General features: G+C 34.0%; 3 protein-coding genes across 3 annotated transcripts in view; all 3 read right to left on the reverse strand.

Annotated features, from left to right (window-relative positions):
* LOC111058637 (tetraspanin-18) overlaps window positions 1-11,973 on the reverse strand; it is a 62,298-nt gene extending 50,325 nt beyond the window's left edge. Inside the window, 2 exon segments of the mRNA XM_039429595.1 lie at window positions 9,479-9,580; window positions 11,827-11,973. Coding sequence (XP_039285529.1) covers window positions 9,479-9,580; window positions 11,827-11,892 — 168 coding nt within the window. The 5' untranslated portion in view covers window positions 11,893-11,973.
* A 26,465-nt stretch (window positions 11,974-38,438) lies between these two features.
* Window positions 38,439-57,510, reverse strand: LOC111046290 (AMMECR1-like protein). The gene is made up of 4 exons (XM_039429606.1): window positions 57,279-57,510; window positions 54,078-54,188; window positions 51,891-52,096; window positions 38,439-43,815 (listed from the first exon to the last, which is right to left on the reverse strand). The coding sequence occupies exons 1-4, from the start codon at window positions 57,491-57,493 to the stop codon at window positions 43,646-43,648; spliced, it is 702 nt and encodes a 233-aa protein (XP_039285540.1). The 5' UTR covers window positions 57,494-57,510; the 3' UTR covers window positions 38,439-43,645.
* A 7,398-nt stretch (window positions 57,511-64,908) lies between these two features.
* The window catches only part of LOC111046287, a 62,097-nt gene continuing 54,916 nt past the window's right edge, over window positions 64,909-72,089 (reverse strand). The window contains exons 13-15 of the mRNA XM_039419873.1: window positions 71,193-71,368; window positions 66,541-67,397; window positions 64,909-64,930 (exon numbers count right to left, since the gene is read on the reverse strand). Of these exons, the coding sequence (XP_039275807.1) occupies window positions 64,909-64,930; window positions 66,541-67,397; window positions 71,193-71,368 (1,055 nt within the window). The remainder of the gene's footprint in view (window positions 64,931-66,540; window positions 67,398-71,192; window positions 71,369-72,089) is intronic.

Genomic DNA, 72,089 nt, shown 5'->3' on the forward strand with positions numbered 1-72,089 from the left:
TGTCAGCCCGGGAAACGAACCCAGTACCTTCTGATTGCCGGTCAGGAATGCTTATCATTGCGATGCTTGCAATATCTCAGTAATTTCCATCTGTGCATTAGTTATTAGTCTTTTTTTTCTGTAGGGCTACTATTGAATATAAAATGAAAATAGAAATCTAAGTACCCTTTCTAAAATTGTTTAGTAACACACTTGTTTGTGACTAAACAAATTTTAATTACATTTCTATATTATTTATTTACATAGTTAGTAGATATCCATGATGAAAATAGTTCTAACAACTAAAATATCGATTAAATCTAGTACCGTTGTTTTTGATATTAGTTATGATTTTGTAACTAGATACAAAATTATTTATCCTATTATATTAAGCGAGCAATTTCTGTATTTATGTTCAACGTATCTCGAAAACGGCTCTAAAAATTTTCCCGAAATTTGGAACATAGTAGGTTTATGATATAAAAATTAGATTGCACTAGGTCTCATCCTTGAGAAAACTCGCTGAACGACATTAACAGGATAATTCATCCTTGTCTGAAACAGCTGAGACTTTTGTCGACTGTGAATAGTAAAAAGTGAGCGAGTGATTCTGTGGAAAATCAAAATATTGCATCCCCGAAATTCATAAGTTGAATAGCCAGCTGTAAAATATAAACACAATCATTTTAGAGAATTTTGTTCAGTCTATCAATATATAAAAATAACGAGCGAAGCTCGGTGCCCCGATATTTATGACTTATTTTGCATAACAGTTTGAATAGCGAGTATTGACGTCCTTCTACCTACGACATTAACAGGTGGTGCGAAATGAGTCTAAAATTTGATCAGGTGCTGCTATTGCATTGTTAAATACATTCATATTATTTGGAGAGAAGAAAGAAGGCCATTAGTAACTGTTCTAAACACTGGTACTTTATATATTGTGCTCATGCTTTTCATTTCAATGATGTGATAGTTTGTGCAAGTAGAGGGTTCACTTATGCTATGAATGCCAACTTTGTATAAGCAATATGCTGTCAAATAAAGGAAATACTCGTTTCTAACATAAGAGTTCATTCTTGTTTTTTTATCTAGTCTGATCTCATACATGTAATTTCAATAAATAATGACAAATTCATTTCAATATACAAATCATATTCCAAAATCTCCTTCAATACTTGAAGTATGTATACTTCAACCCTCTTCTTGGCTTATTTATCTGACTTATTTATTTGTATTATTTCACAAAGGCGACTTTCTAGAAGTATTTTAAGCCTAGGTGATGATGATGATGGGATGAATGATAATACAATGAAGGTAGAGTTATGAATGAATAAAAATGATAGGTTATGCTATCCGCTTAAATGGATTTGAGTCCACTGTTCAGTCCAGAAATAAATAAACTAGAAATTTTGAATTTGATTTGATTGAAAAAGAATATAATAGAATGATTACATTATAAGTACTTCATCTTATCAGTTCACCTTCTTCCTGACCATGATCATAAACTAATGTTGCAATCAACATCGCTTCTAGTTGCAATTTTATCTACTCTAACTAGAGAAAGAGTGGGTACAAATATGTCAACCCTAGGAACAACTCGCCTTACTCAGATCCTCCCCAAATGGAGAAGCCCCTTTTTCCAGGACCAAATACCAACAAGGAATTGTGCCGACACTTTCAATTACCAATTTACTTTATCCAGGGATAAGCCCATGAACGCACCCCCCCTGCTTCATCTATAACTAAACCACCAAACTATCCCATTTCCGAATTCTATGATCACTTTCACTTTTTGTGTAGTTGAGAAGTTGATATTGTGGTAATTATTCATATTGAATGAAAAAGACTGAGAAATTGTCAAAAAAACACTGATTTCGGTTTCGGTTATTACACCATTGTCAATCTCTGATAAACTGATACACTGTTTATCAGAGATTGACATGGTGTAATAACCGGAAACCGGTCTTTCTAATTATCTATAAATCAGTGGTTTTTTGACAATTTCTCAGTCTTTTTCATTCAATAAGATCACTTTGCCGGCACCAGAGAATCGACTCCAACTCTAACTATTTTTTATCAATTCGTTAAATTAGGAAAATGAATTTCAGTGAAAAATTGACAAAACCTTACACCCCTTTCATAGGAGGTTACAGGAAATAGACTAAACTAAAAAAAAACTGAAACTTCCAAAAGATTCAACGTTTTCCTACCCTCGCACTAAGAATTAAACATTTGTATAACATTTTTTTCAAGAACTAAACATTTGTATAACCTTTTTTCAACTAAAAAAGTAAGACAACAATTTTCAACTAAAAAATTGACAAATCCTTATACCCATTTCACAGGAGGTCACAGGATTAAATAAACTAAACTTAAGGAAACTTCCAAAAGAGTCAACGTTTTCTTACCCTCGTACTAAGAATTAAACATTTGTATCACATTTTTTCAACTAAAAAAGTTACAGGTCAATGTTATGACTTCATACAAGAGGACAGACACAATAAAATGAGCTTCGAATATAGAAGAGATCATTCATTCATTTTATAGATAAAGAAAATGTCGTATAATGATGGTCCAAGTTTAACTCTAAATCGTTACATCTTTTATACTTTAAATCCTTAAAACTTCAAGGGCCGGTTTCCGAGCTCGGGATTTAGCTAAGTTCTAGACTTTAAACAGCTGGAGTCAGGAAATTAGCTTTCCAAAACGGGGCGTAGTCGCAGTTTTTATAACAGTAGTCGTAGTTTTTATTTTCTCATTCCTATAATTGGAAACGTTTTCCTAGACGAAATTAAACACTTCTAAATAATTCAAAATAGCTGAAACTTTACACTATACTCTCTTTATTTTATTTTGTGTTTAATTCTCTAGTTTTTTGAAATTTATTTCAAACGTGACTGTCGTGACTGTGACAATGACTACGACTATGCCCCGTTTCGGAAAGCCAATTTTCTGACTCCAGCTGTTCAAAGTCTAGAACTTAGTCAAATCCCGAGCTCGGAAATCGGCCCTAAATCTTTTCCGATATTAATATCTTGTTTACCCATCTATCAGAATCTGATATATGCAAGTGCGAGAACAATCCAACGTTAGCCAATTATCATCAAGACCCTCTTCCACACACAGGCTTTGCCTTTGTGGAGAGTTTTCATGAAGTTTATTAAAAAAAAATGTATTTTCAGTAACTACGATATATTGCAGTTGGATTTAGTTATTACGATTAATTATTTAATTTCATCTGCAAGTTTTATTTATGATTATTTGTTTGCAGAAGATGTAACGTTGTTGTATGATTTGAATTTTTTGTACCCTGTTTTCATGGATAATAAAAACCAATTTGATTTGATTTTGATTTGAGTTGCTTCCATTCCACGCTAGAATGAAATTAATTCCAGCCTACTCACACCAACACATCATTCAGCTTGCTGCTGTGATTTGAATGAATCGACATAGAACAATATAAAATAAAGTGAAAGCAGGAAATTGAAGGGAGCATAATCCAGCTTCCTGCACGTGCTCACTACTAAAGCTATGCTAATTTCAGCCACTAATTTTGGGGAGGACGAGGGGGTAAAAACCGACACGGTATGCACACACTGACCCATATAGGTATATACTTCAATCACCATGATAACATATATGTATGAGCCACTGCACCCATGCCTATAGCCACTCCGGAAAAGTGAATAGTTGTGTAGATGCTGTAGTTAACAACTCTAATTAAGATACGCTAGCTATTATTACACAACGGCCAGGCTTCCCAACGTAATACTCACAATCATATTGTTCCCAATGAACAAAAGCTAAAGAAACCACTGAAAAGCTCATCATTCATTCGCTTCATTGTTGCCAATTGCTTCTGGCTAACTTTGGAACACTGAATAACATTCACCAAAACACCATCCACAGCAATCAGTAGAGAAGTATCACAGAAGAACTGTTTAAGACTAGAGTTTCTCTATGGAAGAATATGAGACAGTGGTATGTTTCTAAAAGACTTTGCGCTAATGAAATCTATGTACTGATATTATTTAATGGATATAACCATCCACAGCAATCAGTAGAGTTGTATCACAGAAGAACTGTTTAAAACTATAGTTTCTCTATGGAAGAATATGAGACAGTGGTATGTTTCTAAAGGACTACGCGCTAATGCACTGATATTATTTAATAATAACTGGAGCATGAGTATAACAAGGCAATATTGCGTACTGAGAGAGAAAGTACCTTGAAGAAGTTTTGATTATGGTACGTTTCACTGTAACTCATTAGCTCTCTGGAGATTTGATTGGGATTACTGTGTCTCACAATTATGCATGCATTTTTATGATAGGAATAATTGAAAAAAATGGTACCTCATAACTGTAAATGATAGGAATAATTTAAAAAGTAGGTACCTCATAAGCCCTCTAGAGATTTGATTGACAATCACTATGTCTCACTAATGGATATAACTTTTTACTTTCCTTGCCCTATTACCATAGATAAGGGAAGTATTGCTTTCAGAAAAAAATTGAGGTACCCCAATATCTAAATGTCTATACGTTTCAAGGTCCCCTGAGTCCAAACAAAAAAGTGGTTTTTGGGTATTGGTCTGTATGTGTATGTATGTATGTGAGTCTGTGTACACGATATATCATCTCCCAATTAACGGAATGACTTGAAATTTGGAAGTTTAGGTCATTACAATATAAGGATCCGACACGAACAATTTCGATCAAATGCAATTCAAGATGTCGGCTAAAATAGCAAAAATGTTGTCAAAAACAGGGGGTTTCGCGATTTTCTCGAAAACGGCTCCAACGATTTTGATCAAATTTATAACTAATATAGTCATTGATAAGCTCTATCAACTGCCACAAGTCCCATATCTGAAAAATCTCTACAATTAATGTTTAGTACCTAACATTTTCACCTAAAATTGAAAAAAAGCTCGAAATTCGAGAAAATGTGATTATTCAATTGCAAACTGTTGGCAACTGTTGATTCTATTAAAGAGATAGCAGACCTCCTGTGTCTCCAGCGTTATTGCCCTGTCACCAGCTGGCTCAGATCTTTGAATAGTAGACTTGAGATGCGCGTGAACACTAGCGTCAGGTGATCAATTTTCATAACGAATGGAAAAGACTAAGAAATTGTCAAAAACCACAGATTTAAATAATGAAATATCTGGTGTGGCGCACTCACACAACTTTCCTTGTCGTTATGAAATTTTTTGTGTAGTTGAGAAGTTGATATTGTGGTAATTATTCATATTGAATGAAAAAGACTAAGAAATTGTCAAAAACCACAGATTTAGATCAATTTTGGTAATTATTCATAATTAAATCACAGATTTAAATCTGTGGTTTTCGACAATTTCTTAGTCTTTTTCATTCAATATGAATAATTACCAAAATTGATTTAAATCTGTGGTTTTTGACAATTTCTTAGTCTTTTTCATTCAATATGAATAATTACCACAATAGGAGTGGCCGTAGTCGAGTGGATCAGATGCTGGCTTTATGATTCAGAGGCCTGGGTTCAAATCCCGGCCCGGGCAAGATATTTATCTCGGGCCACTCCCGTGTTTCGGATGGACACGTTAAGCCGTCGGTCCCGGCTGCCTAAAAAGCAGTCGTTAGGTCATGTCAGAGGCCCTGAAATTGATCAGCTGCGACCTGAAAACTCTGACACCAGACCTGAGCCAGCCAGGTCACTCGATATTATTATTATTATACCACAATATCAACTTCTCAACTACACAAAAAATTTTCATAACGACAAGGAAAGTTGTGTGAGTGCGCCACACCAGATATTTTATGATAAGAATAATTGGAAAAGTAGGTACCTCATTAGTATCTGAAATTAAATCTAAAGATGTGATTGACAATCACTATGTCTCACTATTACGCATGTGTTTTTATGATAACAATAATTGAAAAAAGATTGTATATAAATGAAGGATTAAGTGGAGCAAGAGAGAGCTTGAAAAGAGTATAATGTGCGGATAACGAAGGAACCTCTCTCATTCGATAAGTGATGTAATAGTGGACTGAGTCAAGAATAAATATTTCAATAGAGATCTCAAAAGGAAGGACGAGAACCACTTTGAGTACGTACTTCAAAATGAATAAATTGTAGTAAATGTCCAGCAAGAGTGCTCTACAGTACTCAACCATTCAAATCATGATATCTTCATCTTTTAATTTGAAATTGATATTGGTAGATCTTGTTTTCTCAGTCAAATTGAAGAGGTTAAAATTCAAAAATTTTAGAAACCAGCTTGTTTTAATTTGAATTTATTTCTTCTATCAATTATTCCAATCTTGGCAAAATATGCTAGTTAAGGCCGTTTGCAAAAAATTAAAAAATTAATGCTTTTTCATGAAAACTGTTTCATGATTTCCTTTCCATTTTGATCAGACAAATAAACAAAAGATTAGAAGAAGAAAGACCGAGGGAAAAAGAGGTTTCAGAACTAATGAATGATTGCTACTAGATCCTCTTCTTCTTCTTCTTCTTCTTCTTCTTCTATATTCATGATCTACAATCGATTATCTCATGAAAGTAATACTCATTTCAAATTGACTATTCAGAATATGATCATACTCGTTTACAACAGAAAACAAGTATGAATCGCCTACTCTTATTCACCTACAATCAACAACTATTCAAGGCCACATATGATTAATTCTCCGCAGAGATAGCTTAGTCCAAAAATTATATCTAAGTATTTTAACAAACTATTCAATCGGTCTTCAGCACTGAATGTATCCAGCATTTTAATCTCCTGAAATCTCCCACCAATAATTAGATACGAAATTGAGCAGATCAACGTTCAATAAGATCAACTCTTGAATATTTATCACCACAACTGGCAAGCAATGAAATCTCAATGTAAAAAAGAACGAAAATTGAAATTTTATTACCACTGCCTCTAAATGTCATCTGATGAAAGTGTGTAAACAGTCAACTACAATGCTTTGATATACGTTTTGTGTGACGACAACTTGTTGATATTCACAATGCATCATTCAAACACGTCGACAAACTTCGTCAGGGCCAAGTTTGCATTTGAAGGCGCTCTCCGACCGCAGAGACACTCACTTTCTCGAATGATGAATTCCAAACACGTGATTGGTTAGAGGTGAAATTGCCGCTTCACTACAACTGTTTGACCGTCCCTATTATCAGTTACACGGTTGCGGTCACCTTTCTCAAACAGCCAATCAATTCTGTTTCAATGAACATGTCGACGGGACGGCTAATTGCACGAAAAGGCACCAGCCTTTCAAAACTGATTCTCAGCCACTGTTATTGCACTCAATAACCCTGCTATTCGCAAGAACTTATATTCTGTGAACAACTTTGAACCTGAAATGCTCTCTTATTCGAAAATGAAATCCAATCTTCTATTATTTGAACACCCTGGTAAGAACTAGGAAAAGGTGTAATTATTTTATTGGTTGGATATGATTCAGGTACAAGTGTATTCAATTACAAGGGAAAAATCTATGATTAATCTTACTCATTCATTACAATGAGTAGCATTACTCATACACAATCTCTTTCAAGCATGATCTTTCTTCTCATACTGAATAACATTTGAAGTGAAATCAAATTTAAAAATTTCAAGTGAAATCAAATTTAAAATTTCAAGTGAAATAAAATTCATAACACGTCATACAATTGGACAGAGAAATCATATGTAATTTTTATAGATACCCTAATAAGCTAGAGTAAACACTAAACCGTATTGGGAATTGAAGGAAGCCATTGAAAAATAATTTGTAGCACTCTAGTTTGATGGATCAGATTGTTCCAAGTGTGTATTTTGATTACTGCATTGGAACTTCAAATCACCGGGTGAAAAATTGAACTCCACATTGATGTATTATTGATTAGAAACATAATTAGGAACAAAACATAATATTCGATCATTGAATAAAAGCAGAAAATTGACTTTAATATTATGAAATAACTTCTAAAAAGAACATCATTTCATTTCATTTATTCATAGACAATAAATACAATGCAGGCAAAATCAACAGGCATTCGCCCAAAACTGCTTTAAAACTTAATTTGGAATACACAGTCTAGAGGTTATGTAAATGATAACTTAATTCACACACTATTTTGAGTGGAAGAGCAAATACTAGTTACAGGGTACTCATTGAATCAATCAATTGTCTACTTTTAACTTAATAGGTTTAATTAACTTAGTTAATAGTTAACTTAGTTAATAGTTTTAACTTAGGTTTAATTGTCTAGTTTTATTGTATTGAAGGGTTAAGTGTAAGAGAGGCCCGGATGCACCCTAACTTCGCCCTCCTAGGTTTTGAATAAAGGCAAATAATCAATAAATCAATTAGAATTAAGAGATATCTCAATAGAACAAAGAGAAATTGATGAAAAACAAGGAATTATACAACTCTTACTTATTTGCTCTAACATACAAAATCCTCTCAAACCGAAAAGATGAATTCCAGAAAATAAATTATTTTTATGTACAAAAATTATAGTGTTATAATTTCTTTTCGTTTTTTTATTAATACGAATACATAAAGTTACAATTTCTTATAAGCTAATTGATTGAAAAGTCAGTTATGTTGTTCGAAAACTATTCACAGTTTTGTGTACGCTATTATAGAAGTGTCAACGACCAAGAAACAAGAAAACCTGACAACTTTCAAAAAACCTTGTTAAAAAAGCATCACGCATTCTTCATGTTATGTCTGTAATGCAGATAGCTTGGTCTGCCATCCATATCAGTCAAAATAATGGATAATTTCACGAATGGATTACGACACTATGGTCACGCTTCCATCACAGCAAATGACAGCAAATAATCTACATTCAACATCAGAATTATTAAACAACATCACTGCCTAAACTTGCACGCATTTACACTTAGCAGTCCATTAAATCATATTCGTGTTGCCAAAATGGTCACATTATCTATTAAAATCTGTATTTCCGCTCCATTCCCTTATTACAAATTACATCCTATTATTGTGTATAATGGAATGTGTAGGCCTATAATTGGCATAGTGGAATGACTATTCTAATGAATTGAACAAATAAGGAAGTAATTTTGTACAATTATTTCGCAATTGTGCATCAAAACAACTTACCTTGAAATATCAGTGATAATATACCCTGTACTTTAGATAAGAGACACTGTACTTAGATTTAAAAAAGTTTACCTCCATTGAATTGCACTATGAATGTTATCTAAATTTAGGAGAGAAATAGTACAAGGAGTATCCTTAGTTTTTCTCTCCCGGTCAGTGCTTCTTTCTAAAAATCATGAATAAAGAAATACAAAAATAAAATGCTATTACTTGTAAACAGCGTTCGATGAATTCAGATTAATTTGAAAAAATAATTAATTTATTGGAAAAATATTAATTTGTTGAATTTCAAGTGTGTCAGGGTTATGTATGTAGTGCATTATTTATTTATATATTTTAGTAAATGAGTTCTCATTAAGGAAAAAGAGAAAGAAACTCACCTCAGGTACATCTCTGTTTTCAGCGATTTTAGTAATTGCAATAAACGATTTCTGGTCCAATTTCAGCCAGATGCCAACCGAGAGAACTGCACCTCCGCACAACTGAAATCAATCCAATGTGATAAATTAATCCAATCCATTGAACTTAATGAATAACTAAATATTTTTAAAAGTATGCCTAAGGATGGAAATGATATAAACTATTAAATTAAAGAAACGAAAAAGAAAAAAGATGTTGTCGAATTCCACTATAACATTTTTATTCACGAAAACTAGTTTTGGTGAATAAAAATGTTATAGTGGAATTCGACAACATCTTTTTTCTTTTTCGTTTCTTTAACTTAATATGGAGAAGTTCCACAATATCTCTGATAAAAGTGTTAAACTATTAAACTTGAACATAAACTATTGCAATCATGAGATCCTAATAGATTTACAATAATCATTGATACATTATTAATTGAAACAAAGATCCAAATTTGTACTACCTACAGTATTAAATAAAGGGAAGAGTTTTGTACAGTATAAATTGGCTTCAGAGGAAAAAGCTGCAGGCTAAGATGGGACCTGGCATCTCCCAATTCCCAGACGAGCTACACATGATATCTTTAGTGGCGGTTGCACAAAAGCCGGTTAAATTTTAATAGTGATCAATTCCACGAGAACCAATCAGAGAAGCCGTCTTTTCACAGAAGTCTTCTCTGATTGGTTCTCGTGGAATTAATTACGGTTAGAATTTAATCAGCTTTTGTGCAACCGGGCCTTAGTCTCGAAACCAGACAATCAAAAAGAAGTTTTTTGGCATGTTAACTTTATTAGCAATGTTTCTTTTATCCATTATTCTCCTATCTGGAATTTAGGGTCTATGATTTTTCAAGAGAATCTGCCTAAGATATATTGTTTATAAATAAAATATATATTGTTTATATATTCGTTACATTAGTTAATTACTATAATAATTAATTATAAAGATTTGTTATTAAACGAAAATCGAAATGAAATGCTGTAATTCACCCTGAAGACTTCTGCTACAGCAAATATTGACAACAGGGTAAACAGCTAGATGAAAATGCGATGAGACCCTGTTGTCAATATTTGCAGTAGCAGAAGTCTTCGGGGTGAATTACAGCATTTAACTTGGATTTTCGTTTAATAATAATAATTAATTCATTAGCATTTGAATAATTGCAATATCTCAGTAATTTCCAATTATAAAGAACTATAAATTATTGATAAATGCATTATAAATTCTGGAAAATAAACTTTGGAGAGAAGGGAACAAGCAAAACACTGAGCGAAAAACAAAAATATTAGGATATAGTAATAATAATATTATAATATTCTATGAATCGGAATCCATCAGAAATCAAACGTAGGCCCATACATGTCTCTCTCGTCCTACGCACAAATCATAATGATTTATATGACACATGCAAATAGTAAATACTGTACTCATTTTTCTACTGGAATTTTAATAGAACTGATTTTCTTATATAAAATAGCGTATGGAGTAGCTACTAGGAAACGGCAGTCATCAATAATTGAATTGCTCACTAATACATGCTCAACAAAACTCAAAACAATTCTTAGCACAAGAAAAAAGAAATCCTCATTAAATTCTTGTCATGAACAATTTACAATAACAAAAAATTACGGTAAACAAATATGTATTCAAGTTCTCTTGCGTATAAAATTTGTAGAATTATTGTAATGTCTAGCTAGATTTGCGACATGATCGCAAATTTGTGAGTGATAAATGATTGGGTGAATGAGATACGCTAAGTTTGATTTCAGATGGATTCCGATTCATAAAATATAATAATATTATTATTACTATATCATAATATTTTTGTATTTCGCTCAGTGTTTTGCTTGTTCCCTTCTCTCCAAAGTTTATTTTCCAGAATTTATAATGCATTTATCAATAATTTATAGTTCTTTATAATTGGAAATTACTGAGATATTGCAATTATTCAAATGCTAATGAATTAATTATTATTATTAAACGAAAATTCAAATTAAATACTGTAATTCACCCTAAAGAACCCAAATTTATTACTCACAAGGACCTACTTCTTTTTGTTAGATCTGAAATAATGTCTAGCTACTAGAAAACGGTAGTCATAAATAATTGAATTGCTCTATAGTACGGTACATGCTCAACAAAACTCAAAACAATTCTTAGCACAAGAAAAAAGTAATCCTCATTAAACTCTTGTCATGAACAAATTAAATATGACGGGAAACAATAATTATTATGTATTCAAGTTCTCTTGGGTATAAAATTTGAAGAAATAAAGTGATGTTTAGCTATCGTACGACTGAAATAATATTGTGCTGAAACTTACAAAGAAGACGAAGTTGAAGAGACATAGTATGTACTTCGCACACCAACTGCCGAAGTCAAGAGACATGGTTGAATTTCAATTTCAACTGTCAGCCTGTTCATGCCCCAACGCACTGCAAAAAAAGAAATATTGAGTTAAGTTAAACAATTATTATGATGTGTAACGTAAATAGTAGCTATGAATAGCAAAATATTGCATAATATATCAATTTTACTGAACATATTCTTAGTAAGTTAAAAGTAAAATACTCTAGTAGCCTTAGATACGGTTTCAATCTTATTCAATTTTCTATTGAACTTATAATTTCTATGTATTTCTAGAATACAAAAATAAAATATATAAAATGAGACTAGGTTATGCGACTCTACTCACATTATATTGATTAATATAATTTTGTATGATTCCATCCAACTTGGAATAAGATTACTTTCAACATCAAAATCACAACCATTGTTTAAATAATTTTAAAACTCGGCATCAATAAAATTTAGAATTATTCATCCATAAAAATTAGACAATAACGAAAATTTAACTCAATTCTATCTATCAAGAACCTAGCTTCTCAAAATTTCAGCTGTGAATGACACGCCCTTCAGCATCTACACTAATCATGTGAATCGAGGTAATTACGAATAGAATAAACAAGTACCCAAGGTACCTAGAATACATGACGTATTCTAATGAGTATTAACTTACGCTTATACTAATAATTATTCATGTTCTATATGTGTACTAATAAGTATAAACATGTATTTTAATGTACCTAGAATACATGTATTCTAGATGCATTGCAAGTACCGTATTACAGCATATTGTCATAGAGAAACAATAGCATTAGTAGATATTCCATGGTATAGGGCGTTTATGTCGCAACTATTTCTGTTATCTCAAGCTGATAGTTCATCTAATTCTTTCCCGTGAAACTGTGTGACACTGGTAGTCTTTCATATTGTGCCGTTCATACACTCTCACCCCAACAAAACAGTAAAATTCGACAATAATCAACAGTAATCGGCTTGAGATAACAGTAAAAGTTGCGACATAAACACCTATACCATGGGATATCTAGTTATCTACTTACGCTATTCTCTATGATATTGCGTACACCGGTGCAAAATACTTGCGGTACGCGGGAGCAGCAGAATAATGTTGAAAATATTGATTGTAAATATAAATTTTATGATTCACCAAATAAAGTCAAGTGTGACATGAGATACATTGACTTTTTGGCGGTACGAAGTTCGCCGGGTAAGCTAGTGACTTAATAAAAGAGGACAGGCACAATAAAAGGTGCTTTCATTCTACGCTAGAATGAAATTAATTCCAGCCTACTCACACCAACACATCATTCAGCTCGCTGCTAGGATTTGAATGAATCGACATAGAACAATATAAAATAAAGTGAAAGCAGGAAATTGAAGGGAGCATAATCCAGCTTCCTGCACGTGCTCACTACTAAAGCTATGCTAATTTCAGCCACTAATTTTGGGGAGGAAGAGGGGGTAAAAACCGACACGGTATGCACACACTGACCCATATAGGTATATACTTCAATCATCGTGATAACATATATGTATGACCCACTGCACCCATGCCTATACCCACTCCGGAAAAGTGAATAGTTGTGTAGATGCTGTAGTTAACAACTCTAATTAAGATACGCTTGCTATTATTACACAACATCCAGGCTTCCCAACGTAATACTCACTCACAATCATATTGTTCCCAATGAACAAAAGCTAAAGAAACCACTAAAGCTCATCATTCATTCGCTTCATTGTTGCCAATTGCTTCTGGCTAACTTTGGAACACTGAATAACATTCACCAAAACACCAGCCATAGCAATCAGTAGAGAAGTATCACAGAAGAACTGTTTAAACTATAGTTTCTCTACGCAGAATATGAGACAGTGGTATGATTATAAAGGACTTTGCGCTAATGCAATCTATGTACTATTATTATTAGCGTATGGCTTTGAATAGTGGGGAGACCCAAGGGTAGTTCCACCTCGCCGTATATAGTCCAAAGTTCCCTAATGGAAACCGGACACTAAGGTTATAGTGAATCTATGTACTGATATTATTTAATGGATATAACCATCCACAGCAATCAGTAGAGTTGTATCACAGAATAACTGTTTGAAACTATGGTTTCTCTATGGAAGAATATGAGACAGAGGTATGATTCCAAAGGACTACGCGCTAATGCAATGATATTATTTAATAGATATAACTGGAGCATGAGTATAACAAGGATATATTGCGTACTAAGAGAGAAAGTACCTTGAAGGAGTTTTGATTATGGTACGTTTCACTGTAACTCATTAGCTCTCTGGAGATTTGATTGGGATTACTGTGTCTCACTATTATGCATGCATTTTTATGATAGAAATTATTGAAAAAGTAGGCACATCATTACTGTAACTTACAAGCCCTCTAGAGATTTGATTGAGGATCACTATGTCTCACTATTATGCATGCATTTTTATAGTAGCAATAATTGAAAAAAGATGGAATAACTGACCTAGTGAAGTGAGGTCTAAGATTCAAGTCGACGGTTTGGCATTTATCTAAATGTTTATATGTTGCGCATTTACGGCGAAACGCGGTAATAGATTTTCATGAAATTTGACAGGTATGTTCCTTTTTAAATTGCGCGTCGACGTATATACAAGGTTTTTGGAAATTTTGCATTTCAAGGATAATATAAAGGAAAAAGAGCCTCCTTAGGGAAAAAGGGGTTTCAGAACTAATGAATGATTGCTACTAGATCTTCTTCTTCTTCTTCTTCTTCTTCTTCTTCTTCTTCTTCTTCTTCTTCTTCTTCTTCTATATTTATGATCTACAATCGATTATCTCATGAAAGTAATACTCTTTTCAAATTGATTATTCACAATATGACCATACTCGTTACAACAGAAAACAAGTGTGAATCACCTACTGTAATTCACCCTAAAGAACCCAAATTTATTCTCACAAGGACCTACTTCTTTTTGTTAGATCTGAAATAATGTCTAGCTACTAGAAAACGGTAGTCATAAAATTGAATTGCTCTATAGTACGGTACATGCTCAACAAAACTCAAAACAATTCTTAGCACAAGAAAAAAGTAATCCTCATTAAACTCTTGTCATGAACAAATTAAATATGACGGGAAACAATAATTATTATGTATTCAAGTTCTCTTGGGTATAAAATTTGAAGAAATAAAGTGATGTTTAGCTATCGTACGACTGAAATAATATTGTGCTGAAACTTACAAAGAAGACGAAGTTGAAGAGACATAGTATGTACTTCGCACACCAACTGCCGAAGTCAAGAGACATGGTTGAATTTCAATTTCAACTGTCAGCCTGTTCATGCCCCAACGCACTGCAAAAAAAGAAATATTGAGTTAAGTTAAACAATTATTATGATGTGTAACGTAAATAGTAGCTATGAATAGCAAAATATTGCATAATATATCAATTTTACTGAACATATTCTTAGTAAGTTAAAAGTAAAATACTCTAGTAGCCTTAGATACGGTTTCAATCTTATTCAATTTTCTATTGAACTTATAATTTCTATTGTATTTCTAGAATACAAAAATAAAATATATAAAATGAGACTAGGTTATGCGACTCTACTCACATTATATTGATTAATATAATTTTGTATGATTCCATCCAACTTGGAATAAGATTACTTTCAACATCAAAATCACAACCATTGTTTAAATAATTTTAAAACTCGGCATCAATAAAATTTAGAATTATTCATCCATAAAAATTAGACAATAACGAAAATTTAACTCAATTCTATCTATCAAGAACCTAGCTTCTCAAAATTTCAGCTGTGAATGACACGCCCTTCAGCATCTACACTAATCATGTGAATCGAGGTAATTACGAATAGAATAAACAAGTACCAAGGTACCTAGAATACATGACGTATTCTAATGAGTATTAACTTACGCTTATACTAATAATTATTCATGTTCTATATGTGTACTAATAAGTATAAACATGTATTTTAATGTACCTAGAATACATGTATTCTAGATGCATTGCAAGTACCGTATTACAGCATATTGTCATAGAGAAACAATAGCATTAGTAGATATTCCATGGTATAGGGCGTTTATGTCGCAACTATTTCTGTTATCTCAAGCTGATAGTTCATCTAATTCTTTCCCGTGAAACTGTGTGACACTGGTAGTCTTTCATATTGTGCCGTTCATACACTCTCACCCCAACAAAACAGTAAAATTCGACAATAATCAACAGTAATCGGCTTGAGATAACAGTAAAAGTTGCGACATAAACACCCTATACCATGGGATATCTAGTTATCTACTTACGCTATTCTCTATGATATTGCGTACACCGGTGCAAAATACTTGCGGTACGCGGGAGCAGCAGAATAATGTTTAAAATCTTCAAGTTGTGGTTAAATGGTTAAAGTTGTGCCATTCATCGTTGCCCCGCGTCATTGACGCGTTTCGCACCAGTGTGCACAAGGCTGTATCCTTTTTCACTTTTTTATAAAAAGATCAGAAAGATTCTCAATTTAACAAGTAAATTTGAGTTCTTGAACACCACACGCCGTTTGGAGCTTCCGACTGCCAGCACGTAATATATTTTCGCTAACCCTACCCTGTATTCTAATTACCTTAAAGTGATTACTCAATTTTTTATCACAAACTATATCACTCCTGACTCATTCAGATCGCAGGGTGAACCTATCCCTATCGTTATAACAACGCAAACTTTCTAAGTACGAACTATCTTCTCGAACTACCTAATGAAAAAGTAAGAATATTATTATGTTCTTCCTGTATCATTGACCACTTCTGTTGGAATATTCTTTACATTGAGGCATAGAGGACCGGAAGAAATTTCTGTTCCTCTTTCTCATACTCTTTCTCTTTCTTTGGCAGAGAGTTAGTGGGGAGGATATTTCTAATATTCTTTCCGAAGAATGGACATTGATATGTCCAAAGCTCCGCCAATTTATGTAGATGCATAACAATAAAACAAAATAAAACTTGTAGCACCCTTTATTTATTAAAAAACTTAAAATAGTTGAACAACTAGTTTCGGTTCTAAAACCATCTTCAGGTTCTAAAATAAATTTATTTACATGATTTATTTTAGAACCTGAAGATGGTTTTAGAACCGAAACTAGTTGTTCAACTATTTCAAGTTTTTTAATAAATAAAGAGTGCTACAAGTTTTATTTTGTTTTATTAATTTAAAAGCAGCCCATTTCAATAAGTGTTTTATGCATAACAATATATTTATCTATAGTTATTATATTACAAATTGCTTTTTCATATCATAAACAGTTTAATAATTATTTTCTTAGTCTATATTATGTAAATTCATCTACAATTTTGCTGTATTGTAAGCTATTGTATATAAGTGTATAAGCCAGTATATATTAATCTACATAAATAAAGTACTCAATCAATCTTTTTCTCTTTCTCTTTCCTTCCTAAAAAGAGAATCGTATGGAATTTTCATCTTCCGATCCTTTTTGATTGTGGCTTATAGGAAGAGGATCAGTACAAGTGTTAGAATTTAGATACCGTCGATTTCCTCCAATCTGGGAGAACGCAACAATCTTCCTCAACTAAGGGCATCTGTTTAAGATAATTTCCAACAATTTGAGAAGATTATTTATCCAAGTGAAAGGTCAGTTTGCAGAGGCACCAGCCTTAACGGTTTACTCAAATGCGTACCATTTGTTCGGCAAGGAAAACTCTCTCCGCCTCTTCAACTTTCACTGATTCTTAACAACACTATGCAAAATAATATACGGAAATTACCTCATTTTTTTGAATTGTCAACTGTATAGCAAATCAAATCTTATTATTTATTTTCACAGCATTCACTTTCATGAATGTTGAAGAGGAACATTGCGCGGCACGGGTGGGTAACTGTTTCTTGTAATTTATGATGTTCCTGAAGACTTCCCATGAATTGTAAATTGAAGAAAAATGTTTATAAAATAGAACTATAGTACCCTTTAAATTAATAAAATATTAAAAAACAAGAATACAAATTGTAACGTAATATTAATTGGTTTTTAATATGTTATTAATTTTAAAGGGTACTATAATTCTATTTTATAAATAGAAGAAAGTAGCCCTGAATTCATACATTTTGGAGAAAAATGACTTATTCCAAACTTATTAAACAGGATTCATTTTGAATTGTAATTGATCTGAATTTGGAAGAGGAATATTAAAGAGTTCGCCTGTTTTTCTTTCCTGTTCCAATATAATTTCAATGATAAAATTTATTATTTACGAGTGTATAAATAAATAAAGACTGTACTTTTTACTTCAATATCTTCAAGTTTTTTTCCGTGTGAAATCTAATAAAATTGCATTGAATAATAATGACATATATTTGACACTTGTATTGTATCTGAAGATCTCAGATATTGCTGCAATAAAGATTCTATTCTATTCTATTCATAATACTGTACTGTTTGAGACTATAGCAGCTTAGCCTACCTATAACTGAATAAAATTGAAACAGAATACTTTGACGTTTTCTACACTACTTTATACTTTTATCTACAATTATTCTACAACAATATCCTACGTATTCTGAAATTTTTCGTTTCTGCTCGAAATGTAATGTTGCCATGAGCATCTAAACTAAAGTCATGTGCAAATAATATTCTAAAATTTCTACGACATTTTCTGCAAGTTTTGAACTAAAAATTATCTAGTACATGGTGGAATAAAGTTGTGAAATTTACTTTTAATTAGAAAAATGATAGAACATTTGAATTATATATAATCTGAAAACACTGTTTTTGTTGTAAAAAACGGTGTTTTTAAATTAAGAGGAAGAAGTTTTCTAATATAAATTTGTATTCTACTAATTAATATCGCTTATCGTGAAAAAATACTATACAAATCAAAACTCATTACTCCTTCAAAAACGGTTTTTTGTTAAAAACGGTGTTTTTAAATTAAGAGGAAGAAGTTTTCTAATATAAATTTGTATTCTACTAATTAATATCGCTTATCGTGAAAAAATACTATACAAATCAAAACTCATTACTCCTTCAAAAACGGTTTTTTGTTAAAAACGGTGTTTTTAAATTAAGAGGAAGAAGTTTTCTAATATAAATTTGTATCCTACTAATTTATATAGCTAATCATGAAAAATCTATAAAAATCAAAACTCATTACTCCTTCAAAAACGGTTTTTTGTTAAAAACGGTGTTTTTGAATTAAGAGGAAGAAGTTTTCTAATATAAATTTGTATCCTACTAATTTATATAGCTTATCATGAAAAAACCTATAAATATCAAAACTCATTACTCCTTCAAAAACGGTTTTTTGTTAAAAACGGTGTTTTTAAATTAAGAGGAGGAAGTTTTCTAATATAAATTTGTATTCTACTAAATTATATTGCTTATCATGAAAAAATACTATACAAATCAAAATTCATTACTCCTTCAAAAACTAATTCTACATCCACATTTCTGAGGCTCCTTTTAGACATTTTAGTAAAACTTGAAAGCAGTAAGGCTCAATTTCCATGTTTATTAGAACCATTCTTCAACACGCGAACCCAATATAAAGAAGCGTTATTGGCATTGAATAATCATTATCTTCAACATGCAAAGTGCATAGATATCAAAGAGCATTGAAGAATCATTAAAATAAACAGTTAAGTAGGGATGAAACGGGATAATTATTGATCTGTTCTGTCCATATAAGGTTCGAAATCTAAGGGACTAGGGACGGACGCTTCTACAGCCACTTCAAGAACATTTCACGAAAATTAACGGGCTAAATTGGCAATAAAGAGGAATGTGGATGCATCAAGTATACTATAGTGAGATCCACGTTATAATGACAGTGGATTGAGATGGGAGAACAGCGTTGCCGATTCTCTGCCTTGATTAATTATCTTTCTACATTGTCAAAAACAGATTTGGCATCGTTGTGGAGCAAGAAAAGGATAGTACTACCTGCTTTGTCGAATAATAGACAAGGATAGCAACACCAAAGCTGATCAAATATACTGTCATTATAACGTGGACCTCACTATAGCTTACGACGCATGCGTGAAAACTGTTGAAGCAAAGCGCCCAAACCCGAAATTTAAACCAGTTGATATGATTGTCTTTAAAAGGAGCACCATCAACAGTACTTTCCAGTAGACGATGTTCAACTTATAATTCGATTCATGTATCAAGTATCTACTTTCTCCACAAATGTGATCGCAACTACAAACAAGTTGTAATCAATGGAGATCAAAAGTTAGTTATGGACTGATAATAACGATTTAGTGAACTGGCTGCATAATCAGAAAGTTCAGTAGAGAGTACGGTAATATTATTGCTTGGAAATTATTTCTCATTTATAGGAATCAGTGAAATTTTCCTCCATGTACGGTCTTGGTTAATATTTGTGACGCAATCTGTAACAATAGTAGGGATAGATAGATAGATTGGTAGGATTGGTTAGATAAATCAGTAGGTAGATAGACTTAGTTAGATTAGTTAGATAGTTAGTTAGTTTGATTAGTTATACTGGATGATTATAATTTGATAGTGTTTTTTATAGGTGGTTAGTTAGTTTGATAAGTCAGATAGATAGATGTATTTATAGATAGAGGCTAAGATATATTAGAAGAAGAGTGTATCAAAAGAATCTTTTAAAATAATCGTCAGGAACGTTAGTGTTTGATGATAGTAGTGCCAGAGAAAAATTATAAGATTGTTTCATTCTATGATAAAGATGATTGTTTCTACACAGATAAAGATCATTTTCTTGTGAAGAAATCCTTTATTTTCTGTGATCAATATCACTAAGGCATAAACCATGTAAAGGCATCAGTGCATCTAAAGGCATCATAAAGCTGGATTCCCACATATCAGTATCAGTATTCGTTTCCGGTTCAGTGAGAATATTATTCTCATACGTTTCAATGGGACTATTCTCACACAGCCGTCGCCGCTAGCTAATACTGTATCTTATTATTCGACTTTTTCCAATTGTCTTCAATTTACTTTATGTATCACTAAGCTAGAACACTAACATCGCCTTTATTTTAAACTTCTTTGAGTAAAATGGTCTGATATTTATTGGGTAACTAATGAAAAATTTACTCTATTTGCTTCAAGGGTGATTATGAAAACTTCTGTAGTATCTTCATTCCAATAATAGAGAAGAAAGGAGAAAACACAATACCAGCGGGTTTCTGCACGGTGCACAACCTGCACATGATATCCAATTAATTTGATATTCGATAAATTAATATCATTATTGATTTCATATTTTGTTTTTGCACAAGATCGGAACAGCAGTCTAATCTTATCTATCGCATTGAATGAGTTATTGCAGTTCAATTGATTATCAATAATTAAAAAGTAAGATGAGAAGGTCAAGTGTGCAAATATGAAAGATTATGGTACAATTTCTATTTTCACAGATGACGAGTGAATGCTGTCGAAAAATTCGATAACAGAGATAGAAATTATTGGAAATGCGCAATTTTCTGAAACAGATGTATCTCTCTTCATTGTTATCACTGTTAAATTTTAATCTAATTGGATATGTTGATAACAATATCTAATTTCACTGTGGGATGTACTATACGAAATTCATTTCCAATAAGAATATTGATGTGTAGCCTACTTGGGTAGAAAGATGAGAAAATACTAATAGGACTACAGTATAGTAACCTGCCTATCACTACATAAAATGTACGTTTCAGAAACAGGACAATTATTAGAAGATAGATAATTCTCATAATGCACAATTGGGTACAAATAGAACCCTGAATATTCATACTTTATTCGAATTAACATGAAGGGTCATGAATTGCAGTTTAGAGACGAGATTTAAAAAAAATGATATACTCAATCCCGAAAACAATTTCATTAAATTTATAAAAACTTGTCACAACCAAATATGCTGCTATATTCATTGAAGAAGACGGTAGAAGGTATTAGAGCATAGTTCTGCTACATGGCAGACATTTTCAACACATAATAATAAAGTATTGATTGATTGATTGATTCTTTATTGTTTCTTTATCACAAATGACAATGTATTGCCAGGTCTTGCAAGACCCATTGCATACTAACACTACATTATAATGGAAACAAACGAACAATTAACATATTCAGAACAGAATATGAGTAATAGAAACGCATTTCTTCCTCACAAATCTTTTTTCAATCCAATAAGCCATTCTTGACAACCAAATAAAAACCCCCATCTACAATAATCTGCAACTGATAATTTTATGTAAAAAGAAAAACCGTTTCAGGCGAATATAGAATCGAATAACATTTTATCATCTCTTCCATCAATCTACGTTCAATTTACTACCCAAAATTCATCGGGTCCATACGTTATTGGTCTCTTGAATGATGAGAGAATGATAGGTTTTGTCTCTGAAAAGAATGATATACATTATTAGGAATATCATTGCAGATGAAATCCGAAATTACTATCTTTTGTATACTAGGAGAACCAAATCACGCTACCAAATCGCAAATTACGTTACCAAATCACAATGTCCTCTTCTAGAATCTACTTCAAGTTCAAGTCATTAGTACCTGCAAATATATCTATGATAGCCTATAAAAATAAATAATAAATACCCTATTTCGGACTATATGTAACCTTATCTAAATTTGGGAGAGTAATAGCACAAGGTTACCCTATTTTTTCTCTCCCTACCATTTTGATGATGAACTTATTGTATGAATCAATAAAGAATAACGAATAAAGATCACCTATCAATTCCGCAAACATTCAATTCTCAATCGTAACTACGATTAACGATCACGAATGATTACCATCTGCTCCAATTTAGCTCGAAATTCTATGGATGTGATGTAATTCGTCAGTACATTGCCCCTGCTCAAAGATATAATAATTGAACGACCTTATAGAGGCCACGTAAGCCCGCAGGTGGCAGGTGCGACCTCTAACAAGGCCCTCTCATTCTTTCTCTTTCTAGTAACTCCCCCCTCTCTCGTCCTTCCACCCTCTCTTTCAACCAGAATGCAAAATTGGTGGCGCCTACGCATTGTACAAATTTTCATCCTCTTTCAACTCATACACCTCTTATCAACAGCTGGTCCTTCTACCTCTCTCACCTTATTTATCTCTCTGTTTCTATCCTGCAAAAAGTGTCTGGACTCCGACCTTCCTCCCGTTAGCAGACAGAGGCCCTCTGCAGCAGGAATGCGGTCCATCCAGTCCAACCTGGAATTTCTGCAAGTACTACCCTCTCCGTCTCTCTGTGTAATACCGGCTGAAAGCCTTCTGCTCAGTTCCTGACCAATAGCGAGATATTCCATACAATAACTACACATTAAAACCCCCAAAACCCTACCTATTATGTGATTCGTTTTGATAATTGACCGAGCAAAGTGAGGTCTAAAGCTACGTTTACACCAAAGTTATTAACAAAATGTTAATAACTTAGTCTTTATAGATTGAACAAAACTTATCATACACATGATGAACATATATGTTTGTCAAGTTCCGTTCAAGCTAATAGAATCCATAAAGATTAAGTTATTAACATTTTGTTAATAACTTTAGTGTAAACTCAGCTTAAGATTCAAGTCGACGGCTTTGAATTTCTCTTTATGTTTAAATGTTTATATTTATGTTCGCATTTATGGCGAAACGCGGCAATAGATTTTCATGAAATTTGACAGGTGAGTTCCTTTTTTGATTGCGCGTCGACGTATATACAAGGTTTTTTGAAATTTTGCATTTCAAGGATAATATAAAAGGAAAAGGAGCCTCCTTCATACGCCAATATTAGAGTAAAAATCAGACTGTAGAATTATTCATCATAAATCATCTGTCGAGTGGATTATAAATTGCATGCAATGACATGCAACTCAATATCTCAATGTAACTTAGTGAAAAAAACAGCTGTTGTGTGGACTATTAATTGCATGCAGTGAGGCATGCCATTGATATCTTGAAATAGCATAGTATTTTCTCCCGACTTTTCTCTGCTTTCAACTCGGTAAGCTTTTGATGGCAGTAGCATTATAGCTGTTTATATCAAATTATTTGCATTGTCGATACAACAACCCAAACAGCCATTAGTCGTTTATATACCGATATCTCGCCGACACGACAGGACAGGATAGAATTTACTCTGATGGACAGTATTAGAGGAGACTGTGGTTTATAACTGCGCGAGGTCTACTGTTCACAGAACTATTAGTTAGAAGTATATTTGATAATAACTGGCATTACGTTACTGCGATTTCAACTATAGCAGAATAATTTGCTACAATAACTACACATTAAAACTCAACATATTATCAGGTTAGTTTTGATAATAATCATGCATACTTGATAATAACTGTCATCACGCTACTGAGATTGAAAATCAAACCTTGGGAAGTAACGCGCCATCTGCCATGTCATAACATCTAGCTTCAAAATAATTCGTAATAGAGACCAGGGTTGGAATAGCAATTCAATCATTCTAGTTTTAGAATTTGTACAGCATCCTCAAAAATTACAGTAATTATCACCCTAAATCACTTTATTGAGAATGATGATACCGGTCAGTCGTGATCAATAACCAAAAAATAATTGATCAAATTTGCACTAGACACACTTATGTTGTAGATTTTTCCCCATAATAAGATACATGCACATTTATACATAAGCTTACAATAAATTTTTCATTCTCACTTTGATCAGAGGACGGGATGTAATTGAGTAGAGAATTTCGTAAAATGGTTTGTTTGGACAATTACTATATCGGGGACCGAGCTTCGCTCTGGAGTACAAGAGCATAACAGATTATTACGAAAGAAGAAATTATAATAATATTCATAGTTCTTACAGAAATGTTCTATCTAATCACAGTGAATTGTGATTAATTCCCAGAGGAATGGAATGTAAAAATTCAATCACAAAGGCCCGGTTGCACAAAAGCCGGTTAAATTTTAATCCTGATTAATTTCACGTGAACCAAATCAGAGAAGACCATTTCAAAAAGATGGTTCTACTGGAATTAAACAGGATTGAAAATAAACAGGTTTTTTGCAACCGGCACTAAGTACCTGATTGAATGATTACAAAATTCAACAGCCGAGTCATGATTTTGAAACAGTCCCACAAACATGAACTCGCTCATTGACTTCCATCATCAACAGGCGACGAAATAATTATTATCAGCTGTTTTTCCAAGGATGAATAATAATTATACTTTTAAAGTCCTTCAGCGAGTTTCCCCAAGGATGACACCTAGTGCAATCGAATCTTTATATTATAAACCTACTAAGTTCTGAATTTCGTGAGAATCGTTAGAGCCGTTTACGAGATCTGGTGAAATACAAACATATAAACAGAAATTGCTCGTTTAATAGTATAGGATAGTTTACATTTAACATGCACTTTTCCTTATAGGGAGAAGCAAAATACTTCATGCTGAAGAAAATAGAACAGGACAGAGACAAATGGAGAAGGAGGAATCAAGTATGGACCTGCCCCAGGGCAGAATACTGATGATGATGATGATGATGATATGGGGCTAAAATTGATATAACAAAATAAAAAGGGTACTCAATAATTCACATCTCATTATTTGCCAGTTTATTAAACAACATACGATATATTCGTAAATTGTGTAAATCGAATGAGGATAATGATAGAACATCATTTTATCAAATGAAAAACATTGAAAACTTGACTCTTTCTTGCATTTATGAATATTTTTCTCAAACGGGTCATCAAAATCCAATATTATTCTGAATTCTCTACAATATAAAATTGTTGATTGACTCACAAAAATCCAACAAAGAGCAAAATAACAAAATAATATACCAATATGCATACATAAAGCCCATTAAAAACGAATTTGAAGTACCGTAATAAAATCTTTATGACTTTGATGACCCTTGTACATGACCTATCTAAAAAATCAATTAAAAGATAAATAAATAACAGTTTCCAATTGTATTTTAGGTACACAATACTCTTTTAATTATGGACAGTTTTATCAAAATTGAGCTCTTATCTAGGCCTATGTATGAATTGATTGAAATTTGTACTAATTAGTACAATAATTCGCTAATATTGAATTAAATGTTCCAAAGTGCTACAACAGATATATCTATTCGGAGATAGATTAAGTTTTTTCTTGAGCAATAGCAACGCGATTTAGGTTGAAGAGGAAGGGTTAAAGGTCCTCATTGGAGATGAGGGAGTTTGAGACATAATATATTCAAGTTTGCAGAAGCACTTTACCAAAAAATAGATTAATGAATCGCCAGCCGATTTCTGGAAATATTATAAACAACTTCAATTCTCCTCTTCTGAGAAAATTCTTTAAGATAACATTTCTTCCAAATAAATCATAAATTAAGTGGTATCTGGGATGAAATTTTGCTCCGACTGAGAACGTTATCAAAATCACTTTGATATGCTTTGAATGATGTTATCAAGAACACACGATCCAATAAATAACTATCATTTTCAGATCCAATACTTTTGCATATATGAATTTTCTCCTAATCAAAGGCCAATGAAAGATCATAATTCATTTTCGTGGTAAGCAATGATACCAGCCCGTTACACAGAAACTATCTTCTCAGACCATAATACAAATCTAGGTTGCTACAGGTTAGATAATCTTCCGTTATCTTCCTTTCAACTCATCCGCTAATTCTCATTTTGCATCATCAATCACTTCAAGAAACTTGCTGGTTGCTGTTTCTTATTCAATTCAATGACAGTTTTTCAAATACTTTTTGCAAGAGCCTACCCAGTCAATAAAGTCCTTTTCAAATACTCAACAGATGAAATACTGCTTATCAAGTTTACAGATTTGAGGTGAATATATCCTCATTCATTCATTTCTGCAGAGCTACTTGGAATTTTTATTATATAGAATCACCATAGTGAGGTACACGTTATATAGGCAGTGGAGGAAGATAGGAGAACAGTGATGTCGATTCTCTGCCTTGCTACTGCCTTCTATAGAATGTAGCTTATACCGGTAAATCTTTTCTTTGACATCAGGGGCCTGTTTCATAAAAACTCAGAAGTCCTGTAATACAGGAACAGCTGATTTTATCGGTTATATTGAGCATGTAATTGGAATGGTGATTCTCCTGTATTACAGGTCTTGTAACTTTTATGAAACAGGGGCCTGTTTCATAAAAATTTAGAAGTCCTGTACAACAGGAACAGCTGATTTCATCGGCTATATTGAGCATGTAATTGGAATGGTGATTCTCCTGTATTACAGGACTATATAGCCGATAAAATCAGCTGTTCCTGTATTACAGGACTTCTGAATTTTTATGAAACAGGGGCCTGTGAGAATCACCATTCCAATTACATGCTCAATATAGCCGATAAAATCAGCTGTTCCTGTATTACAGGACTTCTAAATTTTTATGAAACAGGCCCCAGGCCCCAGATGTCAAAGAAAAGAAAATATAGTAATATATTGTAATTTATTTTTTCACTATCAACTGCTTTGGTTTCTTATTTTGTTTCATGTAAGCTTGATTTTGTTTTGAATTGATGCTCTCACTCAGCGGACAGGATTTTATCTTTGCTGGGTTATGCCAATGGTGTATTTAAATTGTTTTGTTTTAAATTTTCTTTTGTTTAAATTTCCACTAAATTTGATCTCCATTATCGTAATTATTTCTAAGGGATTAATAGAATGATTTTATACTAAAGGCTATCTAATATGAATTGTAAGATGTATTAATTTTGGCAATAAAAGCATTATTATTATTATTTTATCTGATGTAATATTAACTGTTCATTCTTGTTAAAAATGATCAATTATATTTAACTCGCCAAGAAAATAATTTCACAAAGATTAAACAATAAGTTTTTATAATTGAGATTGACTATTTTTGTCAGTTAATTATATTTATACATTTCTAAAGAACCATCTGGCAAAAGGATAACGCTATTTGCTTTTTCGAATAATAGACAAGGATAGCAACACCAATGTTTTAATCAAATACTGCCATTAGAACGTGTACCTCACTAAAGTACCCTTTTATTTTCTTTGATGACGAGCGATTTTGGGTATTTATTCCATTATCAAGTGTCCAAATGAGCACTCAATGCATTTTCAGGAAATCTCTTATCAATTTTCTAAACTACAAATTTACAGCTGGTTTCCGATCTCGGGATTTATCTAAGTTCTAGACTTTAAACAGCTGAAGTCAGAAAATTGGCTTCCCAAAACGGGGCTTAGCAATACCTATTATTACATTAAGTAATAGTAGGTATTGGGCTTAGTCGCAGTTTTTATGACAATTTTTATAAATTTCTCATTTCTATAATTATTGGAAACATTCTTTCTTGACGAAATGAAACATTCCTAAATAGCCTAATTCAAAATAGCTGAAACTTTACACTATTTTCTCTTTATTTTATTTTGTGTTCAATTTTCTAGTTTTTTCGAAATTTAATTTAACGTCGACTGCAATTACGGAGATCGGTGTTTGTTTGCAAATCTAGTCGTTATAAAGTAGGTGCTGAATCTTCTCTCAATCATCCTTTATGAAACATCAAATACAAAATTTAATAGCAATTCAAATGATCACTTACAAAGGAGAATCATTTCTTTCATCCTTGTTCTAGTAGGCCTTTTGTTTGGTCTATCACACTGATCGGTGAACTTCTAGCAGTTAGCACTCTTGTTTTGTGGTTCCGGATGATAGTTTAGAACCAAGAGTGAGCGCCCAGCACAGGAAACTGTCTCTTCTGCGGTCTTTTCTTTCCATCATCATCATCAACATTATCATCACTATCATCATCATCATAATCACCCTCATCGTAGTCATCAAAATCGACAAGGTACCCTAGCGTGATCGACTGTACGCATGACGGCACCCCTTTCCATTTTATTTATTTTTGTTTTTTGTTTGTTTTATGCGTGTTTATTGAGGCTCTGCGCCACTCAGCCACCCTTGGCGACCTCCAAACTGCAATTGTCACACCTGACATCTGAGCCACTCGAACGCATTTCAAGGCAGAAAAAAGCCAACCAATTTACTATGCTAACCTCTATCAAACGCTCGTTCCATGTAAACAATGACAGAAATAGGCCTGGCTTTTCCTCGAGACATGTTTTGATTGAATGGGATGGATGAGTTCCTTTTACTATGAATCTCTGGAGAGCACATAATTTTATTAAATAAATAAATAACCATTTTATTTGTTCACGGACCAGCCATAGAAATACAGAAATACAGTTAAATAGAGATACATGCACAATTATTCTGTAATTCCAGCAATAACATCCAATAGAAATGAATTCTAAAGTAAAGTGTCAGTTCATGAGAGAGCACGATTTCACTCTTTAAGTCTCTTATTAATGTCTCCACTCCATGTGGATTATCAAACAATCAAGGATAATAGAATATTACTGCATAACTGAAAATTTATAACATGAAACATTGTATCAAGACAAATACTTGAATAGCACAGCAATATAACAATTATAGATCAAACAATACTTCAAAGCATATTACCAAAATTTACAGGTACATTAACATTACATTATAATACTACTTTGGATTGGTACAAGTACTTTTGGACAGGTACATTACTTAATAATTTCAACTACAAGATTTCAAGCTATTGAATAAACTTACAGGCATTCTAATGAGCATAATAATGGTAGTTAAGTCAGAACGAATTACTCGACTTACAATAAGACTACACTAAACTTGAGTGGAAATTCAATTTAATTCTATTAATGAACGAATGAATCAACATTGAAGAAAACTTATGTAAAACAACGTAAAGCAACGATTAATATTCAAGGTCTTCAGAACCAAACAAATGACAGAAAACTTCATCTTGAGTTGAAAATCTTTCTCACTCAATCCAACTTCAGTCTCAGCACACTCTCTTCCTCTAGCTGCTTCTCGGATGAATTGGACTTATTTATTTAACTTAGTTGTTAACACTGTGTTTCTACGCAAAGAAATTGATCCTTCTGCACCTGGGTACTCTCCAAGAAGTACCGGTACCCAAACTCCACAAAGAAAGCACAGACGTAGAAACAACAAAGTTATTATATAAATAGTGTTTCGTAATGGAAAACAACATTAATTAATTATTGATTTAATTTTTTGATTGGATGGATTATTTCAGTTCCTTTTGCTGTATTGTAAGCTATTGTACATAAGTGTATAAGCCAGTATAATATTGTAATCTACATAAATAAAGTACTTAATCAATCAATCTCTATCTGCTTCTCGAATGAATTGGGTCTTGGAATAGATCTATATCCCTTATTACTTATTGGAATCAACTTCGAACATTCCCTATCTAGATTTCAATGAAAGAGCTAGTAAGTAAGGGAGGTGGTAGGGCCTAATTGACCTTATTCAAAATAATATTCTAAAAGCTTTGGTGGGGAAACAATATGCTCAGGATCATTTATCACTACTAAAGTAGGCCACAATTTAATGATATGTTAAAAATCAATCTCCGAATTTCATGTCGATCACGCTTTCAACCCTCTGAAAGTTTGAGACCAAAATTGCATTATTTATGGTATTCAGAATCAGATAGCATGAAGAAGTTTACAAAATTATCAAATAGTATTCTAGATTTTTTTTGTAATTTATACTTTTGCTTGCATTTATTACTAGCAGGTAACCCGTGCTCCGCAAGGGTCTATTTTAAAACTTGACAAACTGGAAACTTGACGTAATGAAATCTTGAAGAATTGAAAATAGGCCTATAACCATCCTCGGTTCATTAAATAATCTATATGCAAAATTTCAAGTTTATCAGTCAAGTAGTTCAGACGTGATGATGCATCAAACATAATTTCCCTATCCCGTACCCCGTATTTCTTGAGCCAGTTCTTTACTTTATTATAGTATAGATAAGTACGAGCTAATATACGCATTATTCCAGTAAGCGATTTCTAATATTAAATGGGTTTATTATGATTAAATAATTTTTTGAATAGTGATTAGTTACTATTTATAGATTACTCGGGTTTCATGATCGTGAGCACTAATATTACTACTTTTATTCCAACTCCCGTTCAGTTTAAAAACTTCAAATTCAAGAGATTCTTTCACAAGAAATGCAATCAACTAAAGATGATTTTAAAAAAGAGCTCTAAAGCGTACTGAAATAATTAATAAACTCTACAGCTCAATCCTATGGAATAAAATTTAAAATGATTTTTTCTTGATTTGGAATTATCAATGATTCATTTTGAGAGTTTTGTTTGAACTGTACAATACAGGTGTATACAAGAAACCTAGAATGTATACTAGGTACATTGGGTGTATATATGTATCGAATGCAGTTGGATGAGAATGAAAGAGTTCAATTGGGAATACAAATTCAATTAGCATTGAATTTATAAAGTTCAGAGGCTGTGCAATTGCTCATTCTCGCCCACTCATTTTAATGAGCAACTCATCTAATTTTAGTCGTGTGTAACAATAACTGTGACATTCAAGAACGAAGTAACTTCTATCTTTCAGATGTCACATCGAGAGTTACAAATAGTCTACAAAGTGGATCCAAGTTAAAAACCACTACATGCCACTGACAAAATAATCTTTGAACTGATGGACTGATAGATTTGAATTGAGTAAATTTTAAGCTGCGATTACACCAAAGTTATTAACAAAATGTTAATAACTTGATCTTTATAGATTCTATTAGATTGAACGGAACTTGACAAACACATATGTTCATCATGTCTTCATGTGTATGATAAGTTATGTTTAATCTAATAGAATCTTTAAAGATCAAGTTATTAACATTTTTTTAATAACTTTAGTGTAAACGCAGCTTTATACTGTCAATATTGAGAGCATCTATTGATATAAGTTTTTTACTAATTTTATTATAAAAAACTTTAATCCTATATCAGTGAATGAAGTTTGTAAATAGTAATTATTATAACACGCAATAAGCAACTAATTACTTATACCCAAACACATATAATTTATAGTGGGGTGTATATTTATTCATTGAAGTTATCATTTATTCATTGCTGAAACACCGCTGATTTATGTAGTTACATTACAATACTATATTATCAATATTCTAATGTTCCATTCAATCTTCATTGTAATTAATACGTTTTCATAATATGTTAAAATTTGTTGCATATTTAGCTGTTGTACTGTAATTTATTGTAGATTCGTGTATAGACCAGAATGTATTGTGACTTACTTGAATAAATAAATAAAAAATTTGAAAAACAAATTTGAAAGTTTATATTATAGAATGACTTTTTTAGAATAGAATGACGTGGCGAAATTTGTACAGTAATGTCACTCTATCACTTCAGAGATTTATAAAATATTCTATATTTCATATATGTTTATGAAATATTTTGTTGAAATTCGTCTTTTATAGAAGCCCCGTTAAAAGTGACATTGCCGCATTGGTGGTTAAGTTTCGACACCCGTCTTGTCATGAATACCGCAATTCTATCCTAAATTGAAAGACGACACTTGACCGTAACTTGAACCGGCTGCTCTAAAAAATTGATGCGAAGTAGCTATCAGATTCCATTATCAAGTTCCTACAAAATGCTAAAAGCGTCCAGGGAAGATTATGTGCAGCTACATCTTTAACCCTTATGTAGTTGTGCCAAAGTTAATAAATACATAAATAAAAATATAAATCTGAGTAACCTTTTAAATTATTTCGTCACGACACGTTTCGGCTACTGTCTCTAGTGATTTGAAAATAAATAAAAACTGATGGAAGATCTTATTTTTTTGATCATATTTATTTATTTATTCATTTACAATGCAAATGACTCTAATGCAATAGCATTATAGAAGATAAAATAATAAGGTATTTATAACTATAATAATAGTTCAGTTATTTATATTAAAAGTAGCCCTAAAGTAAAAAGGCAATTAATATGTACACTTTACTCTAGATATTTATCAGGAATTTTATGGATTATTCATAGGGATTAAAAAAAAGGAGTTTTGTGAATCACCAAAGCTTTAATATTGAAAATGTAGAACTGATTATTTCTGCATAAAGTGATTTTCACAAAGCAATTGTGCAAATAAAGCTCTTTAATCATCAAAACCATCTAACTACTAGCCCACCTATAGTAGGTACCTACCGTTTATGTTTTGTATCCTATAGTGTAGTATCAATAAGCAAAAACTCAGACAAGTCAGAATTCATAATATAAGTATGCGATATAGATACAGTTGTAAGTTTTAAAATAGATTGAAAAATAAATGTTGATGTCAAATGTCACACGATAGATTGTTAAATCGATTTCAGAAATTCAAAGGTAGATAAGCTATGGACCTTTCTGAGTTAGAACCAACACAACATCGTAATTTTCAAGTTCCAGGTGACAAACTATCTCAAGGGGTCTCAAGGGGCCATCTCAAGATTTACAAGCCATGTGCTCTGTGTCTCTGGTATGTGTTTCTTGTCCCGAGGGATTCCTTCCTGGAGGCGATAAATTTCTCATTAACAGCAGACAGGATAACCAGATGAGAGGTGACGTTTTTGTCACCTAAAAACTATTCTACAAGTTACAACGGACCACATGACTTTTACTCTGGATTCTCCCCCACTTAGTATATTTTTCATAGGCGTATAGGTACAGATCTATAGATAACAGCAAAATTTACCACCCAGAACGGACCGATGGTTCACATTTTTGTCAAAAATTTCCATTTTATACAATGGTTCTTATCCATTTTCATTTTTTTTTTTCAACTAATAAAATATAGGCCTAGCCTAACGATAACTGGTGCCGGTACCTGTAGTGAGAAAAGCGCTCTGGTATCGTATTACATTAGACCACCAGTGGGTCTAAGTGGGTCGGACACCAAGTGTCCGAGGGAGTTGGGGGGCATTAATTCTCAAGGCCAAGCCACATGAAGCGTTTTTTTGCACTGGCGGCAGACGAGTCGGCAGAGCACGAAGATCTCCTAAAAATTTGAATGATGGACGATAAAGTTTTTATGTTGTAGTTATGTTATAAAAAAAAAATTTAGTTATTCAGGTGTTTTTGTACTGGTGGCGGGCGAGTCGGCAGGGCAGGAAGATCTCCGATTGGCTGATTATCAGCTAATTGGGTTGTCGTTCGGGAATCAGCTGATAAACAGCCAATCGGAGAGCTTCCTGCCCTGCCGACTCGCCCGCCACCAGTACAAGAGCACCTGAATAACTAAATAATTTTTTTTTAATAACATAACTACAATATAAAAACTTCATCGTCCATCATTCAAATATTTAGATGGGACAGATTTACATAGCCTAAGCTACTACCATAAGTAGTTTAAGACATAAAGTTTTGACGTCCTGTAGTTTTTTTTTTTTTTTTTGCTGAAATATAAATTACGATGAGTAGACCTACAGTTTTAAGTGAGTTCCGAACCACCAGAAGCAATTTTTAACTCATGAATATTCAGAGGAGTTGGCTCAAGTGATCACCCTTCCAATGGGAGTAGCTGGCGCATGAATTGCTATATAATCAAATTTAATCATTCCAAGGCCCAGTTGCACAAAAGCCGGTTAAATTTTAACCGTGAATAATTTTACGATAACCAAATCAGAGAAGGCTTTTTTTTGAAAAGATGTCTTCTCTGATTTGTTCTCGAGGAATTAATCACGGTTAAAATTTAACCGGCATTTGTGCAACCGGCACTAAAATATAACTAATTTATGTTACCAGAGATAAAGCAACAGATATGTTACCAGCCATAAAGAAACAGTGTTAATCCACATAACAAAATAAGAATTTAATTACCCCGTAACTCAAATTGTAATCAAACGTAATACGTTTAACAATTTATTTATTCATAATAAATGAAAGTTATATTAATAGGTCATACTAATTCAAATATATCTACATCATCAGCCATAAACAGAAAAAAACATTTTGTATTGTATCAAACAAATGTACGGGAACCTACAGTACCGGCAATATTGAAATTCAATTTTCAGTAGCCTACAGAGTACGATATAGTTTCCCTCCGCTATAATCCGTTCAATTCATGCTATAATCTACCGTACACAATTCAAAATATAGACGCTGACCTGACAAATTCTTACGCCAGGAATAAACATGATAACATCTTTGAGATGAAAATAGACTCACATGGAAAGAGTGCACTGAAGCAGTCGACGACACGTGCTCCACAGTTTTTTGAATGACAAGTTCAACAAAAATTAAGCACAATTATTATTGACGAACTATTCAGATTATTCACTAGCACTTTAAATCGAAGCACTATAAGCTGCACTTATCACATGCTACGATGCTACAAATCCGGTAGAAAACAAACTGATCCTAACCTGTAAAGTTTCTGACGCTCGAAGGTAGGAATCAAACAAATCTGAAGTCAGAGTCAGAACTGAACAACCAACAAGTTACTGAACGATGTAGCTTGGCGTCCCCACGCAACCACAGCTGTTCGATCTCCCACCACTTCTCTACTTGATTGTTGTTCAACCTTCCACACTCTTTCTAAAAGAGTGAGATGGAACCAAAACTCTCACAACACGAGAGAGAAAGCATAACAAACTCTCGCTCTATCACCATCACCTTTCCCTCACTCTCAACAGTATTATTACTATTTTCGTCTCCTTCCCCAAACTACTTTATCAAAAAAATTCACCTGTTGGAAGCTATCACGTAGCTACTACCGTACTTCTCTCCTGCTGTTATCCATCCTCTTTAGGTTCCTAACAAAAAATTCTATTAACTTCGGTCAGGTCAACCAAAGGGGTATATATAAGCAGCAACTGTATTATGATTGAATCGATGGAAAAATAATGAATTTGTCAATACAGTAATACCGGCAGTAATTTACAACATTTTGAATAGTCTAGACCGGGGGTGACGGGTGTCCAACCCTTTTATAATCAAGAGTACCTTCCTCAAAGCTTCAAACGGATATAGCGGGCCAGTGGCGGGTGTTCTTGGGGAACGGGTTTGAGATCTGAGCCTTCATCTGGGTAATTTTTGAATCTTTACTAACATGAAACAATAAAAAATAACTCTATGTGCCAGTTGCACAAAAGCCGGTTGAATTTTACCCGTGATTAAATCCACGAGAACCAATCAGGGAAGCCGTCTTTTCAAAAACGCCTTCTCTTGATTGATTCTCGTGAAATTAATCACTGTTAAAATTTAACCGGCTGTTGGGCAACCGGGCCTATGTGTGTTATATCTTGCGAGCTATTTCTTGAAAGTGATTAAACTTTCTCAGAAATTAATATTTTCAGAAAGTACTTATTTTCAATCAACAATAGGCTACCCTTGATGAATTTATTCTCAAAATGTTATAGATTTGTCTGTTGCCAAATTTGAAATTATCTATTTCAAAAATTTCCAGACTCCCATATCTGAAAAAGAAATAGACCTCTCTATATAATAGAAAAATCTTCGGATTTTTTTGAATTTTAAAAACTTTGCTATAGTAAAAGTATCTAAATCAGAAAACTTTGAAAAATGTCACCAGTTGAAGCTTCTAAAATCCTGATGCACAGTCATAACAAAGGCACAACAAAAAAGCCTTATGATCTTCTCATCATCCTGATTTCAGAACTTTCTTTCCATACATAACTTGAAAGAATTGGTGAGAACTGAGAATATTTTCTAAAGAAAAAAGCTTCATACAGCTTGATATTTCTGTTACTAGAGTAATTTCACTATAGGTTTGATAGGGGATCTTATTTGAATGAAAAAAAAAACTTATTTTAACTTATGAGGCATCAAAATTTCATTTTTCAAATGGTGGTCATGTGATTTCTATACAGAATCTCAAGAGAAAATGAATGGCGAAAACCGCTCTTCGATATCTCAAAACATTCCAGACATCTACATTATTAAAAATGCTAATAAATCAAACAAAAATAGAATTAATAAGTAGGCTACATTGAAAATTTAAAAACAGACCAAACTATTTTTAGTTTTTTTTCAAGTGTCAGTAAACACTATTAGGCTTATAAACACTTATTTGAACAGTTGAGTTTGGTCTGTTGGATTATTAATTTACTCATATTTGCATGATTTAATTCATTTCATCAAGTTTTTTACACTGAAATGACGACTTGCTGACTGTATAATTGTGAAAAATATAAAATATTTACTCACTGACTGGAGCATGCTTTCGAATCTCATGGGATTCATTGTCAACAGTTTGAAATGATTCCAGATATTGGTTTTAGATGTCATTTAATGATAAATATTCTAATACAGGTGTGTTAAAGGGGAAGAATAATTATTGATGTTATCTGTAAGCAATGATGACAGTTTTACGTAAATATACATAAAGGTTATGCATATTCTCCAAATTTTGTTGAAAGCTACAACAGTCTACAGTACCAAAAGTTTTTGACCAGGCCACTCCCGTGTTATCGGATGGACAAGTTGAACTGCCAGTCTCAGCTGAAATATGCCAGTCATAAGGCCCATTGACGGCTTAAATTGTGAAGTAAAAACACACATATGTTGTCAAATTCTACACAGTTTTATTTGGTGTAGGACCATGGCTTAAATTATATATTAAGGCGAGGTGGAACATCCGTCAGGGACTCCCCACCAATAAAAGCCATACGAAATTTTTTTTGTGTAGTTGAGAAGTTGATATTGTGGTAATTATTCATATTGAATGAAAAAGACTTAGAAATTGTCAAAAACCACAGATTTATTGATACTAGAAAGACCGGTTTCGGTTATTACACCATTGACAATGATGTCTTTGTAGTATCAAAAAATCTGTGGTTTTTGACAATTTCCTAGTCTTTTTCATTCAATTATTATTATTACAGTAGGCTCAACATACCAAATTTAATATTTTCTTCATAAAATCAATCAATGTTGGGGAATGAGGAGGATTTAGAAGTGCCTTACTACTATTACAGAATTTTACTGTTGTAGATGAAAAAGCAGCTATTTGGTGTTTGTAATATAGAATCTCTGTACTCCCCCATCCTAAATTGTTCCAATTTCCTCATTATTAGCACAAGAGCTCCGCCACGGGCGCTTCAAAATCACCTCCACCATGTGCTCATGCATGGCCATCTATAGTGTAACTAGAATTAGTTTGTCGTTTAGAATTTTAACATGAGTATAGTTTTTGTGGATTTAAGTGAAATTTTTTGTGATTGTGAAGGAAGATTTTTGTTTGGATTTGTATTTTGAAATTAATTAATCTGATAAATTCAAAATTATTGTAGGCTAGTACATACATTTTTTGGACTCAAAATAGTGTGTGAATTAAGTTATCATTTACATAGCCTCTAGACTGTGTATTCCAATTTAAGGTTTGAAGCAGTTTTGGGCGAATGCCTGTTGTTTTTACCTGCATTGTATCAATTGTCTATGAATAAATGAATGAATGTAACATCTAGAGAACTATAGATGGCCATGGCTCATAGCCCTTAGACCAGATATAAAATCTATATCTGGTCTATATAATAGCACATAACCCTATTATAAAATCATATAAAAGCGAATAGCCCTTAGACCAGATATAGAATTCTATATCTGGTCTAAGGAATAGCCTACCATTGTCTGTTCAAATGTTTAAAATTAAACATAAAGGTGGATATTAAAAACAACACACAATTCTCAATTATTATAAACTTTTTAATATCAATAAAACTAACGCAGATATCTCATATGAATAAAAAAGACTAATAGAATGTGAATGAACAAAACTTATCATCTATTTTTTCTGCACTAATAGACATCTAATAAACATATTGAGTTAAAACTACATGCATCATTAATAAAAACATAACTAAAATAGTACCTATAAATGAATATATTGAATAGAAAAAGTTACATGGTAATTGGCAGTGAATAGCAATCAGTTATTACGATATTATATCAATATCAGCCGAAAAATACAGCCAGGCTCTTCAGTATACAAAGTATCTCATTCATATACATACAGATAGAGATGCCGCATTCGGTGGACTTAACTATTCACTCATCCAGGTTAAATTATGACAATTTACAGTAAGCACTTTACATTCCAATCGACTGGAAATTTCTAATGTTTTCTATTTTAACAATATTTTCAAACACCTTCCACAAAAATACAGGTGGTAAAACGGGGATTTTTCATCGATTTTTCCCCGTAAATCAAATTACTGATTAACATCTTGTAATACCGCAATAGAAAAGGATCTATTGAGACATGAATAAAGCACATCCATGAAATTCATTGATATTTCTATCTCCACAAAAATTATTTACACTAGTAGACAAGGCGACAATTATGTTATATTTTACCCGAGATATCAACATACATTCAAACGGTTCAGTTGCATCCAGTTCATCTCTTTCTAACTTAAGGCAGCATTTTGTCTCTTGAACCTAATTTCAGTTGCTAACATTACACAGCATTGCAAATTACTAAATCAACCGTGTATTTCATGATTCAAGTTGAGAAACGATGTTTTAAACATAATAAGTTCTGAAATATTGAAGATCAAAATATAATTTGGTTTTCATATTTTTCAAGGAATTTGAGGAATTATTAGAATAAAATAGCATTTCAGACTGAAAAAGTGAGATAAAGAGGTTTAAAATGTTTGTTTCAACTTGACAGGCGACAGGGTTTAAAGGTTAGGCCGATATAGGTCTCTACCTGGCTCCTACAAGGTTATTTTTAAAAGAGCTTGAAGAATATGTTCAGTTATGCTGCACTAGCATAATTAATATGGTTGATTGTCATGTTCAAAACCCAAAGTGTGAATTTACATGAGGTAATAAGGTGATACATTTTAATCAACCTATCACTTGAGTGAATTTCCAATTTGGTACAGATCTAGATAGAGTAGTTATTTGTTTCCAAAATGTAAGAATGGAATATAAATTAAAGACAAGTTACAATAGTCAGAATAGCAGAAAGGAATATGAATTAGAGACAAGTTACAATAGATTATTGAGAGAATGATTGATGATAGATTGACGTAGTTATGGTTTTGAGCATTCAACTAGTTGTAATTCGAAAAACTCTTGAGACACTTAATGTAGTCGTAATGATTCTTCAAGTCATGAGTAGTATGAGAATAATTATCAATATTTGGATTGGTTATTCTTATTACGCAACATTGGTGTTTAAACTTCAAATTTTTAGATCAGTGCATGTTCTTCTTACACAGAAATCCATAAGATAATCTAGTACGATACCAAAATACTTTTGAAATGTATTGAACCAAAATACTTTTGAAATGTATTGAAATGTATTTGTAGCCATGCTCTTCATTCAATGAAACCAACTCTACTGAAATTCCATCACTTACTCTAGCATTTTATATTTATTCGGTGAAATACTCGTTATTCATTAAACTAGATTAGATTATAACTAAATTCTACCGATCAAGACATAATATTACCAACAACATTTAATATAATATACATCGTTTGTTTTAAATGTTTATAGTGAATTACATCGATTAATCACAACATACACGCAGCGTTAATAAAAAACTTCATGACGGATCGGATTTGCTTCGATGATACAACACCAACCACACTTCTAAAAAATGGAGTGAGCAGTTTCTAAACACTTTTTCAGGCTACCGAGAATGTTTATATTTTTTCATCAATTCATAAACAAGCACTAGTTACCAATTTATCCTGCAAATCCAGGGAATTCTACAGCCAATTCTATTGTTATCCCCAATTGAATATTAAAGCAAAACTGGAAGAGTTGAAAACGTTTATTGAAGAATAGAGTTGTGTGTAACATCCATTGATAAAATAAATAGCGCAAAATATTATACAAAGGTTTTAGATTTGTTATTCACTGATCATAAAAGCACAGGAAAATAGAAAAAATGATATAGTAACAAAAATGTAAAAAAATGTCAATAATAAATAACTTCTAGTAACCTCCATTTGGAGTAAAAAATAAATTTTACCTAGTTGGAATATCATCAACCCAAAAATCAAACGATTATAAAACAGATTCGTGTACAACTCTTTGTTTAGGGCTTGGCCCTTATGACAAATGAATATTTCTATTCTATAAAACAGAAATATTAGTAACAGAGATGAATAAAATAACTTCAAAAATAAATAGGACTGATATCTTTGGAGAGCAAGATTACAACATCAAAAATAGCATAACTTGCTAATTCGTGTAGGTTGAATATACAATATTGTCATTCATTGTGACAATGAGTCAAAAGTATAAAGCAAGTTGAGCATGTGACACTAGTCTGTCACTTTGAAATGAGAATACGCATCAATGAGATTCTAGTAATCCGCTGTCGGCCATCTCTAATGAATAACAAGATGTAACATCGAGCAGCATGTGTCAGCAGAAATAAAACAAACTACTTTATTGAACGTTGGGAGACATAGTGATGCAAATTTGAACTTCAGGAACCTGTGTGAACATTCTTACAAAAAGATTTCTATCTATTACACGATTCAGGCAGTAAACAATACCTTAGAAAGGATGCACATTTCTCTACTTTCAAGTCTGACCGATTCTACTGTATTCAACTATTTTCAAATAAAGCCGTATCAAAGTGAAGCAATTAATCATTCAATATAGTATGTTCAAGCTGTACAGTACAGCGAAGTACCGCGAACTTAACAGATTTTTTGTCGTATGATGGAAAAGTTAAGCATCGACTCCAGCTGCCCAAGATATTCTAGGATACTTAAAAGGTTTTCAAATACTCCAATTGAGACAATTCTCTTCAAAGTTGGCTGTTTTCCTCTTCAAATACGTTATTGCCAATTATGAGATATGCTCCTGTTGGCAGACAAAGTTCATCCTTTAGCAAACAGTATTGTATTCATTGACTGTACACTACGCATTTTTGTTGAATTAAATATTTGATTATTGTTATTCTGTAATGTACTTGTCATTGAATAAAGAGTTATTTATTTGTTTTATAACCAACTTAAGAACGACACAGCTGTTATAGAGAAGTACTATATAGAACAAGAAAATATATATGTACTTCCCTGTCCCAACCCCTACAAATCGAAAAAATGTAAATGTCAAGTTGAATAATAGAAACATGAGACATATTGTTTCATGGCAAATCTCTTTAGGTGGGCCGTCCACTACAACAATTTTCGTCCGAACTAGCATCGGCCGAAAACTACCGAACGATTCCCCAACAAAGAAAGGAATAGATGCTCGTCCATTACAACAGGTTCAGACGGCCGTGCACGACCGTCTTCGGCCGATCAAGTTTTCGATCCAAATTGAATGGGATTTCCCGGCTCTATCCGGCCAAACTAGCTAGTCGAGCTGAGACAACAAAGTGTTCCTAACCTAAAATTGTTTCACAGTCTTGTTTGTTTTTGTTTTTTGAAGTTGTTCTGTTTCATAAAGTTGTAACTATGGACAATGAAAAGTTGATAACTTTGGTTCAAGAGCATGTTTCATTGTGGGATATGCGAGACAAAATATATCATCTTCGTGATGTTCAAAGGAATCTATGGACAATGATTACTGAATAAATAGGATCTGAAGGTAAGATTTTTGTAATGAATAACTAATTTAGTGGATATTTGTTTATTCAATTTTTTTAAAACTCAATACCTATAATCATTGTTTATGAAAAATGTTGGTGGCTATGATAGTAGTTAATTCAATATTCAATAGTTCAGCCAACTACTGAACTAGGCTGACGTAAACTGTTCCAATGGACGACCATATTCGGCCGAATTAACGGCCGGCAGATTCGTCCGATCCAACGGCCGAACGGATCGGTTGAATACGGTTCCAGTGGACGGTTACCCTTGACAATAAGTATGTAGCTTATAGATTCCAGCTTTCCACAGAACACAACTCGTTAGATCCATTATAAAAAGATTACCAATAATTTGTGTAAATAATAAGTTCTAGCAAATTCAAATCTATCAAAAGTCAATTATTGAGATCAATGAGAATTCAAAATAATTTGGCTCTGTCGTCCCGAACAAAGATTGATAGAGATAATATACTTCCTTGATCCAAACTTTCCTGCCTACTTCTCATTAAAAATCGAAATTATGTCACTACTACAATATTTATTTCCCTAAACCTTCAATCAATAAAATAACAAAAACTCAAACTCGGAGTGCACCAAATGAAAAACTACTTTCATCAATAAAAAACAAAATTCAAGTCCCAGCATTCTTGGACGAATTTTCAATACAACAATCGGCCATTAGAGATGGATGGGAAAAACACAACATTCAACATCGAATCAAGAGCTTCCAAAGACGACTATACAGACAATTAGCTGAACGACCAGACCAGAAGCTACACAATACAAGACACAGCGATTCGTCAACAATGAATTGCGTCTCATGATGTTCAACACGTTACAACACACATATTTCATCTTCGAGTTGCTAAATGTGTTGCTCAGATGCCAGCAATAGGTCGACAATTTGATGCAACAGTCAGTCAGGCATTTGATTGCTTTGGACCACCAATAACAAGTGATCAAACAGCAACTGGTGAGCCAATTGTTTGCTTTGTTAGTTGACAATAGTTGGTCATGTCACTTGCGTCTCTTGTGCTGGATGTGGTTGCTACAGCCTCCACTACCACCAGATGCTGCAGATCCACCACTCGTGTAGGGCGACTGGTGGTGAGGGTGGTGGTGGGGGTGAGGTTGTTGGTTGTTGTGGGGCGGCGGCTGCCACCAGGGGGGCGGGAAGAAGGGCGGCGGCAGTGGTGGAGCGAGGATTGGAGGCGTGACCGCTGAGGGGACGGGGCCAGAACTGACCACTCCCCACGGAGGGGCGGGGCCAGGACTGACCATTCCCCACGAAGGGGCGGGGCCAGGACTGACCACGCCCCACAGTTGCTGCTAGCAGGAGGTGCGGTTGCGCCAGTTGTTGAGGTACTCCTGGTAGTCGACTGTCACCTTTTCACTCTGGTAGCGGGTCAGCTTGATGCTGCGTCGGATGTCAGGTGTCACATGACCCTTGAAGCCACCTTTACGGAGCAGCGAGTCTATAGTTTGGATTTGGTTCCAGCCTGCACACAAAAGAAATTACACTATCAACCTCAACTCACATTTACGCGACTCAAGTCAAGAAGAGACTGTGACTCTAGTCTCTTCTTGACGCAGCATGTGTTTTCAAATGGTGACACTCAGACCAGTCGACTCTAGCCTCCGCAACCTCACGACTGTGAGACTGAGTCGAGCGTCGTCGACTCGACATGTTATTCGAGCCTCGACTTGAGTTGCATAGTACCGTGCATTTTTAATGAAAGCGATGTTTTATCATTTTAGATAAGACAATACTTAGAATTAGGTAAGACATATTCATAATAATTATTATAAAATGTGTTATATGCGCAGAAGTGATTAATTGGATTTCAATTTTTTAATAATTTGAAGTTATAAATGGAGTAGCATGGAACTGAAGTAGTGACAATGAGCAAGAAAGTAGTAAGGTCGAGAGACTGGAGTCGTACAATTTGAGTCGAGGTAGTATGAGTTGAGCCTTAGTATCATATTCATCATACCAATCAAATAGGGAAGATCTCAGTTCATTGAGTGTCTATTTTGAGCATTTCTTGAGATACAGAATCAAATAGGAGGTTGAGCGATTCAATTCATGAAGTCTCACAGAATCTAATTTGTGCTGCAAAAGGGAAAAATTGCATCAAGGAGAAATAGCATTTATCAATCTTTTCCTTATGCTGAAATACTAATACACATTCAGCTAAACCATTGCACATTAGTTAGGGGTTAGGGTTTTTAGCTTTTAAATGGCTATATGCTGGTATTATTCATAATTTTTTGATAATTTTAGAATTTCCAACATAAACATACGAAATTGAAACTTTGCGAAACCATTTGTAACAACAAGACAAAGCTACAAAAAATTATGATAATTTTTCAAATTCGTGAAACAAAAAGGCGGCCATTTTAAATTTTGTTTCTCAAATAACTCAGAAACAGTTGGTTTTACAAATAAAATAAGAATAACTTCTTTTAGTAAATTCAATTAACTATCGATTGGTACCGGATTTTTCAAGATTGAACCAATATTAACTGAGATATGGCAGCTTTAGTGATAGGTGAACGCTGGGGGTTAGTTGCAGTGCATGCCAAGGCATGTGGATAAACTCTGCCACAACAATGCAACAGTCTCCATCTGCTTTAGAATAACTGTAATTTATTTCACTTGAGTAGAGAAAAATTAGGTAAATATTTAAAAAAAAAACAGTATTATATTATCTACAACAGTCTCCAACTTATTGAAGGGTTCCCTTACATATGACTCACTCTGTATGTATATAAATAGATAATTTTTTTACAGAGGAAGATGCCCACATGAAATATGCCCACTTGATGCGCACATGGAATATGCCCTCATGCCCACATTATATGCCCGTGGAATATCTGACTAGACATGGAATATCTTCTTATCCCATCTCTCCTCTATGGTACGTCTACACTCAAGAGCTAGTGTAAGATTTAAATTCGACTATCCGATTATCAGTCATCCGGATACTACATCATGAATCAATTTATTAGTATGCATAATCGGTGCTCTACTGATACTAAAAAGTAAATTCGTATGGCTTTTGTTCAAATCAAAATCTTTATTTTGCCAAAATACAAAATCACTTGAAATACTAGGAGTGGCCGTAGTCGAGTGGATCAGATGCTGGCTGCATGATTCAGAGGCCCGGGTTCAAATCCCCGCCCGGGCAAGATATTTATCTCGGGCCACTCCCGTGTTTCGGATGGACACGTTAAGCCGTCGGTCCCGGCTGCCTAAAAAGCAGTCGTTAGGTCATGTCAGAGGCCCTGAAATTGATCAGTTGCGACCTGAAAACTCTGACACCAGAACTGAGCCAGCCAGGTCACTCGATATTATTATTTTACTTGAAATACTTCAAATTATTAATACAATAATAACTGAAATATTCAGTAGATACATAATCATCGAAATGAATAATACATTTCGATTGTTGGTGGGGAGTCACTTGCAGGAAAGTTCCACCTAGTCTGAATATATATAATTTAAGCCGTCGATGGGCCTTAAAAATACCATACTTCAGCCGGGATCGACATTTTAACGTGTCCATCCGATAACACGGGAGTGATTTTAAGAATAATATGAAAAGAAAAGGAATTCCTCCATACTCTGATATCACTATATACATCATCTACTTTGAAGATAGGGTCAATCAGACTATAGAATTATTCATAATCAATCAGCTCACAAGTGGATTATTCATTGCATGCATTACAGAGATGTCTGGTGTGTCTATTTCTATAAGGTAGGGTTTCAATATTTTTTATGATGCGTGCCCATCAGTATCAATATTCTCACATTTGATAAACAAATTTGATAGGTGATTGAAAATAGAATAAAAAATGATTGCATTAACTAAATAATGCTGAAGAAATTGTAATATTCTTAATTGAAAAAATTAATTTTAAAATAGTTAAGAAATATTTTTATCAGATGGAAAGATTATCACGAAACTGGATAACTCGTCATATGGGATACAAATTTAAACGTGAACTGAGTTTATTAATATAAGTGAGTTTTTGATCTTGGAGAAAACAAATAACAGTTTTTAAGAGTAAATTATGATTCAACTGAATCAACTAGAACAGGTGACATCAGATACTTGTGGATGAGAAAACTGCGTGAGGTCTACTGTTCACAGAACTACTAGTTAAAAAACTTTTGGTAATGAGAGGAAAGGGTTTGAACCCGGGATCTCTATGCTGCTACTCAAGTACTCTATCTACTAGACCACGGATCATGCTCTCCTGATACTGATAAGTAGGAATCCAGCTTTATAAGGGGTTCAGTGTACCTTGTTCGGGAGCAACCTCAGGCAGGTAGGTGGCAGTGCGCTTGTTGCCCTTCTCGTTGTGGAACTCGATGCGGATGCCATGCACGCCCACCTGCCAGTCCGTGTAGTTGGTGCCGTCCTCAAAGTGGCGCAGAATGGACACCGACACGTGCAGCTTGCTCAGCTCGTCGCGTGTGATCGGACTGAAGCGCGTGTCCTTCACTGCACTGCAACCACAACCAACTCAACTCTAAGCAATCATCCTAATGCATCAATAGTCCACAAGTTGGCCCAGCCAGTTCTGTGTACATAGAATGTGGTAAATTGTCCGAGTCACAATTTACCAGGTAAAAAGTTCCGCGTCCCATGGGAAGAGTTTTGACAGATTCTGTACCAGAAACCAGTTCCAGTTCCAAGTTCCTGCCCCACAGTCGAAGCGTGGTAAATTGTTACAGCTCCAACTATCCAAGCTATCATTGGTCGATTGAATTTTGTAGTCTGCTTGCTTCTCTGCACATGCGCCATAGAATACGTAACCAACAAAATTATGATTGACAAAAACATTTCATGTGATTTTAAACTTTTCCTGATTTTTTGCTTTGCTCTCAAATAACTTTAAAAACTTGGAATGGAATCACTTTTGAGGCTGAATTTAGAAGATTATCGATCAGTAAACTGGAGTAACCTAATCAATTTATAATGGTATAGCAACTGAAACTAGTATCTTAGTTTGTATTAATAAATCAGTGGTTATAACAATATCAAGTCGTTTTTGACTACACACTGGAAATTACACCTTAATAAATTCAATAAATTCGTGATATTTCTAGACAACATTCCGGTATTTCTTTGAGTCGTTTTCATTCAATATGGAAATCTACCGCAATATTAGGCCTACTTTTACAACAATACAGAAAGAATAGTACTAATCGGAAATTCGGAAGATCTAATTAGTAAAACATCAATTTTGTAGCTTGATATATGTTCTTAAAATTGTATAGTATACAATAGGGGCCGGTTTCCGAGCTCGGGATTTAGTCAAGTTCTAGACTTTAAACAGCTGGAGTCAGAAAATTGGCTTTCCAAAACGGGATGTAGTCGCAGTTTTTATGACAGTTAGTAGTCGCAGTTTTTATTTTCTCATTTATATAATAATTGGAAACGATTTTCCTTGACGAAATTAAACATTCCTAACATTATTCAAAATAGCTGAAACTTTACACTATTTTCTCTTTATTTCATTTTGTGTTCAATTTTATACTTTTTCGAAATTTAATTTAAACGTGGACTGCGACTACGCCCCGTTTCGAAGAAAGCCAATTTTCTGATTCCAGCTGTTTAAAGTCTAGAACTTGGCCAAATCTCGAGCTCGGAAACCGGGTCTGAGAATAAGATCTAACTAATAAGAATAAGAATAAGAATGTTTATTTCGCCAAAATTACATAGTTACAAAACATGAATGATACATACAAAATGCATAATAAAAATGTAAATTATAATAGATTTAAATGATTTGGCACAGCCAGCAAAGTTAAACTTGTGCGCTAGCTGTGAGTTCATAAAGCAAACAGTACGAAGTAGCCTATAGTAATACTGAAAAATGGAAAAAAATATATACCTATATAATAAATATTATAGTAATGCTTCTTATAAATAATAAATGATAAGAATTGGATAATTTCGTGTTAAAACCAATATACAGGTGATAACCAGAAACCAGTTCCAGTTCCAAGTTCCTGCCCCACAGTCGAAGCGTGGTGGTAAATTGTTACAGCTCCACTATCCAAGCTATCATTGGTCGATTGAATTTTGTAGTCTGCTTGCTTCTCTGTGCATGCGCCATAGAATAGATAACCAACAAAATTATGTTTGACAAAAACATTATATGTAATTTTAAACTTTTCCTGTTTTTTTCCTTTGCTCTCAAATAACTTGGAATGGAATCACTTGAGGCTGAATTTAGAATATTATCGATCAGTAAACTGGGTAACCTAATCAATTTATAATGATATAACAACTGAAACTAGTATCTTAGTTTGTATTAATAAATCAGTGGTAAAGCCTAATACTCAGGCTGCAAATTTTATAATAAGCTTCCTATACATTTAAAGCGTGCATCCACCAGCATTCCTCTTAATAGATTCAAAACCGACCTTCGAAAATATTTTATAGACAAGCCTACTACACGGTGCAGGAGTATTTGGAGGATCATTGAGGAATCGCTACTATTTTAATTAGTAGACTATATTTATATTGTAATAATTTGACGACGTTCAACTGTTTGCTTGTGTAATAATGAGTACACTGTGTTGAATGGATGAATATCAATCTATCTATCTATCTCTCTATCTATCTATCTATCTATCTCTATCTATCTATCTATCTATCTATCTATCTATCTATCTATCTCTATCTATCTATCTTCTATCTATCTATCTCTCTATCTATCTCTCTATCTATCTATCTATTCTATCTATCTATCTCTCTATCTATCTATCTATCTATATATCTATCTATCTATCATCTATCTATCTATCTATCTCTCTATCTATCTATCTATCCATCTATCATCTATCATCTATCCATCTCCATCTATCCTCTATCATCTATCCATCTCTCCATCTATCCATCTATCTCTATCCTCTATCCATCTATCCATCTCCATCTATCATCTATCCATCTCTCCATCTATCATCTATCCATCTATCCATCTCTCCATCTATCATCTATCCATCTATCCATCTATCCATCTATCCTCTATCCATCTATCCATCTCCATCTATCCATCTATCATCTATCATCTATCCATCTATCCATCTATCCTCATCCATCTATCCATCTATCATCTATCCATCTATCATCTCTCCATCTATCCATTATCCATCTATCCATCTATCATCTATCCTCTATCCTCTATCCATCTATCCATTATCCATCTATCCATCTCCATCTATCCTCTATCCATCTATCCACTATCCATCTATCCTCTATCCATCTATCCATCTCTCCATCTATCCATCTCCTCTATCCATCTATCCTCTATCCATCTATCCTCTATCCATCTATCCATCTATCCATCTATCCATCTATCCATCTATCCATCTATCCATCTATCCATCTATCCATTATCCATCTATCCATCTTCCATCTATCCATCTATCCATCTATCCATCTATCCATCTATCCATCTATCCATCTATCCATCTATCCATCTATCCATCTATCCATCTATCCTCTATCCATCTATCATCTATCATCTATCCTCTATCCATCTATCATCTATCCATCTTCCATCTATCCATCTATCCATCTCTCCTCTATCCATCTATCCTCTATCCATCTATCCATCTATCCATCTCTCCTCTATCCATCTATCATCTATCCTCTCTCCATCTATCCATCATCCATCTATCATCTATCCATCTATCCATCTATCCTCTACCATCTATCCATCTATCCATCTATCCATCTATCATCTATCATCTATCCATCTATCCTCTACCATCTATCCATCTATCCATCTATCCATCTCCATCTATCCATCTATCCATCATCATCTATCCATCTATCCTCTATCCATCTATCATCTATCATCTATCTATCTATCTCTATCTATCTATCTCTCTATCTATCTATCTATCTATCTATCTATATATCTATCTATCTATTATCTATCTATCTATCTATCGATCTATCTATCTATCTATCTATCATCTATCTATCTATCTATCTATCTATCTATCTATTATCTATCTATCTATATCTATCTATCTATCTATCTATCTATCTATCTATCTATCTATCTATCTATCTACTATCTATCTACTATCTATCTATCTATCTATCTATCTATCTATCTATCTATCTATCTATCTATCTATCTATCTATCTATCTATTATCTATCTATCTATCTATCTATCTATCTATTATCTATCTATCTATCTATCTATCTATTGTGGATTCGCAAGAGCCTCTGGACGCTTAACACCTGTAATTCGGATAAAAAAATCAGCCGGCAGAGCTGCCTACACCCGTCCAAAATATCCTACAATTCCACAAGAAATAATATTTCCGCCGTACTCTGATATAAACTGCTGAGAATCAGGCGTGATAGCCTACCAATATCTCCAGGCAATTCAAACCCGAGCACAGCGAATGTATTTATTTCTTATGAATAACAAGTAAATTCAATATTGATATTCCAATACCTGAAATAATTCCTACAGAGGAAAACCAATATGGTAATTATAGACCGAACTGAGCAGGATCTAATTAGAGAAATTACTGAAACTGGTTAACAATTATGCAAATTTATTGATGAATTATAATCGTTAAGAATCAAATAATAATAATTAATTAAATAATTGACAAATTGGAATAATAGAGTTTTCAAAATTTGGTAATAAATGTTCTTGATATGAGATAATAAATGAATGTTCTTGGTAATATAGTGCAATTAGGATTTTAATAGGGGTTACACGGTATTATAGGAAGATATAGTCCTGCACTCTTTCACAATAATTAATTGATAGAAAATTGTAGCTTTCTCAATTCACTGATTGGATAGAATAAGTATTTTCGCTCACCAACTCGATCGTGGGGCCCCAATTCACTTAATAATTTTATTTCACTTGAAGATCTGGCGTGGAATGGCGTCACCCAGGATTTAGTTTCACAATTCTTCCTCAGGAATAAGCTTATACAAATTGAACTTGCCTTCCAATTTAATTTAAGAGCACAAGACTACAGAGGAGCTACACATTTAACACACTGGATATATTACATTTAACAAGAAGAGAAACCATTTAAACATTAATTTTAATAGGACCAATTAAACGGTCCTGATAATTCGATTCTCAGAAGGCAAGTGTCTCTTCTTCCCAAAAAGCGGAAATCACCCGGTCTTCTTCTGAGAAGAAGAACCACGTGATTTGGGCAAGAACCAATCCTGTGCCTAATAAGGAAAAGTCCACCAATGGGAATTTTTCCACGCGGTTTTAATATTTAAATTAGACACAGAGGTTCGAAAAACACAGAAAATGACAAAAATTACGTTAAACGGGAAGACTATAAAATTAAAGCAGATAAACAGAAAATAAACAGGGGTTGCAGAAATGAACAAGCTTGAGTTAGTTTTAAAATGAAAACAGACAATATAGAGATATCACAGTAGCACAGTAGCCGGCAGTATCAACAGCTGACAGATAAGGCTTGTCATCAATTTTGGCGCAATTCACTCTAACCTAATTATTGAAAATAAGGTAGTAAACAAACAGTGTACCTTGTTCGGGAGCAACCTCAGGCAGGTAGGTGGCAGTGCGCTTGTTGCCCTTCTCGTTGTGGAACTCGATGCGAATGCCATGCACGCCCACCTGCCAGTCCGTGTAGTTCGTGCCATCCTCAAAGTGGCGCAGAATGGACACCGACACGTGCAGCTTGCTCAGCTCGTCACGTGTGATTGGACTGAAGCGCGTGTCCTTCACTGCACTGCAACCACAATCAACTCAACTCTAAGCAATCATCCTAATGCATCAATAGTCCACAAGTTGGCCCAGCCTGCAATGAGCCCGTTCTGTGTATATAGAATGTGGTAAATTGTCCGATTCACAATTTACCAGGTAAAAAGTTCCGCGTCCCATGGGAAGAGTTTTGACATATTCTGTACCAGAAACCAGTTCCTGCCCCACAGTCGAAGCGTGGTAAATTGTTACAGCTCCAACTATCCGAGCTCTCATTGGTCGATTGAATTTTGTAGTCTGCTTGCTTCTCTGCGCATGCGCCATAGAATACATAACCAACAAAATTATGTTTGACAAAAACATTATATGTGATTTTAAACTTTTCCTGATTTTTCCTTTGCTCTCAAATAACTTTAAAAACTTGGAATGGAATCACTTTTGAGGCTGAATTTAGAAGATTATCGATCAGTAAACTGGTGTAACCTAATCAATTTATAATGGAATAACAACTGAAACTAGTATCTTAGTTTGCATTAATAGTAAAAAAAATTGTCAATACAATTTACTTACCAGTAGAAAGTTTATTTTTAGCCTTTGCACAGCCTTAATATGAAGAGTTAATCAATGAGAATAAAGATTGAATTGGGATAATATAATACTATGATGTAACTTCATAAATCGGCGGTGTTTCAACAAATAAATTGTCGTTTGTATTAATAAATCAGTGGTTATGACAATATCAAGTCGTTTTTGACTACACACTGAAAATTACACCGTAATAAATTCAATCAATTCGTGATAATTCTAGACAACATTCCGGTATTTCTTTGAGTCGTTTCATTCAATATGGAAATCTACCGCAATATTAGGCCTACTTTTACAACAATACAGAAAGAATAGTACTAATCGGAAATTCGGAAGATCCGGAAGATAATTAGTAAAACATCAATTTTTACTTTCCTTGCCCTATTACCATAGGTAAGGAAAAAAATTAAGGTACCCCAATTTGTAAATTTCTATACGTTTCGAGGTCCCCTGAGTCCAAAAAGTGGTTTTTGGGTATGTGTGTGTGTGTGTGTGTATGAGTGTATGTGCGTCTGTGTACACGATATCTCATCTCCCAATCAACGGAATGACTTGAAATTTGGAACTTAAGGTCCTTCCCCTATAAGGATCCGACAAGAACAATTTCGATCAAATGCGATTCAAGATGGCGGCTAAAATGTCAAAAGCAGGGTTTTTCGCGATTTTCTCGAAAATGGCTCCAACGATTTTGATCAAATTCATACCAAAAATAGTCATTGTTAAGCTCTATCAACTGCCACAAGTCCCATATCTGTAAAAATTTCAGGAGCTCCGCCCCATCAAGGTAAAGTTTGATTTTAGATTCCCAATTATCAGGCTTCAGATACAATTTAAACAAAAAATTCCAAATGGAAAAGATTGAGCATGAAAATCTCTACAGATCTTTGAATTAGTAGACTTCAGATGCGCGGGAGCACTAGCGTCAGGTAATCAATTTTCGTAACGGCAAGGAAAGTTGTGTGAGTGCGCTACACCAGATTTTGTAGCTTGATATGTTCTTAAAATTGTATACAATAGGGGCCGGCCGGTTTCCGAGATCGGGATTTAGTCGTTCTAGACTTTAAACAGCTGGAGTCAGAGAATTGGCTTCCCAAAACGGAGTGTAGTCACAGTTTTTATTTTCTCATTTATATAATTTATTGGAAACGTTTTTCCTTTGACGAAATTAAACATTCCTAACATTATTCAAAATATCTGAAACTTTACACTATTTTCTCTTTATTTCATTTTGTGTTCAATTTTATATTATTTATAAATTTAATTCAAAAGTGACTATGACAATAACTACTATTACGCCCCGTTTCGGAAAGCCAATTTTCTGACTCCAGCTGTTTAAAGTCTAGAACTTGGCTAAGAGTAAGATCTAACTAATAAATTTCGGAGTATCGCAAGTTTATTTTTAAGCAACTTGGTTTGAATCTTACCTAGTAATAGCATATTCTCGAAGACCGTTGTGTAAATTTATTGCATTGAATGTGCCAATACAACCCCGCAATCTCCGATCTCTGCCCATTGACCATGTCACAAACAAAGGACTGCAATGAAAGAAAAAACAACAATGTTATTAGTAACAACTCACACTTCATATCCAGCATTATCATAATATTATCATCCAGCTTCTACTATAGTGAGGTCCACGTTATAATGGCAGTGGAGAAAGATAGGAGAAAAACGTTGCCAATCCTCTGTCTTGTCAATGCCTTCTATCGACGGTAGTTGATACAGGTTTATTAACTGTTCATTCTCGTTTAAAATTATCAATAATATTCTATTAAGCAAGAAATTATATGTTTCGATAGTTTCATAAGTAAGATGAAATATTTTATTTAATCATTATTTCTACATTGTTAAAATACGATCTGGCAAAAGAGCAAAGCGAGAAAGAGATAGCGCTATCAGCTTTGTTGAATGATAAGACAAGGATAGCAATACAATTGCTAATCGAACACTGCCATTATAACGTGGACCTCACTATAGGCTTAAAATACTTATGTCAAATGAGTTGTCTAGCTTTATTTATTTTTTATTTATTCATATTGCTTTTATTTGCAGATATCCTTTTGGATGTTCTGTCTCGCCGTATCCCAAAGTTTATAGGTTATACAGGTTGGGGCAGAGCCGATTGACGAGTTTGGAAGGGTTATGAGTAATGAACCGTTCAACTTGAGAAAAGATCTTTAATGGGTTCAGTTCAGTTTGAAATAGGCCTATAGTTTTTTTGTTAATTTTTTGAAAATTATATCAGGCCATAAGCAGCATTTTGGCACACTGTGATTGGTAAGGCTCTCATTTATTAATTTCATTCACAATCACAAAACATAAGTATAGTATAATAATATGATTGGGGAAAAAACAACAGGCATAGCCCAAATCTGTCTTCTCCCAAATTTTTTCAAGTTTCAAAAAAGAATAAGGTTAAGATTTCACTTTTCTCTTCTCTGATTCGCTCCTTTAGTTTTTCCAAGGTGTGTGGGCGATCGTTGAAAACTTTATTTTTAAGTTAATCTCATAGAAAAAAATCGCATATGCTTAAATCGGGTGAGCGTGCTGGCCATAGTTCTTTGAGAATGGCAACATCACCGTCAATGTCACCTCCCAGCGGGGAATGAGACAACTAAGATCCCCGTCAGTGAAGCTCCTTTTAAAACCACTTTTGAGGGGATCAACTGACGGCGTCAACTGAGCTCCTGAGAGAGGAGCTTAACTGACGAGGAGCTTGGTTGTCGTCTACGGTCCCGACAACTAGTCCCCTCTGAACCAGTAGGGGATTTGCTGTCGGGGAGACTAGTTGACGCCAGCGTGCAAGGAGCTTAGTTGTCGTCACTGAACCCGACAACCAAGCTCCTCGCACGCTCTGGGTGCCGAAATTTTGCGAGTAAACTGGCATTATATTTCAGGCACTTACTCTATGGATGCCATATGGATGTTGTTGGTGGATGCCATGGAGGGGACCATTCAGGGAAGAAGAGGAAGAGGGAGAAGAAGATACAAAATGTTTGACGACATCAAGGAGGGGATGAGCTACTATGCAACGAAGCGACTGGCAGAGAATAGAAGAGAGTGGAGGGCTGCTGCCATATAGAAGGACCTGCTTACGAGCAGAAAACTACAGACAGACTCTATGGATTTCAAATCAAGATTAACTTTGATCAATCATAAATTAATCAAAAGAGAATAGTTACAAATTAATAAATAGTTATTTAAAAGAGAACAGTGAAAAATCAATGTGACAAATTATTCCTACAATTTAAGAGAATAGTTACAAATTAATAAATAGTTATTCAAAAGAGAAGAGAACCGTGACAAATCAATCCTACAATTTACATTACATGAAAAAACAAAAATATAAGAGTATTAAGTCTCAATCTAAAGTTTTAAATGCCATAAGTTGAAGAGTAAACAGTAGATCAGAAGTTTGCTTGATGATAAGCAAATTATATGATGATAAGCATGAGGTTGTTTTTCCAACCTCAACTGTTTAGATATTATTATTGCGGGTGAAGTTTGGTAGGGTTTTGTGAATGTATGTCCAGATCTCCAAGATATACAGTGACGGTAGTGAGAGTATCTTGCTACTAAAGAAAAGCTCTCGACAGGGATATCTGGGAGCTTAACACAAATAATTCTCAATATTTTTGCAAAGATCTAAATACTTGGATGAAGAATTTAGATCTTCCCCAAAGGGTTATGCTATACTCGAGGAAATGAAAAGATAACCCTAATATACCACCATTAAGGCTTTGAAACTCAATGTGTTTTTTAGCACTCGTAGAGAGAAAATAGCTGAGTTAATGAGTTAAGCCTGGAGCATATTTTTGAGTGTGTACTGACCAGTCTAATCTACTAGGTAGGCTAGTGTTACTTCAAGAAGATCAACAGCACCAACTAATTAAAGTTTTTGGCTGGAAAATGGGAAGGGGGTTGGAAAGTATGAGCTTAGTCTTACTTGTATTCATAGACAGACCATTTGCAGCAACCATCTCTCGGTATTCAGTAGCTCTTCTTGTGTTTGGCTGACTATAGCTTTCAAACTTGAATTCATAATAATAGAAGATGTGTCATCGCGTTATCGGCATACTGAATAAGTGGCTTAGTAGAGCAAGATGACAGATTTACTGATAGACAAATGTATTTACTGATAGAAGGATTGGAATGTGTTGATGTCATAACAAATATGCTGTCAGTTCAAAGTAAATCCCACCCTTTAAAATTGACAACAAAGTTGGGTAGTTTTAAACTTGTCCTATTAATTTACTTGATAATTATCATAGATCAGTATCTCGCGACCCAAAGATACTACTGTAACTCTTAATAATTGACAAAATCTTGTAATTTTAGAGATATTGACCATTCATATGTTTATCATGTGTATGATATTAAGTTATGTTCAATATAATAAAATCTATAAGGACGGAGAAAAACATTTTGTTAATAAATGGTGTAAACACAGCTCAAGTCTACACCAGCTAAAATAAAATAACATTAAAATAAACTCATGAGTATTTAGAAATATCCATTATACTTACTTAAAGACTCACTTTCTTTGTGAATCAAATGAGAAATTATTTTTTGAACAAAGGAAATATTTTTCATATAAAACATGGCTAACCTCAAGGCCTACTTACTATGGATCGTTGCAGAAATCAGGAGTTTTCGGTGGTTCTAAACTATGTAAATGGCAGTACAAAACGTCGAAACAGAAAAAACCCATATCAGGATGAGCCACCATTTCACTATGATGAATGTTGTTAGTATTTTCAGTACCATTCATTGTATTGCAAGGAACACTTGACGAATTATTTAGTTTTTGCTTTTTTGCCCCACAACAACCAGAAGCCATTTTAGTTCGCTCTTTCAAGAATCAACAGAAACAGAAAGCTGACTGAAATCTTAAATCTCAGCTGACGTCATGATCCAAACATATGTTTGGCATGCGCGGTAAATTTGAATGTTCATAAGCTTGCTAATAATATATTTTTTTGATATTTCCATCTAATTTTATCTAAGTTTGATAATTTATTCTTGATAAAATGTTTTTAAAAATATAAAAATTTACGATGACAGTTTCTACGTCATACAGTATCATTATAAAAATAAGGAATTTATTAATGCTTGGCACCTTAAGATACAGTACCATACCGTATATTATGCTTTATTTTTAGAAGATTTTGAAAGCTTCTCTTTTTCACTCCAAACACAGAATATATTGGTGGGTCTAGTGTGTCTTCTTCTTCAATCTTCACTTACATAAAATAACGATTTTATAATATTAATTGATAAAATAAATAATCAAGTGAAGTACTTTACTTAGGTACTTAAGGAAAAATCTGGTGTGGTACACTCACACAACTTTCCTTTCTCATATTTGAAACTACGATCAAACTTCTGTATATGTGTATATATAATTATTGTTTTCAGAGTACTTTTTCCTTAGTGTAAATTGTGAAATTCGATTATTTTTTTAGTCGTAATTTTTTTAAAGTCGTCAAAACAGCTGTTCTACAGATGAAATATTTCGACTATGTGTTATTTTTATGAACTGCGCTACCTACCTACCTCAAGCACGAGAAGGAGGTTACTAAGTCAATTTCTCAAGGATGGGGTGGACCCCCCATTAGTTTCTCAGAGATGAGACTCATGGCAGTTGATAGGGCTTATAAATAGCTATCCATGGTATGAATTTGAAGAAAATCGTTAGAGCCGTTTTCGAGAAAACCGTGAAAAACATGGTTTTTTTAGTGATTATCCGCCATTTTTCTCAAAAATATTACGGAACTCCTGCAATTTTCCCAGAAATGAGACTCATGTCAGTTGATAGGGCTTATAAATAGCTATTCATGGTATAAATTTGAAGAAAATCGTTAGAGCCGTATTCGAGAAAACCGTGAAAAACATGGTTTTTTAGGGATTATCCGCCATTTTTCTCAAAAATATTACGGAGCTCCTGCAATTTTCTCAGAAATGAGACTCACGTCAGTTGATAGGGCTCATAAATAGCTATCCATGGTATAAATTTAAAGAAAATCGTTAGAGCCGTTTTTGAGAAAATCGTGAAAAACATGGTTTTTTAGTGATTATCCGCCATTTTTCTCAAAAATATTACGGAACTCCTGCAATTTTCCCAGAAATGAGACTCATGTCAGTTGATAGGGCTTATAAATAGCTATTCATGGTATAAATTTGAAGAAAATCGTTAGAGCCGTATTCGAGAAAACCGTGAAAAACATGGTTTTTTAGGGATTATCCGCCATTTTTCTCAAAAATATTACGGAGCTCCTGCAATTTTCTCAGAAATGAGACTCACGTCAGTTGATAGGGCTCATAAATAGCTATCCATGGTATAAATTTAAAGAAAATCGTTAGAGCCGTTTTTGAGAAAATCGTGAAAAACATGGTTTTTTTAGTAATTATCCGCCATTTTTTCCGCCATCTTGAATTGAATTTTATTGAATTTCTTATTGTCGGGTCCTCATGGTATAAGGACCTTAAGTTTAAAATTTCAAGTCAATCGGTTAATTAGGAATGGAGTTATCGTGTTCACAGACATACACACATACACACATACACACACACACACACAGACCAACACCCAAAAATCATGTTTTTTGGACTCAGGGGACCTTGAAACGTATAGAAAACTTGAAATTGGGGTACCTTAATTTTTTTTGGAAAGCAATACTTTCCTTACCTATGGTAGTAGGGCAAGGAAAGTAAAAAGAAGGAATATAGTCATGTTCTTTCATTCGCGGTAAATTGCAGTTTTATCTTGACTTTTCACTACTACCGTAGGTAGTAGGCCTACCACAAAGGAAAGAACATGGGTACTGTTTCTCCTTATTCTTCTCCACATACATTAAGTTGGTAAAGATTTTATACTTGAAGTGAAGAATAAGGAGCACATGTCTTTCCTTTGTGATACGGTACCCGGTAGTGAAACATCAAGATAAAAATAATTTTGGAGTGAAAAAACTGCAGTTTTATCTTGTCTTTCCACTACGGAAAGAACATAGTGTTCCCCCTTCTGTGACCGCACTTCCAAGCTCACCGCAGACGGAATATCAGCAGAATCTTGAGCGAGTTCCCAGCCCGGAGGGCTCACAAGTACGGTTCTTATCACAGTCCAATAGCATCAATGAAACAAAAACTCCAACTCTCCATACTAGGAATCTACTGTATGTAGGCTAAAAATAAATTACTGAAATACCCTGACCTTGAATCAAGAACAATACTACAGTTTGATCCAAAGGTGAACAATATAACCTGAAATTACAGCCTCACCAGCAAGTGTACATAAGCAACTATATTTAATAGTTTATAGCCCACACTCTCCGATAGGTACTTTCATCCTCGTTGCTCTACTAAATGTTTTTTCATGTACCGTAGTAAGACACATTGACCATTAATATAACTTGGAACTCACTTCATGATTAGGCCTAGTTCGTAGCTTCAGTACAAAGCATGATTAACTGACCTTTTAGTATGATCATAAAGAAAAGATAGGATAAGTAGATATCCCATGGTATAGGGCGTTTATGTCGCAACTTTTACTGTTATCCCAAGCCGATAGCTCACGTAGTTCTTTCCCATGAAGCTGTGTGACGCTGGTAGTCTCTCAAATTGTGCCGTTCATACACTCTCATCCCAACAAAACAGTAAAAATTGACAATAATCGACAGTAATCGGCTTGAGATAACAGTAAAAGTTGCGACATAAATTTCCTATACCATGGGATATCTACTTACGCTATTGTTTCTCTATGGTATGATATTGTACCTTTGTACAATCTTTCAAAAGATAAATATCAAAGAAGCAGTGCGTATGGTTCTATGATAATGGAGAAAATAAGGCAAGGGCCACACGAGCGCACATAGTGCGTCCATTGCAACTTACTTTTTCGGCCGTCGCCAATGACACCACACGAGCGTTGAGTGTGGTGCGTCAACGTCAGTTGGCTTTAATCAATTGAACCAGACGATGCAATAACTTTTGCATGGTTCGTCAGTTGTAAGTTGCAACGGACGCACTATGTGCGCTCGTGTGACCCTAGCCTAAAATAACTCTTAGGCTAGGGCCACACGAGCGCCCAAAGTGCGTCCGTTGCAACTTATTTTTTGACGTCCGTTGTAGAAATACATATTATAGAAGTGTGTTGTCACCAATTCACTTCTATAATATGTATTTCTCACGTCAAAAAGTAAGTTGCAACGGACGCACTTTGTGCGCTCGTGTGGCCTTAGCCTTACGGTTCACACACAATTCCTTCCTAGCTATTAATTCAGAAGAGCCCACAACTTACGAATTTTTACTTTGTACCATGTCATATTTTCGAATTTTGCTGTTTATTCACATCGCTATGCAATGAATTTCAAACTTCTCAATAACTGAATTTTCTTTTTCACTTCCATTCATTATACGGTATCCAAATAATTGATTTCCAAGGAGTTATTTTTAGCAGTAAAGCTGACCATATTAAAGCTGACCATATACACCGACATCGCCACCAATCTTGAAATCCTCCATATCTCACAAGAAAGCAGAAAACTCAATGTATTCGAAATTTACAACCACACAAAACAATTTCCCAACAGTCTCCTAAATGATCAAGTAGATTTCTCTTCCCACACACTCTTTGACAAAATAGTCCACAGTTCAAAATTACCACCTCACTAAGTATCCACCAACCCAACCCCCACCACAACCTATTCCACCACCTTCATCCCTTAACAAACATAGCCTTGTCATTTGAGTAAATTCCCACAGTCTGATGATGACCAACAACAGGTCGAAACGATCGTCACTACAAAAGTAAGTGTATTTTCACTTCAAAAGTGTTTTTTAAAATTCAAGTTTAGTAAAGCCAATAAAACCAAAAATAAGAAAGATTCAGATAGGTAAAATATCGGATGGCAGACATTGTAGTAGAGATTGAAACACAGGTCTGACATTGATTCAGGTTACTGAAAAAAAACCTTCATTTAGAGTAGGCCTACTTATTATATACTATTATAGTATATAGTAGGCCTACTTATTATAACTACAATTATAGTGTAGTAAGTTATATTGTTAATATGTATGACTATTGTCGTTATATTGTTAATATGTATGACTATCGTCAACTTAGTATTGCCATAGAGAAACAATAGCGTAAGTAGATATCCCATGGTATAGGGCGTTTATGTCGCAACTTTTACTGTTATCCCAAGCCGATAGTTCACGTAATTATTTCCCATGCATCTGTGTGACGCTGGTAGTATCTCAAATTGTGCCGTTCATACACTCTCTCCCCAACAAAACAGTGAAAATTGACAATAATCGACAGTAATCGGCTTGAGATAACAGTAAAAGTTGCGACATAAACGCCCTATACCATGGGATATCTATATACGCTATTGTTTCTCTATGGTATTGCTCTATGACAAAATAGGATTACTAGCCGTCAGGCTCGCTTCGCTCGCCATATCCGTCTAGCCAGGGGGCTCCGCCCCCTGGACCCCCGACTGGGTCGTCCAAGAATGAGATCAGCAGGCGAGCGTTTTTATCATATGTTAGGACAATCCAGTCGGGGGTCCAGACTAAACGTCTGGCTAAACGGATATGGCGAGCGAATCGAGCCTGACGGCTAGTAATATAATATTCCCAGGATTGAAGTAGCAGTGCCCAATCAATTTTTCCGCGATAAATGCATTTAAATTTTCAACTTGGTGCCAGCCTAACAAAGTCAACTCAACTTAATGCCAACCTGACCAAATTATTAATTTAGTTGCCAGTTAACAACTGTTTCGAAGAGGTACTCTATATAGATTATAGTTCTATAGTAACATATGATATGGAGATTTCAATTATAATTAAGAGATTGGGAGAAGAAGAATATACATGCTAAATGACGAACTTTAAACCCTTAAAAACAACCCTTAGAGTTGAAATATTGCCAAAAGATTTCTTAGTGCGCCTCTAAAGGGCCAACTGAACATATCTACCAAATTTGAACGTTTTTGGTCCGGTAGATTTTTAGTTCTGCGAGTGAGTGAGTGAGTGAGTGAGTCAGTCAGTGAGTGAGTGCCATTTCGCTTTTATATATATAGATTGAATTGAGAAAATTTTAGAAATAGTCATTTATAGACAATGATGGTGTACCGTAGCCTACTGGATTTACCAATACTTGGATCACTTGCATTCATCACACATTTATTCAATTCCAAAAATTAATTCGCCTAAAAGGTTCAAGGCTCAACTTACACGACTCAGGTCGAGAAGAGACTCGACTCTAGTCGAGAGCATGTGTTTCCAAATGGTGACACCCAGACCAGCAGATTCTAGTCTCCGCGAAGTCACCATTTGAAAACACATGCTCTCAACTAGAGTCGTTCTCTTCTCGACCTGAATCACGTAAGTGTGAGTTGAGCCTCAGTCTATTCTACCTATCTTTTCCATGTTAAATTAAGCAACTTTGTAAGTCTTTTTCTCAAAAAGTACATAACTTTGAGTCCTGTTTTCTAGGTACATTGGTCACACAGGTCGCAGTGCAATTCACTTGTACGCTACTGTACTAATGAACCAGCCCAGTGGACTTTCACCTGCCTAACGTTGTTTACAATAGTCTCACCCAATGTACATAGAAAGTATTCTAGATACCTTGGTCTCACCTTTGCGGAAACAGACAATCATAATGTTGATATTGACGCAGAGGATAAAAAATAAGAATAAAAGTGGGTTCATCAAACTTTATTTGACAACAAACTACAAAGTTAATAATTTTGATTCATTAAAAATAAATTATTACATAATAAGACTAGTTGCATGACTGGATATTGAATTTATTTCAAATTATTAGATAAATCTAGAGGTCACCACTAACATTTGAGATGTTTAGCTACATCTAAGAGAGATAGGCGAATCTTAATAAATATTAGGTTAAAACGTAAAGGCAACTAGAGGCAACTAATTCTATCTGAAATGTACTTAAAACATAGATAATATCAGATAAAATAAAATAATATGAAAAAGAAATATAAGTTACATATTGTATTTTGAATTATGTAAGATTTCCACGAGTAAATATTATCCAAGGCACTTGAGAGGCATAACATTTGTGAATATTTGGCAAAAATTCTAAATTAAAAAAAGAATCGAGACAACTAAAAACGCTACAATACCTTTTTAGGTAATATCAAAGATGGTAGAAGTATCTAATTTTACAATAATTACAAAATCATTAAAACAATAATTGAAATATTGAAGAACTGCTCGTCAATTAGGAAAAATTGAATAATTGCTAAAAACCGAGTCGTGAGAATAGAATAGAGATATAAACTATTAGGAATATACGTTTCAATATTCACATGTTCAAGATAACACAAATGCAGAAGTTGACGTTGTTTTGTCATGTCTAGAAAATAGGAAGTTCTAGAGGGAAATAGAAATAAACTAGAGGTTAATCTGAAGTGTTAAGAGATAAGAAATGCAAATTTTCAAATAGAAAACATTTCAAAAATACCTAAATCTGTTTTCTTTCTCAAATTAAGGAAAAGAAAGATTTGTTATACTGTACAAAATAAAAGATGTAAATAGACAATTTGTGATTAGATATATGACAATATGGATATAGACAATTAAAATGGAAATAGACAATTCCTATAAAATGGTTTACTAAATTTCTTGCTGAATTAATCAGCTAAATCTTTCTCATATCAATTTTACATAAATATTTCATTATGGAATTTAATTACTATTGAATTATTTGAGAAATTGTAATGATTTTATGATGGGACATCTCACTAGAAAAGCCTTCGCATGTGATAATGTAGTACAGTAAAATATGGCGATTGAAATAGTTATATTATTTGATCCTTTCCACATGACATCTTTCATTTAAAGACTTCAATTAAAAGTACTAAAATGCACTAACTTTGTAAAATATACAGAAAGCAAAGAGGAATTAAAATTTATCTATAAAGAGCTTACTAAAACTAGAATGAACACTAATTTCTCAGCAAATAATAAAAAGCATTAAATACGAGTTTTTTACTTTAATCGTTTAAAAGTAATAAATTCGATAGGTAACTGAATACTTGATATAGTTACTAGGGCATAACTAGAAAAGTATAGGAGTTACAAGAGCAAATAAGCACTCGATTCCAAACTGAAGATAGTAGGTAAAATAGAGTGCACAGAAATATTCAAAGAGATTCGTTCGATTTCATTCGTTCAATTTGAGAATTATAATTGAGAAATAATAGAGGATTACAAGTCAAAATATTACGTTTTTGGATTTTTGTCCCTTCAAAAACATAAACATACGTTCTTAAGACTCAACATAATTCATTGAGAAATAAGCTTTATAGCAATGTCATGAAATATTGGGATAATTATATTCCAACCTATCAAAACACATTGAAAAAAAATAGCAAATGCATCAATAAATTAAAAAAAAGGAATCTATCAATTGAATTGTAAAACTTCAAGACTATTACTACATAAATTATACAGGAAACTGTTCAACAGGTGTAAGTTTTAAAATAAAAAGAATAGATAACATAACAATTTGTGAATAGAAAATTACAGAGCCCTACGCCTAGATCTGTGAATAGAATTGATTAGTGTATATTATGACAAAATGTAGTAACTAAACAAATATCATTGTAGATTCAACTGAAAATCTAATAAAGAATATACGAGTATATTTTGAATAATCATGAAATAACAAAAAAAACTAATGTTTATTTCTTAATCCGTCTCATCAGGTTTTTAAATTTAAAAATTTAAATAGAAATAGCATTGTCACCTTATCCTGAAGGTGAGTTATATAAAATTATACACATAGACATAGGCATAGTATATCTATTCTGTGATATAGGCCTCTGTAATTTTATACCACACAAAAATGTCTAGTAATTTTATAGACGTTAGCATGAATTGATATTTAACAACCTTTTTTAGAAAAAGATTATTGAGCATCTAAACTAGCAGACCAGTCTCTAGTATTAAGGCACATCGACTTATTATATTTATTTTGAATCATACTGTTTCTTAAATCTGTTTGAAGAGCGTTTCAGCAGAAACATTAAAAACTTCAAAGTTACAAAGTTACGCAAGCGAATTAGTTAAGAAAATCGACAACAATAGTTGTAACATCGTAATAATTAGACAAGCTTTGAGAAAAATTCTCTAAATAAAAAGTATTACGTGTTGTTGAATACTCAATTAAAAAATAATATAGTTTATACAAAATAATATGAACTATAAAATAGGTTCAATAAAGCACCAAATAGTCATTGACGGTAAAAGGTAGATAGTCATTGACTTATGTAAATCCTGATACCCATCAATGGAAATGTTAGCGTTTCAATGACTTGATATTGTACATGTAAAGGCCTTCATAATATTCTAATTTAATAAGTATATAACAATGAAAAAAATCACCCAGTTATATCATTCATCATTAAAAGAAATGCAGTTGACCTGATACACGATATTAGTTAATCTGGTTTTAATCATCATCTACAATAATAATGATAATTCTATTTTGGTTCACTGATCGTTTATTTTACTGTAAAATGTAATGGAAGAATGACCTGATTAGAAGCATTGCTTAGGAAAGTGATTGGTTTGTTGAAAGTTTCAAAGCTACTCTGTAGCTTATTCTTGCCTGTTTGATGTATTAGAAACATTTTACTTTTTTGGTTATGAAAAACGCTGCGAAATTACAGAAAGTTAGCAAAAAACTACCGAATAGACCAGAGTTTAATACTAACTTTGTTGCAATATGTAATGCTACCCACATAAGTGGGTAATGAGGTAGTCAACAACACGCAACAAAGAACAGAGTAGTTAGAATTGAATGCGATACTTGTTGGGAGGAGGTAGCGAGCGGACGCCCGGCTCAGCCGCCTTGACTGGAGGCTGGCCGAGCGAGCCTCGGCGTCGCGACGCCTGCGAGGCCCCTCGAAGCAACTGCTGTAGTCAGGCAGCTTCTTCGGCGGAGGCAGCAGGCTCCTTGACGGCGAGTCTCTAGTTTTATCCGATCCCGTCGACAACTTCCTATTGTACTCTTTCGCCGAGTCGAATCTTGAAGGCGAATATCTGACAGGAGAGCTGCGAGAGATATCAGTGATGGTTTCTGCGTTGTCCGACAGTTTCCGATTGGTGGAGTCCGAACTGAAACGCCCGTATTCGCCCAGTTTGCGCGGTGGAATCGGCAGTGGCGAGTCACGATCACGACTCTTGTCGGTCGAGTCACAACTGGTCTTGCTAGTCGAGTCGTTGTTGAGTCGGTTGTATTCGCCGAGTTTGCGAGGGTGGAGCGAGCGGACGGGCGACTCGCGGTGGGACTTGGGGTCGGAGGCGTCAGCGCTCGAGTTGGCCGAAGCCTTGCTGCCCTCTCCATCGCTGAGTCGTCCATACTCGCCGAGTCTGCGCTCTCGGCCGGCGCTTGGTGACTTGTGGTGACGCTTGGGGCGAGGCAGCGAGCTAGGGGGCAGACTGCCACTACCACCAGTCTGACGCTGCTGTTGCGAGCACAAGCCCTGCTTCTCCAGCAGCATCATCTCACTGCCCCCACCCCCCACCACTCCACCACCCCCACCTGCACCGCCACCCCCTCCACCACCGCCCCCCACCAATCCCTGCAAGAATCCGCCGGCCGCTTCGAAGCCGCCGCCTACACTCGCCAGTAGTGGTTGGGGTATTTTTCCTTTTCGCGGCGCAGAGCCTGGATGAGAGAATCCTGGAAAACAGCAAAGACCTCTCTGAAATCAGAAGGAACAAAACGGGTGTGCCTGAGGTTGTGCGGACCGAGGACGGGATTAGTGCACACCAGTTAGTTGTTCACACCAGAGCACGACTGGGAGGGTCAAGGATGTTAGGAAAGAGAGAGACAAAACAATATCGACACATTAGAGGTAAGGAACACTACTAAATGCATGCTAGCAATATTAATCAGCATCAAATCAAAACTATCAATATAACAACAATAATCAACACTCAAAAAAATTGAAACATTCAATACAACACAAGACATAACTGACGAAAAAGCTATTCTATAGTCCGTACAAATTTACTTCAGACTTGGAGGAATATGCAGCGCAGAGAAATGGAGGGAGATCAGCCAATTACAGTGATTAATAGAGTCACGGTATACATACAGTATGGAAACTTGGCTAGTACCCTGGCGCAAAAATCCGCCATCTTGTTAGGAAGTGCCGCATTGTAATAGTATTGATGGAAGGTTCGGATCACTTTAATGATCCGGATCAATTTATCTCGTTCACTGCCACGAGCCAATCAGAAGACCAGGATTGGAACTTCCTTAGGTCACGTGACGTGTCTAGTATTTGCGTCATGTAAAAAGCATTGGTTAGATTCTGTACCATTCTGTACCTATTCTGTGATAGAATCATAGGTAGAAGCGCAGTTGCCAATTTGTCAGTCATGTGACCGCTTTCGGACAGGAAACTTCGCATGTTTAGCATGAGCACATGACCAGTCACTAGAGGTTGGAGAACGCTAGCCGCTTCAAAACGGCAACATCGCCTCTGTATCCCTCCCGCTGTATGCTTTCTCTGCTGCGCATGCCCATCCCAATTAAGAAGTAAATCTGTACAGATTATAATAAAGTGAGGACCAGTATATACGGTTCAGTCATGAGTAAAAGAACGGCTACCCATTTTTTACAATTTCACCCCTTTTCTCGTGACTTAACCATCTATACCTCGTGACATTTCATTGCCAACGGTGATACTGTACTAGGTATTAAGCAAAACGTATTTTTATTGTTTTTTTTTCAAATTTACATTTATGTTTTCATATTGGGACCAGCTTAATATTGTACCCAAGAAAATATGTTGTATCACATGTAAAAATTGCATGTTCTACATTAATAATTGATAATACAATCACATTGAAATTAATTGTTCCACAATGTGATTTCTGAACTAAGCCACTGTAAAATTTTATTCGAAAATAAATTTTGGCAATGATTCACGCGAGGTGGAAATCGTATAAATTCACCGCAGACTATTTGCAGATATGAACAAGATACGTCTTGGAATAATAATAAACCAGGCCCTGATTGCTTGAATTTCAAAAGTTTTATCAAATATGCATTTCAGACTACACAACAATGAAAAACATAGATTTCACAAATATTGAAGTTGTTTTGGTCCAAATATGTTATGATATTGGATTACCAAACTGAACATTTGAAATTATCTTCATTTTTTTTACATATTAACTCTGATGATAAATTATGTATTCATCTATGATTTTATTAGTTAAAAACGTTCTCTCGTAACTGAACCATCAACACAATATTATAAATTAAGCAAATTTTCGGTCAGACTCCAGATTTTGTATAGAACCAATAAAAATTATTTGGTTTAAACAATGAGGCATTATGATATTGTGATTAGGACATTTAGTTTTTGAGGCATTGAGTTAATTCAAATTAAAATAGCACTATAAAACCACACAAATTGATTTAGAAAGTTTGTTTGGGGAAGCTTTCATATTTAAAGCAAAAATTAAGTTTGAAGCACTCAGAGGTAAACACTTACAAAATGTTGTAACGATTTTAAATCCATATCAGAACAACACTATCACACATCTAGAATCGAACACTTTACCTTAAGCAGTCGACTCACGAGGAAATTTTAGCTTCCGTTAAATTTCATTTTATATTTCATAGCAAATATCACTAAGAACATTGAAACGACATTTTAATTAATGAGATATAATAAGGTGAAACGGAACATCCAATCGCTACATATCACTAAGAAATCGAAAAATACCCAATAAAATGTATAGCAATTTTAATGCAGTAAAACTCCATTCATAAATTTGAATTTTAAATAACTTTTGTTCGAATTTGACTGGAAACAATTTGAAAATAGAGATTGTTTTTCATTATTATGCAAAAACAACATGGACAAGAGCTTGCAGTAAGTTATGAACTAAAGATTGACATTCAGCACGATTAAATAAGACATGCTAGTCACTAAAAGGCAATTAGAACGTTCATGTACTTCAGCGGTTTGAATAAAGATTAAATTTCAAACTCTAAACAAATAAGATGAAATTAAAATTAAAACTGACAATTTGTGAATTAAAGTATGAAAGCTTTTAGATTGACTCAATATGTTTTAACTCCTTTCATTGTTATTGAAAATGTATTTTTCTAATTTCCTTGGAAACTTGATTATCATTTTAGCGTAGGCTACAACGATTCTTCAAGAATCTTACGTAGACTAAGGTCCGGTTGCACAAGAGCCAGTTAAATTTCAACCGTGATTAATTTCACGAGAACCAATCATAGAAGGCGTTTTTGAAAAGACGGCTTCTCTGATTGGTTCTCATGGAACTTATAAATTTAATAATTTCTCGTGAAATTATTAATCACGGTTAAAATTTAACAGGCTGTTGTGCAACCGGCACTAAGATTTTAGCTTCAGTAACTACAAATTCAATTCATAAGGTTTTTACTAAAATGCATGATTACGAACTGAAAAAAGTTTGATTTTTGAGATGTCAATTCTACAAAACTACAGTCAAATTCTAAACATTGCATGAATGTTTTCGGCTCAAAATTTTCTAGTTTTATCAACAATTAAGAATTTTTTAATGATTGTTTTCATTTTGTTAAAGTTGAGTGTTATTCATAGCTATTCAAAATTGAAAATTTGTTTTTTTTTCATTTGTAGATTTTTAAGATACCAATTCTATAACTACAGTCAAATTCTAAACATTGCGTGAAGGTTTTCGGCTCAAAATTGTCTAGTTTTATCAACAACTTAGGATTTCTGAATGATTTTTATATTTTGTTGAAGTTGAGTGTTATTTATAGCTATTCAAAATTGAAAATATGTTTTTTTCATGTGCAGATTCTTAATTTTGAAGAAGTTTTGGGCAATAGCCCGTTTTTTCTTTTCCGACTACTGTATTGTTTACTCTATGCAATAAATATATAAATAATCGAATAAGTGATAGCGACAAAAGCAATATTTTGTTAAGTTTTGAGCACAAGCCGGTTGTGCCCAAAGTTAGTAGACAGAAGGTTGTAATGCATCGGATTTATCGGGATCGGTTCATTGAAATGCATTGTTTTATGGGTTAATCTGAAATTATTATAGTATAATGTTGTCTACTAACGCTTTTGCAGCTTATTAACTTTTTCATATCACGTTCTTAGATTCTTGAAAAACTTTAACTTCATTTTATTCATACAAGTTGAATGAACTCAAAATATTTAACAACATCATTAGAATCGGTGATTCATTCGCTGTAAGTACGGAGAATTTTAAAGTTCTAGGCCAATTTTGAGGGATTAAATAACGATGTATTTGAAGATACAGTGGATAAACTGTATGCTCAGTGTGGTTACTCTATCACATTTTTATTACACGTGACGTCACACTGGCGTTTCCTCCACCACTTTGAATCTTACACCTGTGAGTGATCAACCTTCTCTCTACTAACGTTAGGTTGTGCCGATGTGCCCGATAAATAAATAAAAATATGAATAAGTAAATGAATGTGAGGTTGGTTACCTTGCTAAGTAGTTGAGAGTCAAGTTGCTTGAGCTGATCGTCCAGCGACTTGTGTTGGGAGTATTTATGGTAACAGCTATCCACACTGCCCGTGTACGAATTATTACAACCAAATCCCGTAGAACTGGTGAGCGCACTACTGGCAGTCGAAAACACACTAGTAGTTGATACTGGCCCTAGACACAAAATACAACAATTATTACGAGGTGATAATATTATGTATCAACGATGTGTACAGAGCTCAGGTATTCGAATGTACAACCTGTGGTTGCCATCCCACTTAATTATCAGGGAGGAAATTCAGAATTCAATTAAGAAGGAGCTGCTGTCTATTGGAGCATATTCAGTGGAGGAATTCAATGAATATTACTAACCTCAAGATGGAGGTTTAAGAGGATAGCACACATTTTCTTGTGGTATGAACTTGACAATCCATATACCCCTCTTGTAGGAGGTCAGTGGATGAAATGAAATAAATAAATAAACTGCAAAACAGAATTGAAAAAATGAAAAATCAAATAATCAGTTACACTGGTTGGAGTCATGACGTAGTCTTAGCACTGCTCAGTAAATGGTATTGGTTCTGAAGAAATAATAAATAAGCGCGTCACGTGGGAAGAAATGGACCCTAATCAGTTGACAATTGACAAATCGTCTATGGAATGTTCAGTAATTGTAACAAGCTCTGAGCCTTCAACAAAAAAGGTAATACAGACAAGTAAATTTAGCTTTAGAACTAACATCTCTAGAATATTATCAATACAAAAGTGATAATATCTCTACTAATAAGTATAAAGGCGGCTTTCAAGTCAGTTTTCTTGATTTTTCAGGAGAGCAAAAACAAAGTTAAAAAAATTCTGTATTAAATTTTATGAATCATTATTTATTTATTTATCT

This window comes from Nilaparvata lugens, chromosome 1 (assembly GCF_014356525.2).
Source record: "Nilaparvata lugens isolate BPH chromosome 1, ASM1435652v1, whole genome shotgun sequence".
Taxonomy (NCBI): Eukaryota; Metazoa; Arthropoda; class Insecta; order Hemiptera; family Delphacidae; genus Nilaparvata; species Nilaparvata lugens.

Excerpts from the sequence above, each read along its gene's own strand:
- LOC111046290 (XM_039429606.1), bottom strand. The coding sequence starts at position 57,493 with ATGGCTTCTGGTTGTTGTGGGGCAAAAAAGCAAAAACTAAATAATTCG. Across the intron at positions 54,189-57,278 it reads GATTTCTGCAACGATCCATA|TCCTTTGTTTGTGACATGGT; the intron begins GTAAGTAGGCCT and ends CTTTCATTGCAG. Across the intron at positions 43,816-51,890 it reads TGAGGTTGCTCCCGAACAAG|GCTGGAACCAAATCCAAACT; the intron begins GTACACTGTTTG and ends TTTTGTGTGCAG.